This window comes from Dermacentor andersoni, chromosome 8 (assembly GCF_023375885.2).
Source record: "Dermacentor andersoni chromosome 8, qqDerAnde1_hic_scaffold, whole genome shotgun sequence".
Taxonomy (NCBI): Eukaryota; Metazoa; Arthropoda; class Arachnida; order Ixodida; family Ixodidae; genus Dermacentor; species Dermacentor andersoni.
The window spans coordinates 48,584,145-48,656,233 of NC_092821.1; the positions used below are offsets into that span (position 1 = coordinate 48,584,145).

The 72,089-nt window shown below is 46.5% G+C and overlaps 1 protein-coding gene across 1 annotated transcript; it reads left to right on the forward strand.

Moving 5' to 3' along the window:
* Positions 1-18,741: 18,741 nt before the first annotated feature.
* On the forward strand, positions 18,742-49,728 carry LOC126526131 (monocarboxylate transporter 5-like). Its single transcript, XM_050174083.3, has 4 exons — positions 18,742-19,194; positions 19,961-20,104; positions 24,022-25,008; positions 49,499-49,728. Exons 1-4 carry the CDS (start codon positions 18,975-18,977, stop codon positions 49,708-49,710), a joined length of 1,563 nt encoding a protein of 520 aa, XP_050030040.2. The 5' UTR covers positions 18,742-18,974; the 3' UTR covers positions 49,711-49,728.
* The last annotated feature ends 22,361 nt before the right edge of the window (positions 49,729-72,089 follow it).

The window sequence follows — 72,089 nt, forward strand, 5'->3', positions numbered from 1 at the left end:
ATCTATTTGCATGATCGACTCCGGGCCTGTGGAACCGTTCACTTGCACTTGATGCTGAGTCTTTTACATGTATCCATAAACTGCAGATATGCACATCAGATCCCTGCGAGCATTTTCAAAATTCAATTATTTTAGACAACAGGCACATATGCAATACTGACATAATCTCAAATACCACTAAGCAGCTGGGACACATTTTTGTTGACCATACTCTCAGGTAAAATAAGTAGATCATGTGGACAGCTCAAGCTCATTTTCCTTAAATCAGTGTGTACAAGGGGTATGCAAAAATTATTTTTTCTCGCACACCGATTATTTTGCTGTATAAGCAAGAGAACCTTCCACATTAGTGTAATGTATCATGTACATCACACTAATATGTGCTCTAATTTACCAAGTGAGATTAGTTACATTTATGGCTCATTCAGCCATATCACACTGCAAGCTGCATTCATCAATCTTCAATCGGATTTTGCAAATGCTTTATGAAACATGTTTCCCTTTTATGCAGATATGCAATGGCAAGCCCTTCCGTGTGTTCCAAAGGTAAAATTTAAGCTCTAAATTAAAGAAGACATTTCTAGTCAGAAACAAGCAAAAATGGTGAATGCAGAGTATCAGAAGCCCAAGGTACAGAAATTATGAGAAGTGTCGAATGATTTTAAGGAAAGAGTCGTATTTGAAAATGCAAGACTCTTTAGTGGAGGTCAAGCACGTCAATATAGGTAGAATACTCAGCAAAATTATGCGAGTGAGGGGATGTCAAACAATGGGTCAGGAAATGCGTTGTTTTTCTGCAAAACAAAAGCTGATTTCCATTATATAAGTCACTTTAGCATCATGAGACTGCTGCTTGATCAATTCAGAAATAAACCAAAAAACAAGACACGCAAAAATAAAGAAAAACAATATAATGATGCTCTCTCCACATTGGGATAAATAAATACAAACACATCACATCTAATGTGGACATATCAGACACCTTGTGAAACACTAAAGGAAAAAGTTCAGTTTCGAGCTATGGCACTTGCCGCATATATGTGGGGGGGGCCTTGCACTAATAGTGATAGTTACCACTGCATTTAGAAATTGAACGCATTCATGCAGACAAGGATGATTCTTTATATTTTTGGCTACCACTTCAAATGCCTCCGCCAAGTGTTACAATGCTGCACGCAGCCATACTAAGGATCTCGCAGCAACACCTGCAGGTATAAAATCAGAAGCAGTCAAAGTGCTGGTGTGTACTGGACACTATGTTTGAAAACTTTAGGCAAGAAGAGTGCAAGAAGCAGACATAACAACTGCATTTATTTCCATAATTCCCCATTTGAATGGCCTTTTCTGTTTGCTTAGACAATGCCTACACCTAGCTACAGCAGCTCCCTCATACAGACTCCACAAGCCAAGAGGCCGTGGAGGCAAATGCAGGTAAGAGGCAAGAAGCAATAGCACTGGTATCGACATTCATCTAATTTCTTTCTTTTCCTTTTGTTTAGGCAGCCAGCACACCCCGAACAGCCACCTTGACTGCGGGTGTGTCACCCTAGTCGCCAAGGAAACATTTGAGGGAAAGCGACAGGCAATGTGAACAGCCAATTCTCCATGTAAACAATACTCTTTCTCTCCGATGACTCCTACGCCTCGCCACGCCAGCACACTTGTGCACAAAGATGCTGCGGAGGCACGTGCAGCTCAGAGGCAAGAAGCAGTGGCACTGGTGTCGACATTCACCCACTTTCTTTTTCTTACACTGAGGCAGCCAGCACACCTCGAACAGCCACCTTGACTGGATTCCTGTTGTACATATGCTCATAATAAACATCAGTAAACTTGAACTTGATAATAAACTTGAAGGCAAATGGGACATTGATGTATTGTTTTTTTGAACATTTATTGGACACATACAAGATATGGTATACTTTGCAGTGCTACAGAGCGTATTTTGAAGCTTCCCCCTATACTTTGCACCTTTAATTACATATGTGTTGTGTGGCCCTCAATGCAGTTCATGTAGCAGCTGCTTTGTCTGTGTATCGCACATTGGCTTAAGCTCGTGACATCCACATACTTCTCTCACATATACAAAATAAAGTTCTATGTAGTCCTCAGTGTTACAACAAAAAATGAAAGTAAACAATCCGATCGTGGAATTGTGTTTATTACGGTGATTCCTATGGCAGTTACTGACAAGTTGACAACTTGAACTGGTTAAGCCATCCATAGCCTCCTCTATTTTTCAAAAATAAAGGAGGCTATGATCCGTCATGGCAAGGAATTGTATTTATACATAAAAAAAAGGGGGGGGGGGGGGGGTATAGGATTAGGGCGGTACGAAATATGTACCAACACCGTCCTCTAGACCCATTCCGTTAAGGTACCGTAACAAAGCGTATTATGCATAACGCTCATGCAACCAACTCTGATATTACTACACACGCCAGGCGACGCGAGCTACATTTGCCATGACGCATTCGCGACTGCACCGGATGCCCTCCATATTATTCTCGTTAATCGTGCTCACTGCACCAAGGCAAAAGAAAGATCACGGGCGCAGGTACCTTTAAAGTATCTCGACCTTGCGAGGCACTGGTGCGCGTGCCAGGGGAGCTGTCCGTGCGAACACTCCCTGGCACACACCTGTCTCGGCGGCCCCAACCTACGTACCGTTCTGCTTCGAGCTTCGATCCCCCCACTGTCCCTTGGGTGCCCTGGAGTTCCCGCGCCGCCTGCTTTATTATAATCTCAGGCGCTCTCCTGAGACTTTCGTTTGTCGGTTACATGTGCCCTACAGCTGGATCAGTACTTATAATAATAAAAAAACCCGATCTACCGTCGCGACGATAGATCGCGAAAGCGGCTTTTGCAACATACCGCGCCCGTGCGAAGAGAATTACGGAACGCCAACGAAGAATCTGACCACAGCTTCGAGCTCGTAACCTCGTCGAGTGACACTCCTGCAACAGGCGTGACCGCTGAAAACCGCATACCGCCGGAAACTTCAACAGGATCATCCCTCGGTTGCATAACTGCCACATGTACGGCCAACATGGACCACACCTACACCGTCCCGCAACATAGAATAAAGAACCAACTTATAAAGCCCAAACACACGGCTGCACGCACACATCACGACACTACAAGCGAGACGCCATGCTGCTACGCTGCTACGGTTGCCGGATTAAAACTGACTACTGTCACCAAGTCTAGCAAGCGTCTCAGGAGCTGGCAACCTCGGCGCGTAGCAACATGGCGGCGCTCTTGCGGTTCCCGATTTCAATGCATGGGCCCTATGAGTAGCTTGCCCTCTAGAGTCAGTATAGTAACTCTATGGCTGCGCCGCGTCGGAACTGGTTGCACTGTAGGGCGCCGGACTTGCGCCTGGCGCGGCGTCGCCGACGTGACGTATCCGACCGCAACCGCTGCTCGCCCGCGCGCCGAGTACGTCGGAGTATAACAGAGCCTTGGATGGATGGGTGGATGGATGGATGGATGTTATTAGCTTTCCCTTTGGAACGGGGTGCTGGGTTGCGCCACCAAGCTCTTGCTATTATTGTCACAATCCACCCCGGGTCGTGAACAAGGGAGGGCTTCTCAGCGTGGTGGTGCTGAAAGATTACTGACCGGCGAGCTGCCGTGCTCGTCGGTGTTTATTGTGGTGCGGGTGACCACTGTTGCCTGCCGAGCTATAGCAGGCCGCCGAGCTTGGCGGGCGAACCAAGATTATGTCCGAGGGGGCGTCACCTACTTGCTACAACCCCTCACCCCCAGTTTGTTTGTTAAAATAAAAAACAAACGTCCAAGTTCAAACAAATGTCCAAGTTCACACTATGAGGCTCTGCCTCTACCCTTGCTGGGTCGACAGTGCCTGCTACCCAGGCGAGTAACGGTCTGGTGGCCTCCACCGTCGAGTACTCCGCCTGGGCACCGGTGTTGACGGGTCGGGTGTGGCAACGCCGGGTGCTGCCTGAGCCAGCCTTGCTCCATCCGGGGCGTCCGTAGTGGTCGGCCTTGCGAGTGGTGCCGAGCTAGACACCGGTCCAACGGGTGCCGCACCACTGGCTACGGTTGCCGCCTCCGAGGTAGGTGGTACTCCGCTAGAAGCGACTGGTGCTGCCGCTAGTCCTCCTGCGGGCTGGAACTCAGTGGCAGTCGAGGGTGCTGGCCAGGTCCCGAGGCGAGGTCTGACATGGTTGGCGTGTCTATGCCACATGGCCCCGTCTGGCATGCGGACGAGCAGCGATGAGGCGCTGGCAGGAGACACCACCTGTCCCGCAGACCAGGGTGGGCCAGGACGGAAGTTCCTGGCGAAAACTGGAGCTCCCGACTCTGGCAAAGGCCCGGGACGGCACCCTTGGTCAGCAGCCAGCTTCTGCTTCAGCTTCTGCGTCTCTGATTGAGCCTTGCGCAGCTTGCGCTTGCTGCGGGAGGCCTCGCTCTTGAGCTGCCTGTTGCGGCTCTGCAGGCACTTGTACTCTGCCGTGCTCACCACCAGGCTCTCGGGCAGCGACCGCAGCTCTATCTGCAGCCGCTCCACCGTCTTCAGGGCCTCCTTGTGGTCAAGCTGGAGCTGCTCCAGCTCCAGCAGCCGTGCCGATGCCAGCTCCCGCTGTTCCTCGAGCTGGCTCTGCAGGTCCTCCAAGCGCAGGGAGGCTGCTCCGCCACCACCGCCACAGCCCCCAAAATCCACCTGTAGGCGGGACCAGGGTCTCTGTGGGAACGGCCAGGGGGTGCTTTCCACATTACGCGAGGCTCGCTGATGCTCCTGGCAGATTTGGCAGCTCTGCATCACATGCAGGCTGGCTTCCGGGCACTCTGGCAGACGAACGCCCAATGCATGAATCCAGTTTCGGCCCAGCAGCGTCGGCGACGACCCCTTCGTTAAGTAAAGGGGAAGGGTTGCCTCCCTGTCGCCAAAACGAACGCTGACCTGTGCCTGACCCTGGACCTGGGAGAGTTGCCCGGAGGAGCTGCGCAGCATCACGCCCGAAGCCTCGACGGACACGCCGGGGAAAGTCCGCTTGAAGAGCTTCCCGGCCATTACAGACACGCTGGCCCCCGTGTCCAGCTCCATGGAAATGGGGTGCCCGCAGATTTCGACGGTCAGCATGTATGGCGGCACAGACGACGGTACAAAGCCTGTGTGTCGCATGTCGAAAATCGGCGGGTCCTCGGCCACGACGTGGAGCCTGGCCGCGGAAGAACTTGAGCTTGCTGCCGCATGCCTCCGCCGCGTACCCTTGCGACGGCTACCCTTGCCGCGGGCTTGTGTTGTACCTGGGCTTGAATCAGGCTGCTGCTTGCTGTTCGTCCTCCCACTTCGGCATACACGTGCCAGGTGCCCAGTTTTCCCGCACGTAAAGCATTGTGCTTGAGAGAACTGGCACTGTGAAGGGGAGTGGGCACCACCACAGCGACCGCAGGTACTGCCCTTTGTCGCGAACTTGTTGACCGCCGCCTCCGTCGACGGTGAGCCAGTCGCACGGGAAATCTCGCCGGCGTCCTTGGCGGCAGCTTCCATTGCCAGCGCTGCCTTCACGGCGTCGTCCAGCGACGGGTCGGGAAGCTCCAGGAGTCGCGTCTGCATGGCGGGGTTGTTGATTCCGCAGACGAAACGGTCCCGGAGCAGCGAGTCCAGTTGGTCCCCGAAAGCGCAGGCACTCGCTAACCCTCGTAGCGCAGCAACGAATTGCCCGAGGGTCTCTCCTTCCCGGCGGCTCCGGTTGTTGAAGCGGAAACGCTCCATGAGTGTGGACGGTGCTGGGTTAAAATGCGAGCGCAGTATGGCAAGCAGCTCACCCAGCGTCTTAACGTGCGGCGTGGCTGGCTTCAGAAGGTCGAGCAAGAGGCTGAAGACGCGGGTCCCGCAGCTGGCCAGGAAAATGTCCCGCTGTTTGGCCTCGGGTGTGTCGTTTGCCCGGAAGAACACGTGGACTTGCTCCTCGTAAATTTGCCAGGCGGACCCATCTCCCTCGAACGGCTCGAGCCTTCCGTACAGCGGCATGGCGACAGCAACGGGGGGCGGTGTTTCGCCGCTCGCGGCGGCGTGGGACGCTCCGTAGGTACTCGTTGCCAGCTTCGTCGCTAGAGTCACGAGGATCCCATCCTCGTCGCCAGTGTCACAATCCACCCCGGGTCGTGAACAAGGGAGGGCTTCTCAGCGTGGTGGTGCTGAAAGATTACTGACCGGCGAGCTGCCGTGCTCGTCGGTGTTTATTGTGGTGCGGGTGACCACTGTTGCCTGCCGAGCTATAGCAGGCCGCCGAGCTTGGCGGGCGAACCAAGATTATGTCCGAGGGGGCGTCACCTACTTGCTACAATTATATTGCCCAATGCCCAACTAGGTTAAACAATGAAAAAAGAAAAAAAAACACTATGAACTATCAGGCCCAAATTTTCTGAGCCTTTCGAACTAGATTTTAGTTTGAGAACGCGTTATTTGTGTAGCCATATCAACGTTTTAGACGAAGCATCTTACAACACCAGCCAACACGAGCCTCGCAGACACATATACCGTCATTCCCATGACGGCACGGCGCCCCCTTAAGAAACTCCCATAGACAGTGGCGCCAGATTTCCCTCCAGGTGTTATAGTGAGAAACTCTATGTTTTCAACAGTGCATTGTGTAATAAATAATTAAATATTAATCATTAAAATTGCCCGACGGCAGGATTCGAACACAGGAACTCTAGCACAGAAGCCCGATATTGAAACCATTAAGCCGCGGACGCAAGTATCGACAAGCGAATGAAACGGCCTTATGAATTTATCGCGGGCATAGCAGTGCCTGAGAGGCTTGGCGCGTTTCGATTTGGCCACTTGGACAAGCTCAATCGTTGCAATCCGTAGCAATTATACGCGTCCCGGCGTCGTCTGCACTTCGAAGAATATAGATTGCGCTGAAATATACGACAATAAGATTTATATAGTGCAATATAGAGAGCCACAAGAACGTCTGAATCCACAAGCACGAAGATTAGACAAATCCATGTACTTCCCATCATTCCCATGGTAGGACAACGACTGCAGCGCCAGAGTTTCCTCTAGTAATTTTTGTAGGAAACTCAATGGGTTGCGCTACCAAGCTCTTGTTATTTTATGGCCTAATGTCCTACTTACCCGCCGTGGTTGCTCAGTGGCTATGGTGTTGGGCTGCTGAGCACGAGGTCGCGGGATCGAATCCCGGCCACGGCGGCCGCATTTCGATGGGGGCGAAATGCGAAAACACCCGTGTACTTAGATTTAGGTGCACGTTAAAGAACCCCAGGTGGTAGAAATTTCCGGAGTCCTCCACTACGGCGTGCCTCATAATCAGAAAGTGGTTTTGGCACGTAAAACCCCATAATTTAATTTAATGTCCTACTTACGTTTAAAAAAAAAGATGAAAGAAAGGAGAAAGAAAGCACGATGAATTCCCATAACCAAAGTTTCTGAACCCCTGTTGGGAACTTTGTTTTTGTACGCCTCCTCAGTTGTTTCTCGTTTCGCTACTTTTCTTCCGCCAATCTTCTAATCGCCTTTTACGGTCTGTTGCGGACATGCTTACTTTCTCCCTGAGCCGAAAGGATTCAAGGAGGCCAGTGATTCTTAAATCGACCGCTGGGAAGATATCTTCGTATTTTAATACATGCTCCATCGTTTCCCTAGCTTTACCGCAGCAAGCACATGCTTCTTCTTCCTTCCTAGGTGTGTGTTCTAAGGCATCCTGACCTCGCCTCGAAAAGCAATGAGCTTTCCTTTGAGTTATGATAAATTGTTCCTTTGCTGATTTCGTTTTTTCCTGTTAAGTAGTTACTCATGGCAGGTTCATTTTCCATTGCCGCCACCCATGAGATTATCTCGGCCTCTCTGACCCGGAGATGCGTTAGGGAGAGGTGCACGGAGGGCAACAGCAACTGGGGGAATTCAGAGAACTAATGCGTGACGTATAGCGTGACATGGATTCGCGCTGCCCTATCATTGGTGGACGCCGGCGCGGCAACGCGACGCGACGCGTTCTTTTCAACTTCCAACAGCATCACGCGGCCGAATTTCGTGGGCGCGTCTGTCGAAACGACGCCCGGGCTCCTCCTCCGCGCATTAATCGAGCCAGCAACTGCACTATGCTGTTCTAGCTTACCGCCTCTGCGCTACGCGCATGGCCTGCATGGATCGGGATGCGTGGTGCGGAAGGATTTTTCCCACAGGGGTAGCACACTCTAGAGTTCAGAAAATGACCACAGAGGGCGAAAAAATCTTGCGCCCGGCGCTGCTACTAAAACACGCATAGTACGAATACAGTTGGAAGTCTTCCCGCGGGGATCCAATATCTCCTGCTAGAGGCGCCATAGTAAGCGCAATTTTAACCTGCAAGCTTTCTCCCACACTTATGAAAGCGTTCTTATGAAAGAGGGTACAAAATTATTATTGCTAATTATGCATTGTACTCTTTAGTAGCAACTATGTTGTTTTTGGCATTATAAACGCAAAGTAACGTTCAGCATCATTCACCTCCCACTTGGGTAGGAACCTCTGGCCTGGATTAAAATTTTTTACCGGTATGTTCGCGCGGACGCCGGTCACGAATTCATTGGTTCGTACACCAATGAAGCAGTTTTACGCGCTTTCATATTTCGCGTTTATCAATTTGTGGTGAGGTGACGTGTTGCGAAAGGAGATGTAAGCCCGAAAGCTAGGTTTCGGTCGCGAGTCATGCGGAACACGTCTGTATCGGAACAGGAGCCGGACTCCGCTGCGACTCAGGACCGCAATACCGTCAAGTCGTTTAAGCTTCTTCAATCGCTAACTAATATTCGTCTCGTTAGCTTACAGGCGCAGAAAAGCTAACGAACTAGATCCTGCATTACGTATGGGCAGTCAGGACCCTGCGTTGCTGTTACCGAAGTAAACCTTTTGTCGCGAGTCCGTCGTTATACACACACAATCACAAAGGAGAGTGCGATATCGGAACGCGCGTCTCATTTTCTTCTTTTAGCCATGGCCTTAGGTGACTGAGGGGCCTTATCGATATTTTTTTTTTCGAGTCCGCCGGTACTTCTTTCGTACACAAAACTGAGTAAACCTTTGGTAAATTAAAGTGAAAGTACTGAATTTATTGCTTTGAACAGTTGCACGTATGAAATTGATCCTGATTTCATACATGTTGATTCGTAACGTTCCTGCTGATCAGTTTAGTTTACGTTAGGGCATTTATTTTTGAAGTAGTGAAGCGGTGCATAAAGTTCTTGCAGAAAATGAATGCCTATGTTCTAGTAGCTTCATATCTTTCTGCATTTGCTTGTACAGTGTGATCTCTTCTAGAGTATAAATGAGCGCACAAATGGTCTCATTTGCTAGCCTAATAATATTTAAACTGTTGACATACATTGTAGTTAAGCAGAAATCAATTTTATGAGCATTAGCAATATTCATTTAGCATGCTGCTTTAGCACCCTAGAACAAACAGTGTTCATTTACATGTGTTCTGCAGTAACAAACCATCACAGTATATATGTCACACCTTTTTGCATTTCGTATTACAAAATTTAGCTTCTTTTTCAACGTCTGGTGCACTCAAAATTTCTGTTCCAGACATGCAGTAAAGGGGACGGCATTAGCGTAAAGCAACACACTCCACCTGCTAAAGATAAGCTATTGCTTGCTACAACAACACCACTGTGTTAAATTTGGCTGCTGCTACAAGGTAAACGATACCGGGTTCAGAAATAAATATGCTTGATATACGCTCCATTGGCTTGGTAGTCTTGAAGTACATGTCATTTGTTTCCGGGAGATAATGTTATTGTTTGTTCATATTTACGTCTAGCATAATTGACTCACACTGCGTGAGTTTGGCTAATCTGTGCTGCATCTCATGACTTAGTGGTCCGCCCCATATACACCAAGCACATCTTGTTCCTCATTACAAGCCCACCCCCCCCACCCCCTCCACTCCACCTCGTCCACATCAACAGGAAAGGGTTGGAGCCGATTTCAGACGACAAAGACAGGAGTGGATGCGGAAGCCTTTGCGTGCATATTAAGTCAACGGAGGACTGTGTCAAGACTGAAAAGAGCTTCAGCCATCACTCGACTAGCACGGATATTGGCCGAGTCATCCAGGTATCTCAACAAAGAATTTGTAAAATAGAAAGTCATCGTGTTCAGGTGCACCTTGTAGCGCCATACCACGTGCCTATCATGGAGGCGACGGGAGCTGCCATACTACGTGCCTATCATTGAGGCGACGAGAGCTCCAACTTCTCCACGTCAATTTAAGAATTCGACATGCGAGGGGACTTCAAGAAGCACCCAGCCATCTCCGCGACAAATCAAGAATTTGACGCGAGTGACGTCATTACCTACCCCCCCCCCCCCCCCTCGGTTCCGGCCGACGAGAAGTCGCCAAACTGGTTCCTGCTGACGAGGAGTCGCCAAAGGGATTTAAGGGACAGCAGGCCCATTGTGAAGGGAGAGAGTCGCCTCCAGCCGCCCAGCCGGTCTGATGCGCTCTTACAGCTACATGTACGCTATCATCCACTATCTGTAAATATTCTATAAAATTTTTCGTTTCTTCTTCGTCTTCGAAAAGTGTCCGTCTCTCGACGCGATCGTGGTCATGCGCCCTCTCAAAGAAACGTGAAAGCTCATCTTCAAACGAGAAAATTGGCAATGTAACGCCCTCACAGCGGCAGCCTAGACCGGGAGACACGGCTGATGAAAAGCAGAGGACTCAGACTTGTGACGGATCAATTACCGGATCAGTGACAGTGGCTGAGGAGGCTTTCGAGACTTGGGAAAACGTGGCGCCTAGGGCTGAGGTGTAATGGCGTTTTTCACTGGTCGATTCGGAGCAGGATTTCTTGCTCCGCGGCAATGAATTCGAATTTCACTGGTCGATCTGGAGCGGGTTCGCGCGTTCCACTGGTCGTTTCGGATCAACTCGCTTGGCGCCGGATCGCTCTCACTTGCTCCGCCGCCGAGGCGCGGATTCGGGCGGAAATAGTTCGCGTCACTTCCGTCTTCAATCGAAATCGGTACCCGGTTGGTACGCACAACCTTGTGTTGCTTCGCCATATGGCTGCGCTTGGTGCTGCCGCAGAGCTCGCGCTTAGCGATGAGAGCTCGAACGACAGCGATTACGAGGGGACGCAGGTGCTGTACGAAGCCTTCTATGCACGTTGCCCATGCACACTCCTTGCGGGCGTGACATGGAAATGGCGGACCCTGCGACTGCCACGGCCAGGACCGTGAGTTTGGTTGCCGTGCACACGTAGAGAGCGGAAGTGGGGCATGGTTTACGGAACCGGTTTGTGTGACGTGTACGCAGGCTTCCTGTGTGATCCCCCGCGGAGCGTTCTTGCGCTCTGCTAGCCGACTCGGATTTGTGAAACCCGAGCGCTCGCTCGAGGATTTCGGTGGTCGCTCCAGATCGACCGGTGAAAAAGGCCATAAGGTTCACTGCTTAGCCCCGCATCTTTGTGCTGGGAGCAGCTTAGTAGGGTTGAACGAGACGCACTTATCGCGGCCCAGAAAAGTAACCCTTCGCTAATTGTATTGCAGGCAAATGTCAATGAAGGAGTGGCCCGAAAGAACATCTCGTTCTACACTAGGTCAGGTCTCAAGTACCGAAAATATCAGGATTCCAAGGGTGGGACATACAACCAACTACTCGTGCTACAAACGTGCCGACCACAGCGTTCAGAGTTAGCGCATGGAAATGTTTGGGCAGGTCACCTCGGTATCAAGAAGACAAAGGTTAGGCTAGCGCAATATTTAGATTGGCCAGGATACCGTAAAGAGGTTGAAACACTTTTTCTGTCATGCGACGCATGTCTGCGAGTTGGTAAATCGAACGAAAAGTGGAAGGCCGCAATGAAATTGGTGTCTATTATCACAGAACCATTTCGGAAGCGGCATACAAATGCTGACGGACTTAGAAGAGCCATTTAGGCTGCAGCCTATGCTTATTCGAAAGCTTATCCAAGAAGTTACAAGTTTTAGCGCTGTGTTTTCATGTATAGTCTTGTCTCTTCAGTTATTCTGGCACATTGAGGTTGATTGATAATCACTTACGACACACAATCGTGTGAAGAGTATCGTAATGTTAGTGTCACAGATTAAAATAAGCCTACGGATCGCTTGAGAGCCCACCGCAGCCACTCGAATGGGCTATCATTGCAAACCAAGTGACAGAATTTCGCTGGGACCGCGACAGGGAAAAATATAAACTTTCTTCAATCGCCTGAGCTGTGTCTGGCCTGCCTCAATGACTGTTACGAATTGATTTGCAATCTATTTTTTAGATGTTTAGTCTCTTTAAATATGTCTTCTTTGAGAGCACTATTTGTAGAGGTCTGTATCCCGGGTTCTTTATTGGGTGCGTGTTTTGTGTTAAGTACAATAAGCGTAATGGCCCTGTTGAGAGCACAGATGCGGTTAGAGCGTTCCTTCGTTCAGTTTGGTCTGGCGTTGTGGAGAGCATTGGGAGAGGGCTCACTTTCGCCGAAGTGGTTGGCGTTGATTTTCGGTCACTCCGCGAGCCTTCTCAGATTCAAGCAAAGTCCAGCGGAAGAAAGGGCGGCAAAAGTCATTTCCTTAACCCCATCATGGACGTCACTCAATCAGCACATCGCATACGTCGAGCACTGGATGTATTAGAGAGTTTTTGTTTAGGGGACGCAAGCGGCTTGCGTACGCAAGAACTAGGGGCGACGGTACTGCGCATGCGCAGACCCCTACGTCAGCATCTGCGCATGGGCAGTAGCGTCGCCCCTAGTTCTTGCGTACGCAAGCCGCTTGCGTCCCCTAAACTGAAACTCTTTATTAGAGAGTTTTAGCAGTGCCGTATTACGGTACGGTAAGTGCGGTATACGGTACGGTATTACCGTTCCGTACTAACTTATACCTGTGTCACACGGGCACATTTGGAAGGCCTTCCAGTCAACGGCCTTTGAAACGCCACAACTCTATCGACTCAAAGGAGTTGTCGCGCTGCTACACGGCACTTTTGAAAGGCCGTTGAGTGGTTCAGGCGTTTCTCGCAAAATTGTGTGGCGCTGCGAATCTTTATTTTCGTTTTCATGTCACGAAAAGTCAAACAACATTAAAACCATTTAAAAGCACTATAATTTCTTTTATGTTTGTTTATACATTTAAAAAAATTTGTTTATACATTGCCATACATATATGTTTAGTTTTTAAGTTGCTGAGTAGCGAAACTGCGGCAACGTTTGCGCCGCTCGATGCGGCTGCCGTTTTGGTGTGTGTTCGCTACATGTCAAGTGGCAAAAACAGTTTATTGAATAATGAATAACACGCATATATAGTATTTTTAGAGCATCTGGTTTGATTTGTTCTTTCTAACTGTGAGTACGATCACACTGTGTACGAGAGGGCATGTTCGCGCTGTTTCCGCTTCCGTTGCTCAAAGGCCATCGAGATTTCGATAGAGTTGTAGGGTGCTCCGTTGACTCGATAGACTATTGACTCGGCGGCCTTCGAAACCGCCCGTGTAGCAGCTCGAACTTGACCTTTGACTCAACTGACTATCGGTTGGAAGGCCTTCCAAACGCCCGTGTGACACGGGTATTACCGCGATGACCGAAGACCTTTTAGCTGCGTGGGCCGCTCGATGCGTACGGTAATGTGATAATGATGATAGCGGCTAACATTAGGGCTTTGCAGAATACAATAACTAAGCGCTGAATGCGAAATATTCATTTTGACGAATACTAGAATGCTTTAGCTTGTCCATACACGCATCATTCTTTGCAAAAGTGCCCGGCTACGGCGAACTTAGACGCCAGTCACAAGGCCGGTAGCGACATCTTGTGACACTTCGTCCTGCAACACGTGAAACCTTTTGTTACATAGGTGTTCTTCTCTAATCAATACATAAAAAAGGGTTTGTTTCTTGTAAATTGCACCGCGGCTGACACTTTACACCAGCAGTTAAGTAGAATATAGTGAGTTACTGCAATAAAAACGCTGCGTCCCCTCTAAGTAAACTCTGCATCACTAGATGGCGCCACCTACCTAGTTTTTTTTTTTATGTCACTGTTTACTTGTTGTCACTTCGTCGCTCCGCAGAAGGTGATTTAAAGTAACCTCTCGCCTTGGTATTATCATGGTAAAAGAAGCACGCTAGACGTGGACTCTGTGGCCGACACCAGCTTCTCACTGTTTTGGCTTGGTGTAGCTCTGCTCGCGACACACGGTGCCAGCCGAGCCTTACCGACTCCTTACCGTCTAGTATGCCATACGGAAAGTCATTCCGTACGGTAGAGTTCGCGCATGCGCAGTCCTCGACCGGTACGGTATTACGCACTTACCGTACCGTATACCATACTTTCCGTAGCCCCGCTAAAAGACCCTACTATCTGGCGGCGGGAGTGCTGTAGTGCCATGCCTCGCGCCAATCATCGAGGCGACGAGAGCTCCCACTTCACCGCGACGAATTAAGAATTCGACACGCGTGACGTCATCACCCGCCCCGCCTGGTTCCTGCCGACGAGAAGTCGCCAAACCGGTTCCTGCCGACAAGGAGTTGCCAAAAAGATTTAAGGGATAACCGGCCCATTGTGAAGGGAGAGAGTCGCCTCCAGCCGCCCAGTCGATCTGATACGCTCTTACAGATACATGTACGCTATCATCCACTATCTGTAAATATATTGTATAAAGTTTTTCGTTTCTTCTTCGTCTGCGGAAAGAGTCCGTCTCTCGTCCTTTACCCCGGAGTCCCAACAACCTGTAACCTCTGAAGAAGAACGGACGATGCTGACCAAAAGAGTTCCGTCAGTTCGTTTTTCCTTAATCAGCTCCCTGGCCAAGTGAAATTCCATTTGTGCCAAGTATCATTTTTTTTTCTACGATTGCAATCTTTTTCATTCCAATTCTTGTTGGAGATCATTCTTCTTCTTCATCCAAACGTAAAAGTCAACCGATTATTTGCTCATACTTAATACCAGTCACTCTCTAGCAGCATAATATATATGTGCCAGTATTGTCTAGTGTACGCTGCCATGTGCAATTCTTCTGCGTTAATGGCTGATACGAAATCGGCATGGGTCTCGCATTAACCTTTGCACCGTGTGCAATGTAGCACTTGACTATCCCTAATGTTTTGGGCCTTCCGTTCTTGCACAGCACATTGACTTCTTTCATGAATGCTAGCTTACTTATTCACATATTTAATTCCTAGTCTCTTTCCCGATTTACCTTCTTGATCAATAGCCCGGGTCTTCGCGCAAGCTACACTGACGTGATTGCATAATCTGGTTTCGCTGCCTCACTTGGTCGTGGTCGCCATGTTACGTTTCTCGTATGTGGGGGCCTGGCCAGTTGCATTACAAAGCAGTCTCTTGAGGCAAACACCTGCTCCTGCAGTGCGCACAGTGACACAGACTTACAATATACACGCACTGTAACTGGTCCTCCCCAATCGTTCTTTCCTGCTGTGGCCGCAGCCAAATTGTGCTTGTGGCCTTCCTCAGCCACGACTTGGCATGAACAGAGACCAGCATACCTGCTTACATTAGCAGTAGTTTCAGAAGCTAAATAGCCCAATTGCGGGAAAGGCCTGCAAAAGTGACTGCCGAAGGTGATGCCTCCGTAACCGCCCATGTCCACATTGCGACAAAGTGGGGCACAAAGACCGAGCCACACATTAGCCACCCTCGAAAGAAAAGAAACGTGCAGGCGCGAAAGGAGTTAACGCTGAATTGCCGGGTAGTCCATGCGACTGTTTTGGCAACGGTAGCAGATGCCTGCGTCACCCGTTTGCTCCGCATTGAAAGTTGCTCATTTTCAACATTGACTGTCGGTGCAAACAGGTAGGACACTCTGTCCAATCAGCTTTGAAAATTAAAAGTTGGACAACATTATTCTGACCGCCTCAATTGTCGTAAGTATTTTTGTATTCACATCGGGATAATATAAGGGACGCGCTGTGACGCAGAACTTGTCGGATAAAATATGGTCGCAGTGCCCGGTTAAGAGGTTGAGCCTTTCCAGAACAATATTGTTATAAAAAAGAGTAGTTTGCCCGAAAACATATATCTTCAAGCGACCGGAAAGGTGTCTGCAATTTTTTCGCTTACACAGATTCATACATTTAGGCCGGCATTGGTGGTTTGAAGCACAGCGAATGAGTCTCTGTATATCATGATGCTCGAAACCAACCTCATAAGGTATCTTATCATTGTCATTAGTTATACCTTAGTTGCCTTCGGCTGCTGATCACGACATCGCGGGATCCAATCCCGGACGCGGCGGTCGCATTTCGATGGCAGTGAAATGCGAAAACGCCCTTGTACTTAGATTTAAGTGCGCGTTAATGAACCCCAGGTGATGGAAATTTCCTGAGTCCTCCACTAGGGCGTGCCTCATTATCAGAAAGTGGTTTTGGCACGTTAAACCCCACAATTCAAAAAATACCTGAGTTGCCATGTAAATATAATAAAAACGCTACGACAAAACTTACCTAAAGGGACGTGACTAAGGCCGTTACATTGATCGTGTAAGTCAAACTACAGGATCGAGATAAAGAGGAAAAAAGAACACTTCGGAACAGACACCAAGAAAACAAAACACTTATTTATCAAGATGCTGACATTGTAATTCCTTTTGGAAAATAATTCAGAAAGTAATGAGCATTAAGCAATGGTTCATTGATTGCTATATAAAAGCAAGGATTGCATTACGCGGCAGTAATCGATGATAAGCAGTTGCTGTATTTACCACAGAAGCAACAATTGTTACAAAAAAGATGTTGCAGTTTGGCCAGAAAGACGAAGCATTCATTGCGAAAGCGAATTATCTGAGCGGCCACGAAGGCAGCCACTACGAAGAAAATTCATCTGGAGTGTCGCAATAAAGGTGGACTGAAAGTTAGCTTGCCACCGGTGCAAGTTATTTTTTCTGTAGCCAGAGCCACTCACACTCTTGAACAAATGTACACCCTTCGGGTCGTATCTTGCCACACAACGATAATCGTCATCTCTCTTGCTTGTGTTTCCTTTCTTGAAAACGCTGCGCTCGCTGCTCCCCTGTCGAGAATGCTTTGTCGTGCTGATAAGGCGCCTGCCGTTCGTGACTTGAAAGTACCGGGCTCGCAGCGGTAAATGAAGGAAATGCGGAGAAGACAGATGACGATTATTGTGTGGTAAGACGCTACCCAAAGGGTGTACATTTGTATAAAAGTGCGGGACCTGCCATGAGCCTAAGTGGCACTGGATAACACTCCAAAGGCTTGATCTAGTACATATAAATGCACGAGATAGTGGCCATGTTGATAGCAGTCACCGTAAACAGTTAGTAGTTCAACGCTCACGTAATTCGCAGGTTGTGAGTTCGTATCCTCGCGTCAGCAATCTATCCTTTTGTTTACTTCCATTATTCCTTTTTCTTAATATATGCTACTTCCTATTTAAACCGAACCTAATTTTGCTGTGATTTTCTTCTCTCGTTCATTCATAGCGAGTGCCTCGAATCTGGAAGCCGTGACGTCATTAGGTAACGTACGAGGTTTTCTTTAGCCGCGTGCCTGCTATCCTAACTTCACGTGTTACGTAACGCCATCGGGCAATAAAAGGATGCTCCATATCCACCAATGATGGCTTTGAGTGCACTCTTAGACAAAGGTACACCCTTCGGGGTGTATATCTGCCACACAACAATAATCGTCACCTGCCTTGCTTGCATTTCCTTTCTTGAAAATGCCGCGCCCGCTATTTTCCTGTCGGGAAAGCTATGTCAGGCTGATAACGCGCATGCCGTTCGGTACTGGGAAGTACCGGGCTCGCAACGTTAAAGAAAGGAAATGCGGACAATACAGGTGACGTTCATTGCTGTGTGACAAGATACGACCCAAAAGGTGTAATTTTGCTTCATGGTGGGGCGCTGGCTATCACTCCGTAGCTAGATCCAGTGAACTACCCAAGATAGTGGCAGGGCTGACAGCCGTCGCCCTAGCATAATTGGCAGTGCAACACACGCGCAATGTGGAGGCTTTGGATTCGGCTCTCACCTGCGACAAGCTATCTTATCGTGCACCTTCACTTCCCCTCTCCTTTATTATGTGCTACATTTCAGTTTCAACCACGGCTAAATTCCTCAATGTGCTTCGCTTCATTGTCTATTGGCTTTATACAGTTATGACTAACAAAAAGCGAGCCCCTCTGTTTCCCTCCTTTCATATATATATATATATATATATATATATATATATATATATATATATCAATTAGCAGTCTTCTAAGCAGCTAAGTGCACAAATCAACAAGCATAGCCAATGTTGAACTAGAGACTATGGCGAATAACTGGCTTTTGTAATAATCTACTAAATATAAATCAAAGGACACACTTCAACATCTCATTTTTTTTCTCCTTCCTACATTCACATTCCACCGAAATATCTATAGGTAACGCATTATTTTCTTGCATGGTGTCACAATCATTTGTTGCGCAGGGTCAGCGTCGCTGTGCTAGCTATCACACTCAGGTCAGTGACTTTGACCACTTGTACCTCCATTATTATTTTCACCACGTGCCCTTTTGAGAGAATGGCAGTGATAAGGAGGGACCAGAACCGCGATGGTAACACGCTAGTGCACCTGCTCCTTATCGTCGTCTGCCTTGTCTACGGAGATTTGACCTGAGCGTCCGCTTCCAACACTTCTTGACTTTCTGTACCCTAAAGGAGCGCTGTCAAAAAAGAAGACAAAGAAAAGGTGGCCTTGCAACAGACGCAGGCTCTCAAGCTTCCGCACAAACCAACAAAGGGCGTTCACTCAGTCGAGTGATCCGTACTGAAGGACCAATGTATGAAGGACAGCGGCACTAAGTGGTTTCTCACCAACGCCTTTACGTACACGTGAACACCGGGCAAGTTATCTCCTTCCACACCCCGTTGCTGTGGTGGCGGAACAACGCCGCGGCTGAAGGCTTCCTTTATTCCGAATTCGCGGTAGTCTCTCTCGTTAGTGAGACAGCCATGGCAATGGCACGTGCTCTGAAGGATGACCCAGTGTTTGGAGCCGATTCGCGATGGAGCTGGATCAGTGCCTTCTGCTGTTGCTGGGTGCTCTTCCTCGCTTTAGCAACGCCCCGCGTCTCGGGAATCTTCTTCTACGGCATCGTCGATACTTTCGTGGTGAGCAGAGAAGAGGCTTCGTGGGCGGTGACACTGGCGAGCACGCTGATGGTATTAGCAGGTACGATTTCACCTGTGCCAACTTTACATATATGTTATTCACCGCAGATAAGTCAACTCCAAACGCAAAGCCACTATAGCAGCGACTTCTCCATTCCATTTCAGTGACTCATTTATTTAACACTTAGAGTTTAATCCCGTCTACAGCGTTCATAAACTCCTATATATGCTAGGGATTTCACTGCTAACTATATATACGTTCATTTCAACTTTGTCATTGTCGATGTGAGATCTTTAGCCTACCTGCATGTGGCGAATATTATTTTGGATTATTAGTTTGTAACAAATAGACGGCACACCGGCCGTGGTAGTCATGTGGATATGGACTTTCACTGCTGAGCTCAAGGCCTCGGGTTCTACTCCAGTCACAGCAGCCGCATTCCAATGGAGGCAACATGCAAACAACGCTCGTGTACTGTGTATTAGGTGCACATTAAAGAGCCCCAGGTGGTCGAAGCAACCGGGAGTTTCCATGTACAGCGTGCATGCCTCATACTCAGATCGTCATTTTGGCACACTAAGAATCCCGAAATAAATGAACAAACTGAGTGCACATATCAACGAGCAACCACATCCTCATCGCTTTGATGTCCCGTACGGCAGCAGAACGTAACGGACGCATGCCGATGAACTGTATTCTTTTCATGCATGTGGAATAGCTAGAGATATGGAAACAGAAGTAGGCACTGAACGCGAATGCTTAGTAATTCACTCAAATTTGTGTGATCCTAAAATGTATTTTTTCCTTTTTTTCAATTTTGGTGCAGGCCCGATAGCCGGTAACCTGTGCGAGCGTTATTCGTGTCGGGCCGTCCTGCTGACGTGCTCTTCACTGGCAGGAATTGGAGCCGGCCTGTGTTACTTCGCGAGAGATCTCCTCTTCATCGCAATTTCTTTCGGCGTTGTTCACGGTATACTATATCACTTCATGGACGGTATTTTAGAATATACGTTTTCAATAAGCGATTTGCTGTTGTGCCTAACAGGGGCTTTTATGTTTAGAAATATTATTTGGCGTATATTCAGTGCGGTGCTTACCGATATACCTCTCTGTAAGGTATAATTTTAATTATTCAAGACATCTTTTTTTTATTATTTTCTGTCTCGTTTCATCGTTACAACTAAAACAAAAACAGTCACACCACACAATGTTGGACATTGCCCCTTCGGAATTCTGTTAAACCTCGCCGCCATACGTTCGAGGAATTGAATGAACAACATTTAAAAGATATATATTTCAGAAATTGGGCCGAGTTTCAACAACTTACACATAGCATAGCAGAGTGTTGGTGTAGGCCAGTTGGTGATTCGTGATTTTGGGAAGTTACCGCAAGCAGAACGCGAGACTTCAAGAAAGGGACAACACGAAGTGGTAACCGCTTCGTGTTGTGTCTTTCTTCAAGTCTCGTGTTCTGCTTGCGGTAACTTTCTGAAATACATATAGCAACACCGTCACAGTACGTCCTTTCAATAATACGCATTTATGACAGCAGGCACTTCGTACAGCCTTACAGCGGTGCTTTGGCCCTAACGAGATCAATACTATAACGCCATGTTCTGGTCAAGAAAGAATCTACCCTAGGGAAGGCTGCCTTCCAAGTACTCGACGAGCATTTTTACTTCCGGGTCGACTCGGTAATGTCAAAGAACACGGCGATATCAAATTCTTGCAGTCTGAGACTGTACCGTGCAAGGAGGCCTGTAGTGTCCTTCAATTACACCAGCCAGCGCAATGATCAGTAGTCGCTTACTACCTTGAAGGTCCTGTCGTATAGGCAAGGGCGTATTTCACCGTAGTCCGAATGATCACCCGACATTTCGATAGCAATCGCCTACCTTGCCTCGAGCGAGATCACCAGCGACGATGTCGGGCTGAGGATCCGGAGGTTCGGGGCCGCGAGGCAGAGCAGTGACAATGTCGACGTCAACATAAACACCGGGGCCGCAAATTTCAGCTTTGCTGGTTCACCATCTGTACGCGGTGCATGGGTGGTATTTTTTTAAGCGAAGCCTTCTTTGCCTCTTCCTTCGACTTTCCCACTGCTGCTGTTGTGACTGTTGCTGTCGGGCACACCGCGTCGTGGGTGGTTTGGAGCGTATGTATGCATGACAAGAGCGAGTCATGACAAGAGAGGAAAGGCCACGCGAGAGGCTCGTCTGGACCGCACCGCGTCGAATATGCACAAAACCTTCTGGAGCTCCCTGGGCGTTGCCGCATTAGCTTCTTGAAAGCTGTAATTATCTGTGATCACCCTCAAGAGCATAGCAGAAGCTGCAGCGCTCCCCTTTCTCATAACATGCGAGTGCAGAAGGAACGTAGATAGAACTGTAGAGAGGAAGGAGAAGGAGAGGCAGTTCCCGTACAGGGTATCGGACCAGGGGACCTGAGAAGGCAAGCGGTTCCGGAGAAACTAGGTGAATTCAAGGTATGGTGCAGTATATTTCTGCTATTTCTGAAAAATACACACAATGCAAATATGTCCCGTGGAGAAATTATGCAGGGCGTGCAGAAGCAGAGCTTCATTAATCAATTTGATCCGCAAGGTCCAGGTGACACTACGGAAGCGGCCAACCGTCAAATCGACACTTGTGTACCCGCCGCGATAGCTTTGCGGCTATGGCATTGCTATAGGTCGTGGATTTGATCCCGACCACGGCAGCTGCATTTCGACCGGGGCGAAATAGACAACGCATGTACACTTACATTTTGGGACACGCAAGAACATCATGGTGTCAAAATTCATCCGGAATCTGCCACTACGGCATGCCTCATAATCTGATTGTGAATTTGGCACGTACAGCCCATAATCCAATTCAAGTTTGATACTTCTGCCACGACGCAATGTGCCATGTGAGGCAATGACAATGCTCAACCCTCTTGGAGGCTATAAAATATGGCACACATTAACAATGCCTCAAGCAAACATCTCCCCCTGTGTGTTCTGTGTACTACGCAGACAAACAGCAGTGGTACACGCAAGGAAACTTTTAACATCAACTCACCACTCTCGTGTTAGGCTATAGACGTTGAAGAAATTAAGCTTTCGCCGTAATCATCAGCATTAATTATTGTCAATGGAACCAGCGCAGAAAGCTTCGCTTACACCGATTCCCGCAGTGCGTGGGATCTGCATAATTTTTCATCTCTTTGTTTGTGTGTTTTCGTTGTTTTTCTTGTTTGTCTTTCTCTTCCTACAAATATAAAGAGACTGTTGCGAGAATTTACTGTACGCTTCGAAAAAGGTCGGTCCACCGACCGAAACTGTTTGGTAAATACACAAAAGATAACCGCGAAGTTGTGATTCTCATCTCTCTGTATCTTTATGCTTTTTTCGGGCATCTCTGGGTCGGCGCTGCAGAAACGATGGGTCATCGCTTCCGTAAAACGGCGACGTTCATTAGGCAGCAGCACTTGGACTTGTTGCAGAATTTTGGTCCTTTCTGTCCTTGTGACGCTTGTGAAGGTCTTTAAGAAACTGCTGCAAAAGTGCTCCCACGTTATTAGAGAGGACTCCCGAATCTCTAACGATGTCCTCGGCGCTTTCTTGGGTGAACAATACGTGGCGCAACTTGTCTTCACAACTCAATTTGCCGAAGGCTGGGGCACTCTCTAACGTCTCGAGCTAGGTTTAGGTTCGTCTGACGAGGCTCCACGCGAGATGTCTGGCTCCACATACTGTTGCAGCGCGATAATTGGGAAGGAGGGGAGCGTCATTGAGGCTGTCATCGTGGCTGCTGACTTGCTGACCTTTTTTTTTTTTTGTTGGGTTCGTGATCTGGCGGGGGAAAGTTTTGCAGCCGGAGGCTAGCTCGATGTTCCCGGCGCCGTTGACGTTGTCGTCGCGTTTCGGGCTCGGTTCATGGCCTTGGAGTGGTGTCCAAAACAAACGCTCCAGAAGCTCCACCGGACTAACGTCACGTTGTAGCCACAGACAAGAACCAGACATTACGAAGACACTGAGAGTCACGAAATTAAATCTTTATTCGGTGAACTTGTGCCCACAAAGATAATTTACAATGTAAGCACAAGGATAGTGATGAACACAATCGGCTGTTATCAAAAATCTGATCCACAGGTCCAATGCAGTGTCTATTTATATATTATGCAGCGCAGAATCCGGTGTTTTGCTGCTTCTCACGTGCATTCTGGAATGTAGACCACCATGACCTAGCGCATGCAAACTGATTGCACAATTTTCGGTGACAACATATGCAACGAAGAGGACAAGCGATAACATTCGACGAAATTTCGATAAGTACGCGTTTTGCGGCGGGCAGTGATATTATAGCAGCGTTTAATCGATGAAAAGTTGTCACCTGAAAAACATAAACAATGTACATGTGTCGACATGAAGAGCATTATGTCTTATAACTGCTGCCAACTATTTCGCCATAACACAGTTTCCATGTTTTGAACTTGCGAAGTGCACGGTTTTTTAGTTTCCTAGAATGCCTCAGCTCAAATGGTATAACGCATAAAGCATTCAAATTGTCCTAATGCTGTAACCTGTCTCATGTGTAACGATTAGGCGGATGGAAGCACTAATATGACCTTAACCCTTCCACTGCGAGTCCACACAAACAAAGAACTTGCTCAGTTAACCAAAGTAATCTAACAACCAAACTGCGTAATCCTTGCGTTTACGTAAATTGACAAAGTCGAATAATGACATTTTAAGAATCATTTGTTTTGATAGAGCTCACCTGGTCAGCTCCAGGGACGGCAAGAATTTCTAGCTGTAGTTCAAGTTTCCAATTCATTAAGTGTTCTCTGCATTTCAGCAATAGCAGATTTTCTTGTCACTCATTGTCATTTACTTGACCGCAGGATGTGCTCTGTGTGGCTTGTACGTCGCCGTGAATGTACTGCTGGCCCAGCATTTTGAGAAGAGAAGGGCTACGGCGTGCAGCCTAGTGTACACGGTGTGCGGACTCAACACCATCGTCATGCCCCCTCTTGTGGAGTTCTTCCGAACAACGTACGGTGTGCGTGGAGCATTTCTTCTTTATGGTGCAATTATGCTGCATGCAATTCCGTCCGTCATCGTCCTCAGGAGCCCGGCTTGGCTTACGAAGCCAAAACGTGAGCCGAGAAAGGGGAAGCATGAAGAAGTAAAGGACCAAACAAGTGCCACGTGCGCGTTGATTTCACAAACTAATGGAGATGCCAATACAGCAAAACTGCCTCGAGACAATTCTGGCCGACACGGCCAGTGTAAAACCACTGATTGTTCCGCAAGACCTTGTTTCAGCTCTGAGCATAATGGGTCAACTACCCTTCAGTTGCACAGCAACAAGTCATCGAAGGAGCTGGAAACGAAGATATTTTCAGGACGTTTAGATTGTGGCCCTACGGCGAGGCAGTTCCTAACGTTGACGTTTCTAATTCACGGACTGTCTTTTGCAACTGTTGTCTTTACAACAAACGTGTTCTCCATTATACCAGCCGACCTAGCCAAAGACAGGGGCATGGATCCCTCAGACTCAGTGTATGTCCTGCAGGCTTTTTCCATTACCGACGTTGCGTTCAGAGCCATTGTCGGCCTTGCAATCGATTCACGGACGTTGTCGCTGGAATCGGTGATGCTGCTGGGCTTTGCACTGCAAGCACTGGCCTTTGAGTGGCTTGTGTGGGCGGGCACGCTGCCACTGATGATCGCCGCCGCTGCTCTATTGGGCTCCACGTGCGGCTCGAGGATGTGTTTACAGGCGCCCGCCATGGTCAGGGACTTCGGCATCAGCACTCTGCCAATGATGATGGGTGGGCTGTCCTTCTGCGCTGGTGCATCCCTTCTCATCCGGCCCCCATTGATTGGTAAGCCGCATTACATGTCAAATATTTGACTAAGTCGCTTCACGGAAAGCATGGGCCGTATAGCGTGACGCTTCTACTCAATATTTCTTTTTTAAGACAAGCGCTTCTTTGTTGATTCAGATCGATTTGGGGTTCATGGGTTCTGGGTACCTAACCAATTTTTTCTCGTATTAGACAATAAGATGCGTTCTACTGCACGTGGAACAAACAAGAAGGCGTCAAAATGAAGCTTGGAACGTGCGCTTCCTTATAAAAATTACTATTGAAATGTTGTTGGCATATTTTTGATGCATTATTGACTCAATAGCCTTTCAACAATACCTCAACAATTATTGAAAGCACAGAGCAATAATGCAACAATAAAGTTGGGTAGTTCACAACAAAAAAGTCGTTGACTAAAAGCTGTTGCCATATAGTTGAATAGTATGGAGCATTATTGCGCGATTGTTGAGTAATTCCCAACAATAAAGTCGTTGAATAAAATGTGTTGATATATTGTCGAAATATATTGGGTAGTATTGAGCCATTGTTGAGTGTTCACAACAATAAGGTCACCGGCTAAATGCTGTGAACTTATTGTTCATTAACTTGAGGCTTAGTTAGCAATATTTAGTTTCGAAGTATATTTGCAAAACACACGCACATGTGTATGTGTGCGTCTTTTCCACATACACATATATATATTGTTTTATTGATCACTTAATCACCATTGCATATCAACAGGTTGTTGTTTCACGTTACTTTAACCATAAACGTATCTACCGTGTGGGCAGGGAACCAAAACACAAGTATTGTGCTTTTGTGACACTCTGCATTTTTATGTTCATTTATGTTTATGTTAGTCTCCTGAAGGACCCTATTTCGATTTCTCAAACGAGCGTACAAATGTGCCTTTCAATGCTTTGACATTTTCATGCTATTTTCTTTATGTCAATTATGTTAGTCTCCTGAGAAGCCCACATTGGATTGCTCAATCCAGAACACAAGTGCTGTGCTTTGTTATATTTAACAACAATTTTATGTTAGTTTTTGATATACTTCCAGCAAGGATAGTGTTTCCTTATTATTCTATTTTTTAATTATCATTAGTCATTTCATGCCAAACCACCCAGTTTTGTCAAGAACTGTTCCCATATGGCAAACCATTTCAATTTTGCTTGAAATTCAAAAGTAGGTGCAATGAGAAAATTTTGAAAGAAATTGCTTTCATACATACACCTGAGTCATTCCAAGGCATCCAACCAGCCTTTCTTTTTTAACCATCACAGATATAGTTGAAAAAACTTTGAAGCGTTTGTTGATGCTCCGAACTCTTCCTCCCCATTTATTTTCCTCACATAAATTTTCCTGAATTTTGGCATAAACAAATTTTTCTAACCCAGCTAAGCTATAAAGCACTTATCCATGTTTCTTTTTAAAAGAAAATTGTATGATCCAGATATTGAGATGTCGTTCATGTCAAGAGACTGAAGTAGTGTGACTGCCATAATTGCAAAGTTTGAATTTGTTTATTTGGACGCAGGGAAATACAAATGGCACAAAGTAAATATAGAATCGCGGCCTCTTTGACTTGAGATAGCTGCAAAATATGTGAAGCCTTGGAGGTTCAGTCGATCACGTAAAAAAGCTGTAAAGTGCAAATGTTTTGCAAAAAGCTTCATGCTGAAGGTGAACAAATTTGCTTTGGTGGCCGGCGCAAGAGTACATGTCACCCATCATTACATAGCTTACTTGTCTGCTATGCATGTGAGAAGTTATGAAAAGGCATTATTATGTAGGTGCGATAAATTATTTTTATAATGTTCATTTGTGGATCACACATAAGCATAAATATATGAAACCTTGTCATCTAGCAGCGAAAGATTGTTAATATAAGTAGCCACAAAAACTAGTGAACAAACTGTGACTGCCTTTTTTATCATTACAAAGGCAGGTGACGTCAAGCGCCGCTGTCTCGACTCGTATCTAACCACATCAGACTGAACACGGCACACATGAGTTCTATAGATGAGCATGTTCCGGCTCTGAAACAGTGGTCACATGCAACACCACAAGAATTTGTTCATACTCGTGTAGGTTTTCAGTTTTAATTATGAAGCTGTTTTCTACTTGCATCGTCATTGGGTTCCACGGAGCAGGGCACAAAATATCCTGCTCCCTGTATGATGCATTGCATTTCAACGCGACATATCCTTTAAAATGCTTCGCATGAACTATATCAGCGCCCTTTCTGGATTTACTGTCCACGTCATAGCAGATATTTCTTTTTGTAAAATGCATGAACCATATTTTAGCATTGCAGGACTTCCTCACGAATTTAACACGTATAGATATTTTGTATGCAATGGCTGTATAGTTTACCCAGCACACACCCAGCACAAGCCTCCTTGCATAAAGCATGTGTCTCTTGGCAATAAAATGCAGACCCCAACACCATTTTTCTTTCACCTCTGTTGCAGACGAAACCAGCTTTATCATCTGAATTCCCAGCTGGCAAGCTTGTGTGCACATCCGAGAAAAGCCAGTGCTGACAAAAATTCAAAAAAGAATTTTTCACATTGAAAAGAAATGCCATCTTCTTAACTTCACACTTACATAGCACACATGTAGAGCTATCTAATAATGTATCACATATTTTCGGCCAACTACCAAAGCTGTTTTTACCTTGAACATGAAGCTTTTTTTGCAAAAGATCAGAATTTTACATCTTCATTATAGGCGATCAGCTGAACATTCAGAGCTTCAAATATTTTTCTGCTATACTATGTCACCTGGGCTACCATTCTGTATTTAATTTCGGTCTTCTGAATTTTTCGTTACCAAACAAACTTCCGCATTGCAATTTTACTCACTTTTGCCGAGGCCAAAAACACTCGAAGTATTAAAATATTTTAAAAATTTACTATTTCGGCAGTTGCATCACTTCACCGTATTTACATGCACAGCATTTGAAGGCCTCAACCAATACAATGTGCGTTTGAAAAAGAACGTTGATTGATATCCTCTAGCTCAGCTGAACAGGAAAACTAAACTGTCACCAAATGCTACAAAATTTTTGGCAAAAATAAATACAAGTGGAGAAGGAGTTTTGAACTTCACTAAACATGTGGCAATGTTTTCAGCTATATCTGTGGTGTCGAAAAACGCTGGTCGATTCGTCACGGAATGACACACCTGCAAGTGCATCTGTACCATTGTCAGAGTTGTTCAGTAAAAACCGCATTTTACATAACTTCATAAAAATGGTTTATTTCGCTATCTAAAATACATGAGTAAGAATTAATAGGTATAAGTTGGCTTAAATTTAAAGCGCAACAAAATTTCTCCGGTAATGGCAATGATGTGCGTTTCATGTTTGCATGAAACCAGATTTTTTGTGAATTATATCGTTATTTTTTTAGCGGTGAACAAAATTGAAAAATACCTCAAACAAGGAATCATTTTGTAGTATTCCAGCACGTCACTAGTAGCAGTGTTTTTCATATAAATATCTGAAGCAGTCAATATGAATAAGTCGCTTGATATGGAATGACCTGCACAAGAACGTTATCATGGCAGAAAACACAGCTGGATCATGCAACAGCAATGCAGCATAATAAACTGCTCCCATAGCATCACTTATTGCGATTGCCATGTTTCAAAAGTAGATAAGGTTTACTGAAATTGACACACACCATTCAACCAACAAATAACGATTGTACTGAGTGATCCTTATTCAGTTTTACAGATCTTTTTTACCCGCCGTGGTGGCTCAGTGGCTATGATGTTGGGCTGCTGAGCACTAGGTCGCGGGATCGAATTCCAGCCATGGCGGGCGCATTTCGATGGAGGCGAAATACGAGAACACCCATGTAATTACATTTAAGTACATGTTAAAGATCCCCAGGTAATCGAAATTTCCGGTGTCCTTCTCTACGGCGTGCCTCATAAAGTGGTTTGGGCACGTAAAACCCCATACTAAGATCTTTTTTAAAGTTGTCTGGGCCAGGTAGCATAAGTTTCTAAGGCAAGACCGCATTCACTAGAGGCGCTTTTGAACCGCTTTGAAGCATCGAACTCGTGGCTGAGTGGTAGCGTCTCCGTCTCACACTCCGGAAACCCTTGTTCGATTCCCACCCAGTGCCTCCCGGGATTTATCGCTCACTACCAACGCCGCCGACACCGACGACACCGGCTTTTCTGCGACACGACCTCCTTAACGCTGTCTTGTTAATATATTTACCGTAGTTTACTCTCAGCGTTTGCCTACCTTTTACGCAAGAAGCCGGTTCGGGAGACCCCATCACGCTGACCGCGCGCAGTGGCGTTCACTGTACGTATTCGGTAAAGAGATAGCGTCTGTAAACGATTCTGTGCTTTTAGTTTACCCAAGATTATTATATCGATACTCTAAAACTTCCCTCGTTTTCTGAGTACTTACATAAATGTCTGGGAGGGCTGCCGCGTGGGGTTTTTATTGAGCGCGTTAAGCGAAACCTATGAGGAGCGCCCCGCGTTATCCCTCATACTGCGCAAGGGAGGCGCTTCCGACAGATGGCGACTCCGTTAGTCTTCGCCCCCAAGTCGCGGAAAAGGGTATATAGCTTGTATATACCCTGTTCTATATATTCTATTGTTGCAGGAAGAAAGCAGGCCCACGAGTATAAAATAATGTATATTCACAACAGAGGTATATGGCGTTCAGGCAACTGCCAGACTTCGTCTTCCTCTAGTCTAATTCAACTTCGTCCTTCTCTTCACCGTGACATCACCCTCCCGGCGGAGTAGCTCCGTGCCGGTGCAAGTTGTACAGCCTCACTTAATGGGGGGACATAGGGCTTGAGCCTGACGACGTGAACAACATCGCTAGTGACGTTAGGCACTGAAGGCTGACCGACTGGGGCGATATCGTATGTCACGTCGGACAGTTGGCGTAAGATCTGGTACGGACCAGAATAACGCAAAAGTAGTTTTTCCGACAAGCCGACGCGACGTGAAGGCTTCCAGAGAAGGACAAGGGAACCAGGTGAAAAATGGGTGTCTCAGTGCCGAAGGTCGTAGCGTCGCTTTTGAGAAGCTTGCGAGACTGTGAGGCGATGACGGGCGACTTCTCGGGCCTGGGCGGCTAAGTCAATAGCATCGCGAGCGTAACCAGTGCTGGGTGATTGTACTGCGGAAGGTAGCAACGTGTCAAAGGGCAAGGTGGCGTCACGGCCATACAACAGGAAAAACGGTGAAAATCCGGCAGTGTGATGACGGGACGAGTTGTATGCGAAAGTGATGTACGGTAAAGCGACGCCCCAGTCGCGGCGATCGTCGGAAACGTACATGGCCAGCATTACAGTCGCTCGGTGAGGCCTTTCGTTTGAGGGTGGTACGCGGTAGCAATCTGGTGTTCTGTAGAACAGGAGCGGAGAAGATCATCGACGACCTTCGATAGAAAGTAGCGGCCGCGATCCGTAAGCAACTGGCGAGGGGCGCCGTGGTGCAGGATGACGTCGTATAGTAAGAAGTCGGCGACATCTGTAGCGCAGCTGGTTGGTAGCGCTCGTGCGACGGCATATCTCGTGACAATCTGCTGCTACAGCAATCCATTTGTTTCCTTTGATGGAAATTGGAAATGGGCCCAGGAGGTCTAGGCCCACACGGAAGAAGGGCTCTGTAGGGATACCTATTGGTTGCAGCAAACCAGCGGGAGGCATAGCAGGCATCTCCCGGCGCTGACACAGGTCGCAAGAAGCGACATAACGGCGCACAGAGCGATAAATGCCGGGCCAGAAGAAGCGGCGCCGCAGGCGGTCGCATGTACGAGTGATGCCCAGATGTCCAGCAGTAGGAGCATCATGAAATTGCTGGAGCACGGCGAGTCGAAGGTGCTTGGGAACGACTAGTAGGAGCTCCGGGCCGTCAGGGCGAACGCTACGACGGTATAAAGTTCCATCGCGCAAGGTGAAGATCCGCAGGGACGGGTCGCTGGGCGAGGAGCTTAGGCGTTCCATATGTGCTCGAAGAACAGGATTTTTGCGCTGCTCGTCGCCAATATGGAGGAAGCCGGAGAGGGATAGAACACTGATGTCCGAGTCTGCATCGGTATCGTCCGGTTAATCCACGGGATTGCGGGACAGGCAGTCAGCGTCTTTATGCAGGCGCCCTGACTTATACATAAAAGAAAATGTATATTCTTGTAGACGCAATGCCCAACGTGCAAGTCGTCCAGTTGGGTCCTTCAAAGAGGAGAGCCAGCAGAGGGCGTGATGATCGGTTACGACGCAGAAGCTCCGACCGAAAAGGTACGGCCGAAATTTCGCGGCCGCCCATACGAGCGCGAGACATTCTCTCTCAGTAATGGAGTAATTTCGCTCGGCCGTGGAAAGAAGGCGGCTAGCGTAAGCGATGACACGGTCTTGGCCCTGTTGACGCTGAGCGAGGACAGCGCCGATGCCATGACCACTCGCGTCAGTTCGTACTTCAGTGGGCGCAGAAGGGTCAAAGTGTGACACAATTGGTGAAGTTGTAAGCCAATCAATCAGAGTAGAGAAGGCTTTCTCCTGCAGTGGTCCTCAAGAGAAGGAGACGTCTTTCTTAAGAAGGTCAGTGAGATGGTGAGCGATGTCGGCAACAGTTTTCACAAATCGCCGGAAATAAGAGCATAAGCCCAGAAAACTACGGACATCGTTTCTTGAACAAGGTACAGAAAAATTTCGCACGGCGTGAGCTTTCTGTGGATCAGGTTGGATTCCGACGGCGTTTACGAGATGGCCGAGCATGTTAATTTCACGGCGACCGAAATGGCACTTGGAGGAGTTTATCTGAAGGTCAGCCCTGCGAAACACGGAGAGTACGGTTGTGAGGCTCCGCAGGTGGCTTTCAAAGTTCGGCGAAAACACAATCACATCGTCGAGGTAACAGAGGCATGTAGACCACTTCAAGCCGCGCAAGAGAGAGGCCATCATTCGCTCGACTGTAGCTGGCGCATTGCATAAACCTAGGGCATGACTTTAAATTGGTTCAGACCGTCGGGTGTGACGAAGGCGGTTTTCTCGCGGTCCATCTCATCGACGCTAATCTGCCAATAGCCGGAGCGGAGGTCAATTGATGAAAAGTATTGGGAACCGTGAAGGGAGTCAAGAGCGTCATCAATGCGAGGCAGGGGATAAACATCCCTTTTTGTTATCCTGTTGAGGTGACGGTAGTCAACACACAAACGCCGCGGGTTGTCTTTTTTCTTTACTAAGACAACCCGTGATGCCCACGGGCTACTGGAAGGTTCAATGATGTTTTTGTCCATCATCCTGTCTACCTCTTTCTGTATGATGGCCCTTTCTGTTGCGGAGACATGATATGGACGCCTATGAATGGGGCTGGCGTCACCGGTGTTGATGCGATGCGTGACAACAGATGTCTGGCCAAGTGGACGGTCATCTATATCAAAGATATCCCGATAAGATGACAGGAGGTGACGAAGAGCTCCTGTTTCCTCTGAAGGAAGGTCAGGGGCGATCATCTTAGAAACATCGTCCGCGGGCGTCAAGTACGCAGGAGTGGGTGACAAAGGTCCGTTGGTACTCAGGAAGAATTCAGAGGTCAGAGGAGAAACCTCAAATTCTTCCAAAGGAGTGATATGCGCTATGGCGATACCGTGTGGCAGCACATGCGACGAAAATCCAAAATTGAGGATGTGCACGCGAGTGCAGTTTTCGCGGATCCGGATTAAGGTGCTCGGCAGGGCAATATTGCCCGACAAAACCACATCAGTAAGCGGCGCCACGACGTATTCGCCATCAGGTACGGAAGGACAGGGCGTCAGGAGGACATTTGTAGCCGCCTGTGGAGACAGCCTTGCAAACTCAGCAGAACATAAGCGGTGTGAAACACAAGTTGTTGCGTCGGCAGGAAGCGGCAGATCCAACTGTACAACACCTGCGGAGTAGTCAATTTGGGCAGAGTGTTTCGAAAGGAAGTCGAGGCCGAGAATTAGGTCGTGCGGACAGTGTTCAAGGACGATAAATAGAACAATGGTATAATGGTCCCCAATGGTCACACGTGCTGTTCACATTCCATGGACAGGTGAAGTACTCCCATCGGCGACTCGCACAGTGCCCGGTACGGCGGGTGTCAGAACCTTTGTGAGCCTTCGGCGGAGAGCAGCGCTCATAACTGAAAGCTGCGCTCCTGTATCAACCAGAGATCTAACAGGAACGCCGTCAACTTCAATGTCCAGTAGGTTTTCACATGTAGGCAGGGTCAACAGAGGATTTATGGGCCGGGTCGGAGTTACAGCTTCACCTCCGGGAGCTGCACCGCCTAGTTTCCCAAAGCGAAGCGACCAGTTGCAGAAGGGGACGAAGAGCGGTGAACGAGAGGCGAACGGTACCTACGACCTTGTGGAGACGGGGAGCGGCTGGATCTTGGCGGAGCACTGTCGGCGTTGATGTTCCTAGACGGCGTATAGGGCGAGAAAGTACGATTGTCTGGTACTTGGCGGTAGTGACTCGGAGACGACCATCGAGGAGGCGACGACCAGTGGTTGCGGCAATGACGGGCGATGTGTCCGATACCGGAGCAATTAAAACAGATGGGTTTATCATTCGCTGTGCGCCAGTCAGCTGGGTTGCGACGCAGTGGCGGAAAGCTTTGCGTCTTGGAGTGAGCGGCCAGAGAAATCTGGTAGGTGTTTCTATGGCGGACCGAGCAGAGAGATGGAATGCCCAAACTTGCTATTTCCTCCCGAACGACCGCTTGTATAAGGGAGATATCGGGCACGCTTTCCCGAGAGTCGGAACGAACTGGAGCCGGAGCCATGGCCTCAAGCTCACGGCGAACGATGCGCGTGATATCTTCCGGTCCTGTGGGCTGGACGAACCGCGGAGGGTCTTCGCAAGAAGATGTTGCGGCGGTATTGGGCAATCGGTCGAATGTTCGAGCGACGCGGCGGCCCTTCGCTTGTTCGAAGCGCCGGCACTCCTTTATAATTGTATATATGTATGTATACCCACAGTGGCACAATCCTTTCACATCAGGAGATTGAAGGCATCGTCTGCAATACCTTTCAGTATGTGACCAATCTTGTCTGCCTCGGTCATGTTGTTATCAGCCTTGCGACAGAGGGCCAGCACATCCTGTATGTACATGACATAGGATTCTGTGGACGTCTGAGCGCGGCACGCAAGTTCTTTTTTTGCTGCCAGCTGACGACCGACAGGTCTGCCAAACAGGTCTCGCATTTTTTCTTTGCAGACATCCCAGGTCGTTAGGTCAGCTTCGTGTGTGTCGCACCATTGCTTCGCAGTTCCTCTTAGATAAAATATGACGTTTGCTAGCATCATTGTTGGATCCCACCTGTTGTTGTCGCACACTCGCTCGTGCATTGTAAGCCAGTCTTCGACGTCGGCGTTGTCCTTGCCACAAAATGTCCCTGGGTCCCGCGGATGAGTGAGGATGACCGTTGGCACGGGCTGCTGAGGCGTTGTCGCTTGTGTCGGTTGATTTGCCATTGTGGCGGCAGATAGATGACGTCCGCTGCGATGTTCCGTGATTGTACCCCGCACCTTCCACCAAAATGTTGCAGGAAGAAAGCAGGCCCACGAGTATGAAATAATGTATATTTAGAACAGAGGTATATGGCAACTCCCAGACTTCGTCTTCCTCTAGTCTAATTGAACTTCGTCCTTCTCTTCACCGTAACACTATGTATACCCGAAAACACACATGAATGAACTCCCAATAACCAACCACATGGTAAACTAAAGGGCGCCGGAAGACCTGGCTTTCTTTTACAATGTCAACCGTGGCTAACTTGCCTGCTTTCTTTTTTTCTTTGTAGTCCATCATAAGTGTTTGCAGCGGCGCATCGTCAGCCTTATTCTAAGGATTGAGGGGTCTTGAGGGGGGCATGAACGAATTGAATCGAGTAAAAGGAACCTTCGAACCAAGATACTGGTAATGCAGCAATTAGGATGATTCGAACCTATCGCCACGTTCTTTTTGCAACATTACGTACAACAGGTTCAAATTAAAGGTCATGTGCTGTTGGGCTGTTGGTGCGAAAATCCGCGCGAGTTGAGTGTGTTACGGCAAGCTCAGCGACCATATTGTGTAAGAGGGCTTCTGCGCGTACTCCATTGGTTTCATATCATCCGTTCTGTCGAGTGGCCGATCTCTGCAGTGGGGAGCGTAAGACTTTGGGGGAACCAGTGATGAATAAGGAAAACAAAAAAATACAGTTTGTCAAAAGATAGTTCTAGTGCCTTAATTCAATTTCCATGGAACCAGCAGGAACAAACGCTCAGTGTTCAAAGGGCGCGCGACCATTCAAAGGGAAAATTACATATATATATATATATATATATATATATATATATATATATATATATATATATATATATATATATATATAGACAGAGAGAGAGAAAGAGAGAGAGAGACGACAGCATGTATTACTATGTGCGCCGGTATAGTGTTTAAATAGTGTATCCCGCAACGGTAGTGTAAAGCGTAAGTAGCAATATTGCAAAGCGACGTATAAATGAATCTGCACGTGAAGCTACACTAGGAACATACCCAATCACATTCGGGATGCGCTGAAACAGCTTCTCGGAGCTGTTTCTTAGATTCTTTCTTATTTTTCGTGTTTCATCACTAGCATCCGAACGGCGCTCCGTATCCGACGTGCATAGCATTGGGGAGCGACGCATGATAAAAATAGCCCTGACTTTGGGCTACTACTTTTGATACTGTTATTGGGACCATAGCGTTTATTTGACGCGGACAAAGTTGCTGAGCGTTCGAATTGTCGTTCTTCTTTCTCCTCGTCACCTAAGCGCTATGGTCCCAATAACTGCATAAAAGAAATTGATCAAAAGGAACTGCTACTGCATAGTAACCAAAGTTTATAATTTTTACATTCAGCTTTTTGTGCCTTTCCCCCCTTCTCCTTCCGCATTTCTACTGTGAGTTGTATTACGCACAGTGCAAATGTGCGCTATATATTTACCTGCCACAGTGACTCTGTATTTATAATAACCTCGGAGCAAGATAACTCAGGAGGGGTAACTTCACCCTCCCCCGCGGTCAGATATTGTCACGATCAGGCCACGCCCCACGCTCTGCGAACTGCAGGCGTGCTCGACCTGCCATCTCTGGCAAGCATTAAAAAAAGCAATGTCAACTGCAGCGCCGGCACGATCTCGGAGGCTGTGGCTTTGTGCTCGCGCGTCAGTTTGGTCAGCCGCGTGCCGAAGCCGGATCGAAAGTGCTGCTCTCACAAACATGGCACAAAAAAATTTGTTTCGTGGCTTCCACGTCCAACTGTGCGTGAGCAGCTGACTGGGTGAGCTGACGACGTACGGCGGCGCGCTCGTTATCTTGCTTCGTGGCTACGGGCCACCGGTTGCTATGCGCCACGAGCGCGAAACGATATTTGCGCCATCTATCGCACGATGCTCGAAACCGGTTTCCTCCTCGCCACCTGCTTGACGCTACATCGTCGCTCGTCCGCGGTGGCAGGGTGATTCCTCTCCTTACAATCTTATTAACGCTTGCACCCTTTGGGGTTTATCTTGTCCCACAACGTTAATCACCAGCTGCCCTAATTACGTTTCCTTTCTTCAAAAAATCTGCGCTCAGTACTTTACTGACACGAATGCTATGTCACGCTGATAAAGCACATGCCTTTGGTGACCTGGAAATACCGGGCTCGCAGGGTTGTAGAAAGAGAGCGCAAGCGAGGCAGATTATTATTGTTGTGGGACAAGATAAACCCCATGGGGTGCAAACTTTTTTAAGCATGCAGTTACCTTACTCTGTGGCCATTGCGTTCTGCGGCTAGGCACATGTTCACGAGTTCGGTTTTAGGTAGATCGCGGCTGCCGCGTTCCATCGAAGGCACAATTAAAAAACAAAACATGCATGCTCGTACAAATTTCCGTACGAGTTGGAAAAAAAAACACCGTGGTGAAAATTGTACAACAGTTCTTCACAACAGGCAGTGGACACATGAGTTCTCCATATTACCCATGCGTTTCCGTACTTTCCACACTTCACATACGTGTTCTCAATGTTGCTTCACTGTGTAACTTCAGGCTTTGCCACCTTAGTAGATCAGGGTAATAAAGAACGATGACTTTTTTTTACTAACTTAGGATAAGTTGAAGTTCATACGAGTGCTTACAATACTCGTAATCCTCAGCTCTGTGATATAGACTATTGCCGCGCAAACTAGGGTAAGAACATGCTTCAGTGGCGGATTCCCACACTCCTAAGGGAATTCTTGTGTAGCCTTGACATAGATATTGCCGTCAGTTGTTTGAAACACTCACACGATATATACTTGTGAGTAACAGTATCAGCCCCTACTGCACTTTATTGCTTATCTTTTCACTAATTTATTAGAATGTGTCTTGCTCGTATATTATATCTGTATCCTTGTATACTGTCCACTTTCGGATTTATTCCTATACTCCTGCTTTCTTTTTTTTTACTTCATCTGACTGAATCTTAAACCGGTTGTACGTTCTATAAGTATACTCCTGCTTTCTTCTTTCTGACTTCATCTGACTGAATTTTAAACCGGTTGTGCGTTCTATAAGTATCCGTTGTGTATATGGGCGATACGATTTTCTTAATCTATGTAAAGTGTCCTTATTTATACAGCGAAGCTGTCTGTGGCTACCCTCCGGGAAAATCGGGATGGCGAGCAGAAAACGCCTTGTGGCGAAGCAAAGTTTCTCGCCAATGTTCTGTTGCTCTCAATCTAATGTTCGTATCTTGGAAAAAATTAAACTGAGATTGGCCGCTAAAACGACTCTATTACTACGCGGAGTTTCATTATCTTATCATATTTAGTTACGTCACAGTGAAAGTGTAAACGTTACAGAAGTCCCGCCTGCTGTCAATACATGGTCATCTACGGAGGGAGTATGGTTACAGAAAATGGCTGTAACTCTTGTTTTCTCGAAACTATCCTGAAACAAATTATATGATAATTAGCCTCTAATACGACACTACCCTTACGCCGTGTTTCATTTACTTCTTTAATTAAATGGCTTACAGTAAAGTTGTAAATATTGTGTAATTCCCTTCGGATTATTAGGGTAGACGAATGAACGAGTTGGTCGTGGTTCATAACGGCGGTGTTTGCGTATTTTGGGCAATGCGATTCCGGACAAAATAACAGCTTCTTTGTACAGTGTCGGAAGTTTTTCGCCAGAATTACTGGTTAATGTGGGTTGCCAGGAACGAACTAATAAATCAAATAAATCAAACAAGCATCAAATAATGTAGCAATCAAATCATAGGGAAAATCAGTAAAGATAGTTATTAGATCCTCATCAACAAAATACCCAAAGTACAAGAGCTCGGCTTTTGTGCCTAAGGCTAAAAAAATTAACTGGGGGTTTACATGCCACATCTGTGACGTGGTTTTGGAGTACACCGTGGCGAGGGACTCCAAGTTAATGTTGACAACGTGGTGCTCTTATGATGCACCAGAAAGCCATTGGTGCCGGGGTCAAGCCTGTGACCTTGTGCTGAGCAGCGCAATGCTACAGCTACTGAGCTACCATGACGGGTGGTCTCTAACACTGACAGGTTTTAGTGTTCCAAATAAACTGGAAGTGCCAAAGCAAAAGGCTCTTGGAAACTAAAAAAGTCAACGTGTCCAGAGATCAGAGACTGGCTGACAATCCTCAGTCACTCTTGTCTCAACTTTACTTGGTACATCAAAATGCACAGCCGTTAAAATGCCAGTAGAAACTGCTTTATGTTCCACTTTTGCACCAACAGCTTCAAATACAAGCCATTGAGAAAACATGCCCTGTCAATTATTTATATGCTCCATCCTATGCTGACTGTTTTTCTATAACATGCTGTGCTACCAGTAGACATATTTTGAAAGAGTACTGTGGTATTGTCAGGCATCATCTTGGAGCAGTTCCTTCTCAATATTCAATTTTTCGCAATGACAGCATTCTAAACATGCATTCATTATATTATAAAAAGGCACAGACTTACTGCAAACATTCGGATCATTAGCCCTAGATGTTGATGCATGTGATGAGTGCTTTTGAATACGTCTCCCATTCCTCTTCTGTGCTTCTAAAATGGGAAAGGCGGCATTGACTGAATTCGAGAAACGGGCTACAATTCCTTAGTGTACCAATCACATGCAACGTGATTTCAAAACTCAGACGTCGCCACTTTCCAGTAAAAGCACAGAGATTGATTTTACAGAGCTGTATAAAAATTTACAATGTAGAGGTGAACTTGCAAAGTGGCAGGTCACTGCCCACCTGGCAGGAAAACCCATATGTGTTTTCTTTGAAGGTGCAGGCCCACTTTGCAAATTACTGTGAAAAATGATGTAGCATAGAATAACTAACACGAAGAATATAGTTAAGAAAGCTTGCTACTGTGAAAAACAAATAGTAAACATACTTTTAATCATAGAGAGCGGTGGAAGTGGTAGTCGCTGCACACTTTTTTTTTTTCTTTTGCCGCTTCCCAGGTCCACTTCACTCACGAAGTCTGACCCATTTTCAGCTTGCTTGAGCTTTTGTCACGCTGCATCGTATCGTAAGGAAAGGGACAAATAATATTGAGCATACATTCAAGCATTGCCCCAATAATTCAACTGAATGTAATTTTACATATGTTTTCTAATAACCTTAAGAGATCTAGAGTTATCATGTAGCTTTAAACAAATTGTTGAGCCAGTGCGTATACGAGCTTTCATTTCTGAATGAAAAAGTGATTGTCACCTAGTAAGCATGTAAAAACTACAGTTGGTGCCACCAAACTAAACAATCTTTCTAAAGTAACTTTTTCTTTCAGAGATATGTGTGCACATTTCAATTTCAAGTACATTGCCAACATGAATATGGTTACTATGTCATGAGACATGCTACAAAAGTATTAGAAGAGAAATGTAAAACTTACTGAATGTGTCTATGGGCACACATGGCACGACTTGCCAGTGGGAAGATGGAAAGGCTCCACATTTTCTAAATACGGAACATTCTTGGAATCCTGTGGCCACAAGCAGACGTCACCATGCAGCCATTTGGTATGTACAAGAGCCACAGAGTCGCCTTCCTCAGGAAACTTGACGACTGCATATTGATCACCTTAAAGAAAAACAATATACGTATTGTACAATTCAATATATAGGAGTTTCTTCGTAATTTATATCTTCAGGTGCAAAAGAAGAAATACATCAGCTTCTTTTTGAATGGAACTCGCATGCGTTTTTCTGAGACCCATATCAGAGGCCAACACAGCAGCAAAGAAGGCTTGGACACAATCAATATTCCCAGTGCTATGAGGTATAATGTGACAAATATACTGAATCTTTCTTCAGGAACTTCCTTCCATTTATGCATGGCATACCTTGTGCATTATGCGCAAGGTTCTTCACCACAGCTACGCTTCCATCGAGAAGCTTGCAGCAGTTATTTCTCCTACTAGTGTCCAAGACAATTCCTCTGGAAACGTCGCTTTTTTGAACTGTGGCCCTTGGCAAAGAGGCGCAAGAGACCCATCTTTATGTTGCGCAGTGAGCAGAGGGGAACTGCTTACAGTAATTTTCGTTTTGCACTAAAGCTTCTTTGTTTCAGCAATTCTGTTTCACAGTTGCTCCAGTAGGTGCTGCGGCTTTGTCAGAAGCTTCTTGATGGTGCCCATGTGGCTCTCAAACGGAAATGCGCTCCATGAGCCCAGTGGCCCCAAATGTCTTGCATCATTTGCAAGGTGGCAAAGCCCATGTACACTGTGGGATACACGGTGCTGACCATATATTTCTGCAAAGCCTCTAACAAATAACTTCAACAGCTCCTCAGCATAGTCGAGCTCGGCGGCTACTGTGCTTTGTGATCCAAGTATGGTTATTGCTACAAGAAGATAGAAAAAGTTTTCATACATCCCTTGTGGCACTACAGAGAACACCAGTGGATCACTATAAAGCCAAAAAAACCTGAATTGTGTCGTTTCCAGGAATCTATGTCATGTAGGCCTCTTGGACGTTGGTTGAGTCAGATGGTACAAAAACGAGAAAGCTCTGTTTTCTTGCCTGAAATACGATTTTGTGCAGAAGCCCCTTGTCTAACCTGTTTGGGACCTCGAAACCACAGCAGAAGTAGTTTTCGCATGACTCCTAGACTCGCAAGATGCATATAATCCAGTGGCACATCTTTGACTAAGTCAAGAGGCAACTCCTCAAGAACAGTATTGCCAATATGGTGTTGCTCTTGAAATTGGCCTCGAAAAGTAGTGTTCGTGCGCAGACTCCCCCTTTTTGCCGAGAAGCATACTCTCCCTTCACTGTAGTGGCATTTCACAGTGCATTTTGTACAGCTGTAGTGTCCAGTGCGGTTTCTTACACTCAGGATGAATGCTCTTGCAGTCGCGTCGCAGATGATGGCATTTATTTTGACAGGTGTAACCTGTGCGTCAGAACAGATGCCAGAGCTAACGATTTCCTTAACTTCATCAACAAACTGTCGAATAAACTCATTTGCATCATCTGTTTTTTTTTTCTCGCCAAAGAAGACACCCACAACAAAGGGGTCATGAGTTTTTTTTTTCTTTACATGACAAAGTATCGTCCAAAATTGTTTTCTCGTCCAAAATTGTATCGTCCAAAATTGTGCCAGAGGAAGCCCATCAACTTGAAAACTGAGAGCAAGCTCCAATGGTACATCATTTGCCATTTCTAGCAATTCACGAAGAGGTTGCACGATACCAAAGTGGCAGTGCCGCACTCCAGCTATGTTGACTATGTTTAATGACTTCCTCGGCGTTTCTAGCAGTGTTCTTGCTGATCGTGGAAGACCAGAAAAACATTCATGACCACGCAAGATTCTCAAAAGGGCAGCAACTGAGCTATGGGAACAGCCATACTGAATGGCCCATGCTTGTAATTGGTCGCTGAACGGTGCGACATCGTCTACCTCAGGTTGCTCTTCGAGCTGCACATTCGTTTCCTTCATTCGCTCCTGTAGGCACTCAGAATCCGAACTGCTGCTGCAGAACACGGAGTCTCGCTCGACGCTAGGCCGCTCACGTTGGTCGGATTACGATGCAACATCGCTGAACAATGGGCTCCCACTAGCAGCGTCAAGTTGATTGTGCCAAGTGCTCTCTCCAGAGCCAGATGGGTACACATTTTTCTGCTCGCTATTAGTTCTAGTTGGCGATGGATTTAAGATCACAAAGAATTCATCTACTCTTCGGTTCTTCAAGCGGCGAAACCATCGGTCACTCGCCGACATGGTCTGTAAGGGTACTTACCGCTAAGCGTAAAAAAAGTTGTCGTCTCTAGAATACCGCAACAGTCTGCTCCACTTAAGGTTTTTACTTCATCAACAAAAAAATGCACTCACCTCCTTTTTGCGATTCCGAGGGCATGCCTGCGAAGAACAAAATATCGCAACGGAGGTCACTGCAAACTCGACCGCGGAAAGTGCAGAAAACGCGTGAAGCGCTGACGGCTGCCTGACTTTCGTCTGGGACGTGACTTTGTTGCATGCATAACGTTGCCAGCATTAGCCAATCTCAAAGGCCTTGTTGTTATGCCCAACAAGTGCCGGATCCCTCGGAAAATGTGTTTTGTGGGGAACATTCTCCATGGTTGAGAGCCTGCACTAGTCCGCGCCATATATCCTACCGGCTCTTCGTGCACGCAGCCCACTGAAGCACAACTTAGAAAGACATTAGAAAAAGGATCTTTGGAAGCGAAAAAACGTAAAGTCCACTGAGAAATTATACAATAGTGCGTAAGCATTGTATAGTAGGATACAACTTTAAAAGAAACAGCAGTTGGCAACCAACACATGAACCGCGCGGGGTTGTGTTACTCCACCTGCCAATCACAGAAGCGACAGAGGAAAACAATACTGTCCTCATGCGACCTCTTCAAAATGGTGTCATGCTTATACCTCCAGAGCGTCTGCTGTTCTTGAAGAGGCTTTTTATCGGAGGAAGCGATGAGGTGTGCAACAGACATGGACAAAGTATATAGAGTCTGAACATTTCAATCTTCAAAAGTCAGCGGTACAGTTCATTTTACTTTTGACCCCGTTTTACTCATGAAACTTCACTGCCAAATGAAGTGAAACTTGCCAATGAATAGTTGCAGCGAAGCAAGCGTTTTACTTCAGTTCAATAAAGAATTAGGCTTTCACCGTTTCGCTATAATAGACGAGTGAAAACGTATAAAATTACGCGCTTATAATTTTGTTTTTGTGGTTACCATCTTATTTAGGTAACCGGGAAAGTTTGAAGTACGAACTATTTGCAGCCTCGTGGAGGAACAGTGGCTTGCGGTTATGAGGACGTGGGATCGGTCTTTTTCTGGGCGTCCCGTCAAGCTTGCATGCTACCTCCATTGTGGTCTAAGTTTCAGCATTCTTGCCTTGAAAATTTGCGTAGGTTTAAGCCTGCTTCAGCGAAGCCGTGCGTGTTCCAGGCATTGCACTACCACCGAAATCCGCCACCAGCTCCACTGCCCTGATCAGCCTGGTATTGCGCTACCACCGGGTTCATCCCACGTGCAGCGTTACGCTACCCCATGTATTCCTATGGAGCCCGTAGGTCAAGTGTTACAGACGAACAGACAGGCAGATTCCGGGGGCAAGCTCAGCCAAGAATGCCTACAGCATCAAAATAGAGGTGCAGGTCGCCTTTGTCCACACAGCGGCTAAGCAGCAGGGGCGGATCGACGTTCCACCTGCACCTGCCTGGCGCACGTATAGAGGCTACATGCAGCATCTATATCATATGTGCGCTTTCTTACCGAATATATATACATACATATATATAAATATATATATATATATATATATATATATATATATATATATATATATATATATATATATATATATATATATATATATACAGTATTCATTGTAGACTTATTCAATTGCACATTTCATGGCATAGATACGATGGTTAGCATACATATCGCTAGTTGCCGCAGGCGTCTGAACTTTTGTCACTATCGCTAATTTACAGTTAATATGCTATATATATAACTCATTTACAATTTTCTGGATAATAATGTAGGCTCCTTTCGGGACTTCCTGAGAATGTTCTGTAAGGTACATTTTCTGGAAAAGATACCAGGTCATGCTAGGGATGTCCTCAGTGCGTTGGCTACGGGATGAGGACATTTTAACAATTTGAGGACATCTTGAGGATGTTTTTTATTGTCTGGGAAGCAAGCCAGGACGGGACTCGGCCTGTCACGTCTCCATGCGACTTCTGTTTTGTTGCGAGGTGTTTTTCGCACAATGGTGCCAGCTACGCCTGTGTGCCCCTCTTATCTGACCTTGCTATCAGCCCGTGAAGAATTCTACGAGGACGGTGTACGATAAAGAGGAGTGCCGACTCACCTGATATGACGTTACACAGCTTGTGCCCCTGAGAGCCGGCTACTTTGTGACGTAAATCGTAGATGGTGTTGAAACTTGTTGCTATCATATAGAGCTGCGCCACCAGCAGCGGCCCAAGCACGGCGCGGCATGTACCGAAGCATAGTGGGTTTTCTCATTGTCGACAAATTGGTTTGTGTGTCGCCTCTTACCTGGCCTTGATGTGGGCGCCTTTACGCTGTTTCCCGCGCAGCGCCGTGTGTGTCAGGCATTACCGATTACCACTGTTCGTCCCCGCTGTTTATTGCCCTGTTAGTCACCTGCCGTAGTTTGCGGGATATTTTGTCGGTTTTAGATGGATAAAATTTTCTACCTAAGTGTCCGTGTAACGGCAGCAGCTGGTAGACAATGTGATGTTGTGCATATGTGTGCTTTTACTGAAGTTATATTTGTAAAGAAAAATCTGAAATGATAAGCTGTGAACTGCTTCGCGGTTGCATCCATTCAGTACAACACAGAACATCTGGCGTGTAACATTGCTTACTTAAGCGCGATTTGTTATCTTGTCTGTCTTCATGAACTTCGAATTACGGTGTGCTGCTGCCGACATGCAAATCCTGCGGCCAATCTAACATCCCCGGCTACAATTAAAGCTTTTCGAGTGTGGTTACCGCACACTACACAACCTAAGTCTGGGAATTGCAGGAACTATGCCCCAATATCAGTGAAGGCACACCGCAGGCAATCAGGAACGTCCGAACACTTTTGTTTTATGCCAGAACAAGCACAGAACTGCACTTTTGCTCAAGTGATGACCATGCACGTAGAAACAGGCTGGCACCGACGAACAAATTATTGTGCTCTACTTGGACCAGCCAATATGCCGCTATCTGCTCCGCTCAAACAGCGCGCTCTTACAGTCGCGGACCACTTTCTGGGGCTCCGAAGGGAAAGCTACGGATGCAAAGCGCGCACAACTGAGAGCGCTTCTGAAAGGAGTCCTGCGTTTTAATCGACGTCAGTTTAGACTGGGGAAGCGAAAACACAAACACCTTAAGAGCAACAGTTAAACGAGAGAGAACACATAGCTGAGTGCAAAGGTTTACTTATTTTGCGGCTTTTCCCTTCCGCGTATGGGGAAACACGAAACCGTCGCCCGTGGAAGCTGCGTCAATTTAGCATCTGTTCCAAGCAACCAAAAATCACTGTCATACGCTGCTAGACTACTTGGCACGTTAACACATGTGCAGCAGCCATGTCCGCGGAGCTTTCCCTTCATTGCCGCAGAAAGTTGTCCGCGAGCATGCCGCGACGGGTAACTTCAGCATCACAATAATTTTTCACTCTTGGAAAGTGGCTGATGATGTCTTTAAGCGTTTGAAACGCAATAAAAAGAAGAAAAACACACACACCGCAATGATATACCACTTTATTAACTATGAAGTTTTACTTGCGAATACCACGATCTCATCGTGAGGCTCGCCATAGGACCGGGGAGGGGGTGGAGGGGTCTGTAGATTATTTGTGACCACCTGGGGTTTTTAACGTGCACCCAAGAAATCGTACACAGGTACTATTGCATTTCGCTGCCATTGAAATGCGGCCGCCGCCGCCGCCAGAATTTGATCCCAACCTTATGGGATTATCAGCGCAATGTTAAGCCGCTATACGCCACCATGGAGGGTGATGCACCCCTTCTAGTGGAAACAACAGCAAAGCGCGCCATCCGGCCGCTTTAAAGGGCGTGCAAGCTAAGTTTAGCCAGAGTTTTAAGATATGCACTTGCCACGTACCTGGACGGAACAAAGGTAATGTCGTTTGCCATCGTTCCGAGATACTGAAACTATTTATTTCCTTCCGCCTAAATAGATAACCATTATTAAGCATCAATTAATCAATTTCCCAAATATTATAATTAGATGAAATGTGCCGATGAGTAAATTGTAGAGCGACATGAAAAACTCCCGATACACCTTTCTGTTGCTCCCTACGTGCCACATAAAAGTGTTTTTTTCCGAGCGTCAAAGAAGCCCACGGATACGCGCAAAGTGCCTGGAGCGGTGAGTGACGTGGCAAGTTTGCGTGCATTTGCGGGCTTTCACGCTCGGAAAACACTTTTATGAGGCATGTAGTGAGCATCAGAAAGCTGCATGGGGGGTTTTTCATGTCACTCAACAACTTACTCGCTGACATTTTTCATCTAATTGTAATATTTGAGAAACTGGGTAAATATTAGCCTCATTATCTAATTAGGCGGAACGAAATAAACAATTTGAGCACCTCCAAGTGACGGCAAACAACATTGCCTTTGTTCTGCCCTGATAGTGGCATTTCCATATTTTTAAACTAAAATTAAATTATGGGGTTTTACGTGCCAAAACCACTTTCTGATCATGAGGCACGCCGTAGTGGAGGACTCCGGAAATTTCGACCACCTTGGGTTCTTTAACGTGCACCTAAATCTAAGTACATGGGTGTTTTCGCATTTCGCCCCCACCGAAATGCGGCCGCCGTGGCCGGGATTCGATCCCGCGACCTCGTGCTCAGCAGCCCAACACCATAGCCACTGAGCAACCACGGCGGGTGATATTTTTAAACTCTGGCTAAATTTGGCTGGGACACCCTTTATATTTTGATAGCAGAAAGGGTTCTCGACACCGTTGTTTCTCAAAAGTGACCACCGCATGGTGCACATATTTGGCGAACACGTCCCGCAAAGGCGGCAAAGGCGAAAGGGAAGAGAGTACTCTGAACAGCCACGAACAAGAGAGAAGGTAAGCGGAGGCAGAGAGCACGATGGGATACTGAGCGCCTATTATCACTGGGACATTAGTTGACCACACCAAATCCGTTTCAGCATAGGCGAGACGGCACCCTTGCATATTTTACTCCGTGGCCTGCAGCTACACCGGCTATTAAAGAAAGTTGTGGAAAGCAACTGTACATGAGTGACAAAAATATCGGCGAAAAACCTGCGTTACGGCAACTTGACTGGCGCCACCACCTTAAACGAGCCATGATGCAAGTTAAGGCGAGGGCGAAAACATTCTTTTAAAGCTACATTCTTGTACATTCCAGCAAAGAAATTTCATTACAAGCAAGTCTTCATTGACCGTGAGCGCCAATAGCTTTATTTGTGCAAGAACGGTGACAACAGGTCTGTTTCTCACCCTTTGGGAAAGGGGTTTACTTCTAGGACGGTTTACTAGTGAATGCGAAAGACAGAACTACAACATTATTCGCTGCATAATAGGTTCGTAGCAGTCTAAAAAGTACATCACGTGCTTTTGAGCCCGAGAAGATCACGTGCTCAAAACACAACAGTGTGTTCCTGAATTTCTGTACAGGAATGAGCCTTTGATATGCCGGAAGGAAAATTAAGAGTACATTGAAGACCAGGCTAAGGGACAGCTGGCCACTTTTACCCTGCTCTGTCATTTTGTTCTAAGGTGACTGTGTGTCACTAACATTTGTAACGTGTTAAGAAACAGACAATAAGGAAACAACTATGGCAGAGCTTAGCCCCGCTGATTCCGTAAGCACGCATATTTACATCGTGATATCTCGAAAGCTGCACATGCGCGCGTCACAGGCGGCCTTGCACACTTTCATTTATCAAAGGGACGTTTCTATACCTTGTATCCTTTTGGCAATTTCATGCACTCTGTCACGTAATGGAGCACGTTCAACACGCCTCCAAAGTTGATGAAGTATGCCTTTAAAGCTATAAAGGCATGCGTTACCGATGATGGGATGCAACCTCTGTCTTTCAACGCAACAATCTAATGCTGTAACTATTAAGTCCCGATCACACGCATGTCCCTCTCGTACCAAACGTTTGGCACGCACTTATGCAAATTTCTTGCATTACATACTCTCTCGTGACAGCTAGCTGTTTGAGACGATGTACTAGGCTGCACTACCTTCGGTAGCAGCCATTATTTTTCATCTACGGGTATCTAGAAAGTGCGAGGTCCGCCTTTATTCCTACCCTATGAGAAAAAAATTTGGGGGACGCTTAAGCTTCGCCTTTAGAGTGGAACGCGGTAGCTATAAAAGATCCCCAGCTGAGTGCACCTCATCTTTCCCAACTGCAGCTTATTTAATCATAACGTTTACCGGGAAGCGCTGGCGGTGAACGGTATGCACGAAGGCCAGCTTTCTGGTAGGCACGCGTCCTCTTGCCTGGGCTGATCCCGGAGGTTGTGCACAGCCGCGCCAAACAAAAAACATTACGCCATTTTCAGGTTTCTGTTATTCTTTCCCACTTTTAAAATTTATTCTAAGAAGATCTAGCATTAAAGGCATGCGTTGTCAGTGTTTTTTTTCATGATGTTTTTGGGCTGTCATTCAACGAATCTCGACGAATAAATTTGCTAGGAATGTGATACAAGGTATGAGCTACGTCAGAGATAAAATGGTCTAGCTGGCATTATAGCCCGCATATACCGCACGTCATATAGCAAGGCGTGGCATATACATATACCTAAATATATACGGCAATTTTCCCTCATGGGCAAAACCACCGATGCCGACACCGACACCGCGCACTTAACGCTCTCGCGTTAAAAATCATTCCGGCCTCATGATTACAGTGATAGGCTGCTCTCTTGGGACGAAGATGTTCAAACGCACATCGGTCGCGCACTTATTTTTATTGAAGAGGCCTGAATTTAATCAAGACAGATCCCACCCTGGTTCCTCAGTGGCTAAGGTGTTGGGCTACTGAGCGCGAGGTCATGTGATCGAATCCCGGCCACGGTGGACGCATTTCGATGGGGACGAAAACACCCGTGTACTTTGATTTAAGTGCACGTTAAAGAACCCCAGGTGGTCAAAATTTTTTGAGTCCTCCAATACGGCGTGCTTCATAATCAGAAAGCGGTTTTAGAACGCGAAACCCCATAATATACTTTCTGTTTAATCAAGACAGGAGCCTGCCTACCTACCTACCTAACTACCCATTTACCCGGAAAAGCTACTAAAAGGAGGAATAAATGCATCGCATCAAATAACTCCGTCGAAAATCGGGAGCTTTGCCCTGTGTTGCCACTTTCGCATTGCTTCTCCAATGTTTATCATGTTCTGCCGAAATTTGTTCTCCTGTGTCATGATTTCCTTTAGTGCCACCTTTATCTTTGCAGGGTATTTCCGAGATAACCATGGGGACTACAGTGGACTGCTGCATGTAATGGCGGCCCTCAACGCTTTCTTCGTGTGCATTTGGACCGCGAAGCTTTTTATTAGGAGGAGGACAATCTCAAGACTACTATCGAACGCTGCAGCAACCAGCAAAAAGTGTATGACAGATTTTCCGGAGAGCTTGGCTGAGAAAAGATGCAGCGGAGATTATTAAAACTGTTTCTACTACGTCTATGAGAAAGGTCTTGTGAATCGATTTTACGTAATGGTGTCGAACAGACAGAAGTCTACAAGCACAGTCGTAATACATAGTGAGCGAAGAGAGGATCTCTAAAAGTAGTCATTTCACTTAAACAAAATTAGAGTGCACCTGTGCTACATCCAGTTTATTGCACAGTACTACAATAAGCTAAGGGCGATGAAAACGTGTACAGATATTTTGCGCGCACGGACAGCGAAGGCGAAAGGGACGAGAGTACCTTGGAAAGCCAGGAACAAGAGAGAAGTTAAGCGGAGGCTTAGAGCACAATGGAATGCTGGGCGCCTGTTATGGAGGGTGCATCAGTTGGTCGAGCCAAATGCATTGCATCATAGGCGAGTCGGCACTCTTGCATATGTTACTGCGTGGGCTGCAGCTACGCCGAGTGTTAAATGAAGTTGTGAAAAACAAACGTGCCTTCAACAGCAGAAAGTTTGCGGGACGCAGGATCTGCTAAGAAGCTTAATTCTGGCGAAGCGTGATCACACAGTCTCGAATTAAATGTTCCATCATGTAGTAGCCTTAATGCGGATCCCATGCACCGCGAGAATGGATGTAAGCGAAGCTTTCTATGCTGTTTCCTGTGACTGGCGATAACTAGCCGCGACGTTACAGCAGATGTTATGCGAGAGTGGTGAGTTTATGATAAACGTTACCTTGTGTGCACCAGTGCTGTTTATCTGTGTAGTAGGCAAAGCACACGGCGAGACGTGTTTGCTGCAGGCGTTGTTGCGCTGCATTGCTCATAATTTCCAAAAAGGTTAGCGTTTTCATTTCCTCGTGTGGCGAATCCCATCATGGCAGAAGTATAAGTTGAATTATGCGGCATTACGTGCCAAAACCACAATCAGATTGAGGCGCGTCGTAGTGGCATTCTCCAGAATAAGTTTGACCCCCTGGGCTTCTTTACGCGTGCCTAAATCTAAGTACACCAGCATTTTTTTTATTTCAAAAAAAAAATGCTGGCAACGTCGAGCAATGCCACAGGCGCAAAGCTACTGCGGTGGCCACAGAATTGTAGGTATGACGTGCGGCCGCCCCCGTAGTTTTCCCTAGACGCTGCAATACTTTAATACTGCTTTGCGGTTTCATGCTGTGCATCAGTGCACCGCTTGACAAATTTGCGTGGTGTTTATTTTTTAGAAATAAGCTTTACCGTACCTTGAAATGAAATGTATCCAGTTGGTCCGCAAACGCTATCATATCTAGTAGTAGTGTTTCCTCGCCTTCTCTCGTCGCGTTTTTCTTGATGATATGTGGTGTTCTGAGGCGTGAGGCTAGTGTTAATGAGTTCGAAATACAGCGATGAACCACAAGAGCTAGATGTGACGTGGCTGTAAAGAGGCCTTCAATAGCAGTCGCTGTAAAGTTCGTAAATTGAATTTGTAGTAACACAATGGAAATGACTACTGAAGTGCATGAACACGAAATGGGCATTATGGAAACATGATGTCATCTACTAAAGTACATCAGAGAAGCACTATTGCTTCACAGAACCTTTTAAAACCAAGGGTCTGGATGCTTGTGCTATGCAAAACTCTATTGCAGCACCATCCTATGGCGAGATGTGCTACGTATTTCTTCGGCTAATAACATGCAGCACAACATCATTAAACAATCCCAGATCTGCTTTGGCGTGAAAAAAAAAATGTCCACCCATTCCCCTACCGGAAAATGTGGGTAAGCGAAGCTTGTCCTGCGTGAACCCGACCTTCGTCACCGTTAAGTAACCCATCGATAACAGTGCCGAATTGCTTCAGCCTCCCACTCCCTCAGCTCGGCATCTTCTCGTTGCTGTCAGATTGCTTCGGCTCGGGCGGCTCTAACGGCTAGATCGGCGCGCCAACGGCGAGCCCTTTCACGAGAGAGTTCTAGCCGCCACTCGTCGAACGCTGCCCGTTCCTCGGGGGAACATACAATGCGTGGTGCTCCCATCCGTTTTCCGATACTCAACTGAACGAAAAAGAAACCGGCGGAAGTGCGCGCCATACCCTTTCCGGCCCTTTCGCTCCCCGACTGAAGCGGAACGGCTCCGATTTGTTGCGTGCGTGGCGGGTGCACGCGCCTATGCAGCTGGAATCCTTGCCAATGACTCCCGTTCCGGTGCCGGCGCAGCTGTCAGCTCATCAAACCTCGCTTTTCCGCAGCTGCTCTGCTCTGTGAGTAACTGAGTTTTGGCGTGACCATATCGCCACCGAAACTTGTGAGCCAATAGCAGCTGCGCTTGAAAAACAGCTTTGCACCAAGAAACACTACCGGATGAAGAGGGATATATTGCCGGTATACTAAAGCAAAGCGTTTCTCACTCTCAGCTTCTGCTTCCCGACATTCCAGCAGGACGTGAAGGAGGGTCAGCCTCTCACCATATCTGCCACAGGTTGGTCGTTCATTACTCGTCAGCAGACAATTGTTAGTGGCAGGCGTGTTTGCTGAGTCAACAGAACAGCCTATCATTGCGTCATTTTTTTTGTTACGGATGGCCAGAAACCTAACTGGCGCCTAATCAGGTGAAACTTATTGTTCGTTTCAGCGTCCCACAAGCGCTGCTAGTGGCTTCGCAGTTTCCTTAACTGGAAGGCCTTCAGGTTTGTGGCAGGAGCAGCAACGGTAAGATTAATACCTTGCGATACAGTTGATGGGACGATTTCGTGGGGAAGCACATTACCCTCCACTGCGCTATGCCCAGGAACATAGTATATTATATTTCTACGAGATGGACAAATATTGCACAAGGGTGAATAAGGCTCAATAAAAACAGGATATTTGTGAGTTTTTTAAAGAAAAGTTCTACGCTATTAGAGCACTGGAGGAGTCCGATTATTGTCTTCACTAGTTTTAATTTCGTCGTGCTTCACTGCAGAGAATACTGCTTTGGCATCTGCAGTAAAGATGCTCGTTGAAGGTGCAATATGTCAGATTCAGAAGAAGACGGACGAAGATCTGCGTAAGACACGCTAGCATGCGTCAGTGTACAATTCAGAGCATGAGTACTTCGATTGAAGTTCAAGGAATTGCATTAGGATTTCGAACTTTGGAAGGGGCTTCGGGATGATGGGGATGGGGTCTTATGGCGCAATGGCCAGATATCGCCCAAGAGCGCCTTGCATATGGTCATGAGTTCTCAATAAATTGTTTATGAACTGAAGAAATGTGTGAATGGTGGATGTAGCATGGCTGTAGACAGGCCTAAAATTAGTCACCGAAAGTTGCGTGAAAAATTATAGAAAATCATTACAATGCCCTTAGATGTGAGCTATGACAATAAATGTTTTGTAATCAAGTAATAATATAAGAAATCTTGTAAGTCAAAGTAGTACTGGTGCCTCAGCAGGACGCTTTGAACGCAAGGGCTCGGAGGCATGGACTCTGCGTAAATGCTAACGCAGCAGCCATCTCCGGAGAGAGGATGTGCTACGGGTGTATGGGTCTGATAACTCGCAAAATACCGGCATCTTCAAGAAACTGTGAGACTAACCTGTGGTCAAGAAACGGTTCTATTTCAAGGAACATTGCTTGGTGGAAAAGAACGTGTTGTTCTTATAATAAGGGGAACTATATTTTTTTTCTTTGAGGTTCTAATTCCCTGCATTCTATCAAGACATGGAGTACAGTGGGCGTCTCGCCACACATACTGTAGATAAAAGATTCATTAGCAGTCAGGAGCTGAGTGTGCGTATACGTGTGGCCAATTCTAAGACGGTAAAAAATGACCTGAGTTCATCGTGTTTTCGTAATCGGTGGCCAACTTCCTTGGTTTGCATAATGACTGAGCGTTTCACCGTCCCAGGTACTTTGCCAACACCTCCTTAATTTATTCCGTAGGTAAAGCTTTAAACCTGTGGTGGGGATAGCTACGCAAAAGGTGCCAGCTTTCGCTGTAATAGACGTGGCGATACTGTCGGCAAGAACATTACCCTCGATGCCTCTATGCCCAGCCACCCAGCATATTATTACTTGATATTTAGATGCATAAGCCAAGCAGATCAGTGAATAGAGGTTGATAATTACAGGCCATTTATGTTTTTACGGCAACATTAAAGCTTTCACAACGCTTAAAGAGCCTTATTAAAGCCTTATTGATTTTCAGTCTGTCGATGAGTTTCAACGCCTATAGTACTGCTGCATTGGCATCTGCCTTGAAAATGTTTGTTTGGGGTTAAAGTGTATCGTATTCCGAGAAGGACCGACCGACTTCCGCATAGGAAACACCACCATGTGACTTTCATGCATCGGTGTAAATTTCAAGCCAAGAGTACCTCGACTTTAGCTCTAGAACGTGCAATTGAGTGTGTGCATCTGGCGCGTGTATTATTGTGACCTCTATAAGCGATGTCTCAAGTTCTACCACTTGCCATTGTCACGGCGGTAGCAGCATCGCTGGAGTCATAAGGCGTTGCTCAAGTAACGTAGTGTCAATTTTCTTTGCTGACCTTTCGGACACATAGTGAGGAGGGCTGCTTCGCTGTAGCTTGGTTATGAAATTGTGTGGCACATTTGGTATCGCATATGGCAGAATAGGTATGATGTTCACAGTTTGAATTTATTTTCAGGAAATGTGCAAAACTGGCATAAGATCTCTCAAGGTAACGGGATCTCACGCTTGTTTCTGCACAGAGGCTTTCTACAGGGCGTGCCCTTAAGGCCGTGGTCATGAGGCAGATTCCTAAATGGTGAACAAGACCCAACACTTTAAAGCACTGGGCGCAGCAGACTGATAAACTACCGCACCGTAGTGAAATCATGGGCCGAAAAGGCCCCTATAAGCGTTCAAAATACGTTTGCGGTCACTGCTTCATGTTGTACGCGATAATAATAATAATAATAATAATATTAGTAGTAGCAGTAGTAGTATTCAATAGTAATATCATTAGTGAAAACAGTACATTTATTGAGGCCTGCCAAAGCCATTGAAGTCTTCAGTTGTAGAACCCGACAGCCAGCAAAACCATACACGGCACATTAAAGTGTAAACCCCATGCAAGTGATTTCTCGCGCGACAAGCGACACGAGGGAGATGGCTGTCACATTCACTCGTCGCCCAGGGGTGCGATCTTGTACGCGTTCCAAAATCGGACGGAGGTGGTCCGTTCTTTACGTCACGAAATGGGTGGTCCGTTCCATTGCCTTCGTCCGATAGCAGACGACACGGAATGATTGACAGCAGGTATCACGTCACAACTGACGTCATGGTGTTCGTCACGCTTCAAATTTACCAATCGTTTGTGGCTCGGTGGAACAGACCGCCTCTGTTCTATTTTGGAACGCGTACAAGATCCCACCCCAGAAGTCAAGCTCCAAGCGAGCGACCGTTTCGCGCTACGAAGGAAACCCATACGGGTTCCTAGAAAGAAAAGCCTCGCAGTTCAAGAAAAATTCGTCCTGGTTCGGGACTCGAAGCCGGGACCACCGCCTTTCCGGGGCAGCCGCTATGCCATCTGAGATAACAAGGCGGATAGCAGATGGCAGGGCGAAGTCGAATTTCTCAACAACTCGAAGCAAAGGCAAGAGTGTGACGTAATAGTTGACGTAAGTAAGAGTTTGACGTAAAAGCAAGAAGCCCTTGGAAAGGGGAGACAAAAAGGAAGTGCATCAAAATAGTCAATAAGTATATTAGTTTATTTTTAATACAAACATTACTCCGCTGCAAGCCATTCTCCGTACGCCCTATAGATGAAAAAGGGAATCTTGAAATTATGAAAACCTTTTCATGTAAAACCAAGAGAAGGCGTGGGAAACACTGACACATAAAAATGATTATTGCAGCCGACAATGCTCTTCCCATATTTAAGTGCGGTATACATTGTGTTTTTATTACTACACCTTAATGATGGTCGTCGAATATTATACTAAACCAGAAATAGTGAGTTTGAGGAAGTTTCATCCCGAAACGTCCACAGCCGTTAAATGTAGACAATGAGCTCCATTCAGGAGAAAAAGGGTCAATGTCACGTAACATTTCATATGAATGGCGAAGCAGCCTGTGGAATCGCAGTCTGTTATGTGAAAGAATGCGACTGCAGTAACTCGATAAGAAATCAAGCTTTTTACAAGGATTGTGTTTTTTGATCGAGTTGTGTTTCATTATTTTTCATTCCGACTTCCCCTCCACAAAAGTCCCTAACGTGCGTACCATGATAGCTTCGAAAGCCTTCTTGCATTACTCCAATTCAGGCTGTCAACCAAACCTGACTCATAACCGCGGCTTGTATAGTCACGTGTTCGCTACTTGCTCTAACCTCTGCGAAACCGGTTGATCGAACGTAAGGGCCAACCTATATGATGAGCAGAAAATTATGAGGTCGCCATTATTTTGCCAGCTGCAGCGGAAAGGACGGATGAGTGCGTGACCTGTAGCATTGCCAGCTGCGCGCAACAAACCATGTCTCACGTATTCCGATGCCAATTCAAGTACACGTGATAGCTGAGTTTTTAAACACGTGATTTCCCGTAGGTGGTCTAATTGTGGGAAAGATCTACCATATTTACTCGCACAATTCCAATGCTCGAGTCCCCCACATTGGTCGTTTTCTTTTCTGAGTAATCTTCCTACCCTTGAAACACAATTTCACATGACTATATCCTTCAGGAGATATCGGCCTTGAACTTAGGAGTTAAATTCTTCTCCTTCGTTGCATCCTTTCTCGAGAGCAGGACGGCCGCCATAAAGTTGAGGCAATCAGTCTCGGAATATTTCACACTCGGAAAAAGGGGTACTCCTCAAGGGGCAGCTATCTCACCCCTTCTGTTTAATATAGCAATGCGCAAGTTGTCGGAAAGCCTCGCAGCAATTCCTTACTTAGGTCACGCATTATATGCTGACGATATTACAATCTGGTGTCCTGGAGGATCGGAGGCTACGGTCGAACAAGCTCTGCAGGAGGTTGTGGATGTTACGGAGTCTTTCTTGTAAGGTACGGAACTGGCACTCTCACCTGGAAAGTCGGAACTCCTGCTGTACAGACAGGCTAGACGAGGTGCTAGGGAACTCACCCCACTCCATCAGGTGCCCATTAGCGTTCGTACTAGAGATGGGCACACCATCCCGAGAGTAGACTCTATCAAAATACTAGGGCTTTCAATAAACTCAAAGGGATGCAACGCTAAGACTATAGCCCAACTCACCACGATAACTGAGAACATTATTAGATTAATGATGAGAGTGTCCAACAAGAAAGGCGGCATAGGAGAGGATATACTCCTTAAGGCTCACCATGCTTCCTCATCAGCCATGTCATTTACATAGTCGCGGCCCTCCATTGGACGAAAACGGAAATAGATAAATTAGACACGCTTATGTGCAAAAGTATAAAAAGGGTGATCGGCGTGCCAATCACGGCTAGCACAGAGAAACTCATGACATTGGGAGTACACAACACAACTTCACAATTAATAGAAGCACGAAGATCAGCACAAATTATGAGATTATCAAACACCAAAGCAGGCAGAAGACTTCTGGATGCGGCAGGCTTCCGTCCTAGCTTCAATCAGGGAAATACCTCGCAACTCAATATTCAAACAAGGAACTCCTTTATTGTAGACCCTTTTCCAAGAAATGTCCACCCCCACCACAATAAAGGTCGAAGGTTGGCGAGGGCTAGAACTTTCTTAAAGAACGTATCCGGAACGGAGACCTTTGTTGACGCGGCGCGACACGCCAGTGCCAACAAGTTCTCCGTAGGCATAGTCGATGACACGGGAGAACTCCTCTCGGCAGCCTCGCTGAAGACCTCCTCGGTCGATGTGGCGGAACAGGCTGCTATAGCTCTCGCATTACTGGACTCAAAACGCACTACGTTGTACACGGACTCCCGAGCAGCCTTCGCATCGGGATTGATAGCCAAACAAGCAGCCAGGATTCTTAACGGCAAACACCCCTCTGACATTGTTCACCACATAGTCTGGTTCCCAGCTCACATGGGAGCAGACGTATTACCAGGTCACCTGAACCCCATTGAGGTAGCCCACGACCGTGGGCGAGGTTTCGTATGCCGCGACGGGATGGTGTCTCGGGTGAGTTCGGGAGAGCTCGTCGACAGTGATCCGCTAGTTACTTATCATGAAATCACCTCTCATTACAGAGGGAATAGGCAGAGTTTTCCTTTCCCCCATGATAAGCTCAACAGGCCACAAGCTAGCACGCTCCGCATGCTCCAGACGGGGTCGTACCCCTCCAGGGGCTTTCTGAACATGCTCCACCCGGAGATTGACCCACTCTGCCCAGATTGTGGCAGTGAATTTAGCTCATTAAATCACATACTATGGCAGTGCCCTGTGTTACAGGATTTTAACAAAGAAGAAGACTGGACGAAGGCCATCACAGACCCGAGACAGGACGTCCAGCTCCTGGCTGTCCAGAGGGCCCGTGAACGAGCGGAGAGGCATGGCCTCTCTGTTCCGACATGGGACTAGCCAACGGCTGGGTAGGGACCTGCAAGCCCCCGCTTAGCTCCTGAGGACCCCAATAAAGTATCTTACTAGTACTACTACCCCTGTACTTATATTTAGGTGCACGGGAAGGAGCCCCAGGTGGCCAAATTTAGCGGGAGTCCCCACTACGGCGTGCCTAATAATATCGTGGTTTCGACACATAAAATCTCACAATTAAATTTTAAAACTTTAACCCTCAAGAGCACGGCAAGTACGCCGGAAGTGTGCGTAATGTCTATCCCAATAAAACAACCTCACCACGCGTACTATCCTGCCTAATTTAAAGGGATGTGCGTATACTATTTATTTTAGATGAAGTCCGATACTGCCAAAGATATACCGAGCCGAAGAGTGAAAATTCCATGCCAAAACCGATTGGAATAGGACAATAAAAAATCAGAATACGCCTAAGCACCTCTCATGAGTTGTGGATGCAATAGCTATAATGTCCCATTGAACGGCGCTGAGAGGTCCTTCGAGTATTGCGCTGCGAGTAACATGTACCATAGCGGTACGTGCCGCCCGAGCCAGCGAGCAGCAACAGCATGCGGGGCCAACGACGCATGCCACCGACGGGGCGAAGCGTATCGGACCACGCGTCGCGACTATCCCTGACCCCTAACGCTACGCATGGCACGCAGTTGACACAGCAGGTGTTCGCCCGCTCTGCCGATGACTCCTAGATTACACAAAACGTGCGCACTTCGATCCAGGACGCCATGAAATCTTACGTGATTGGCATAGAATCTTAGTAATGGGGATGCTTCCGAGTAATCCGCAGTGATTTTGGCGTCCCAGCTTTCGCAATGCCGGGCTTCACAATGGAAATTTCGGTCCGTGTAGCTTGGCGTCATAAAGCAGAGTGTTCCTGCTATCTAGGACGCGTTGCCTCGCGGGGAAGCGCTCGTGCCGAGAGTGATGGTGACGTCGCGTCAAGGCGATGACTTCAATCCGCACGCAAGACCTGGCGCATTACGTCGGCAGCAGGTGAGGCCTTTCACCAGCACTGCCCATCGAGGCGCTGCTCGTCACGTGGCGTCGCAGCTAGAGTCTACTAGAATCAACACCACGTAGACTAATGAAGGCCTCCTCATTTCCTCCTTTCCATCGCCTGATGTCACCTTGGTGAGATCGGCGGCGGATTGTGGCTGCCGACTGAAACGACGAGAGAGCGGCATGGCTTGTCACGGCTTGCGGTTGTCGACTAGTGAGGGCCCATCGCATGCGAGGGTGCGCCTGCAGTAGCTTTTAAGCAATCAAGGTTACAAAAAATTCTTTTGTTACACTCTTCCCCCAGAAAAGCTTTCTTTCTTGCTATATGGCTTGAATATTACCATTCTTGCATTATTTATTTCACAATAAGCGAGAAAATTTCATCCTTCAAAACTTCACAGTTCTGTTTGTAGCCGAAAGCGTGTGTCATGCTCTGGCTTCATTGCGCGCAAGCCACGTTTTTTTTGTCATTGGTCGCAAGTGAACGAGCTGCCTGACAACCCAAGCAGTATGTCTGGATGTTGTTGTGCCCCGAACTGTAATTCCAATTATGCTTGGGGACCCACAGTTCGCGTCTACAGGTTCCCGGCAAACGCCGCGGAAAAAAACAGAGTTAACGTGCGCAGTGCCGCGTAAGGATTTTGCATCAACGAAGTACACAGTGGTAAGTAAGTCTGCTTCTTCTTACTCTTCACTTTGCCGTCATACTGGCTTTTGCGGTCGCATACTTGTGAGGATTGTGCAGTACTTATGTCGTTGATCTACCTGCAACGTGATGTCCGATTTCAGCTCTGCGAAAAGCACGTCCATGCGAGGGACTTCATCACTTCGACAAGTTACACGGACACGGACACTTGCAAAGTCGTCGAAGTTCCCCTCAAGCTCAAGCGTCTAAGGCCGGGGACTACGCCAAGCATTTTCCCTGGCTGCTATACGTACATTTCTCAAGACAAAAGTGCAGACTGCGAAGCCCCAGAAGAAAAACGTGGTCGTCTGGAGGCTCAAGCGTTGCAGGAGGCCGTGCAACAATCAATCAGAGCTCAAGAAGCAGAGCAGAACAACGCAGTCTCCTCTTTCGAAGACATTTTTTTGTCTCATGAACAAGTTTTCGGCGGGAGATCGAGTTCTGGAACAAAGTGGCCACCAATTACAAAGTGGTTTTATTGAATATTGTGCATCAATATGCGCCGCTTAAGCGCTGCGCTGTGGTTGTGGATGCAGACCTCTTTGAACGTATACTTTGGAGAGACGCGGATTGAGAAGTCAAGCACCGTTGTGTTCCCTGCTTCAATTTATTACGTTAGACAACTCGGTGATACACTTGACCACCTAGAGAAAATCCCAAAATGTTGAGCTTCCCTACTAGAAGAAATGACGGCTTCATAATTTCCTTCTGAATGGCAGGCAGAAGTGATGAAGTTTCTCAGGCAACAAATTTATATTTTTTTGAGTAATGCAGTGAAATATCCAGCCAAATTGCCGCTATTCGCTAGTATGATGTGTACCATAATTCATGCGAAGTACGTCAAAGTTGAAGCTTCCCCACCCAAACACGGTTAGGCGTGTTTGTGCTGCACACAGCTTTAACGTTTCATTAGAGCAACAAGTTCAATTGTACTTGTTATATTAAAAAAATGGCATTAGCAGTGAAAGGCCAGGAACGGAATACGACACTCATGATAGATGAGATATATTTAGTCTTACTTTGAATATAAAGGCGGTTTTGCCACAGGTGCAGTCACAAACAGCAATATTCCTGCAAGGATAGCGTACGCTTTCATGGTTGAAAGTCTTTTGTCGCCAAACAAAAATGTTGCGCATATTCTGCCCGTTGCGAAACTCGACGCAAAGAGCTTGCATTGCTTTCTCAAACGCCTCATTAAAGAGATGGAAGATGCTCGACTTCCGCTGATCGCAGTCATTTCTGACAATAATTTCACAAACCGGAAAGTAATCTCATTTCTTTCTAATCCCCCTAAATTTAATATCGTCTATGCAAACGCATGTAATCCTTCACGACCTTTGTTTTTTGTCTTGGAAAGTGCTATCATTCTGAAGTGCATCCGTAACAACTGGCTTAATCAACGGAATCCATGGACTTGCATGTTTTTTCCTGACTTAAGTGAACTTTCCAGCAATAGGCAAGTGCTAACAGCGTCATTTGGCACTTTCATAAAGGCGTATGATGTGGAAAGCACCTTGCGGTTGGCCCCCAGATTATCTTTAATGGATTAAATCCACCCGACTTGGAGCGCGAGAATGTCAAGATCGCCTTGAAGGTTTTCAATCTTTCAACTTATGCAGTAATAACTAGTTCCAAATTAGCTAAACTCCAACATGCCAAAGGCACAGCTGAATTTATCAACATTGCCTATACATGGTGGAACATTGCAAATGTGAAAACGGCGCACGAAGGACAGTGCCTACGTAACAGTTTTCAAGAGCCTGTCAGAAGTCTGTCTTTTCCTCAGATCGAGTTCCTGAACAGTGTAATTGATTGGCTAGATTTCTGGGAAGCTCTAAAACATTATGCAGACCACCTGACCCGTGAAATACACCGTGCATTCCGCCACACTTTTCATCTACTTGTGGAAGTAACAAACTACTGCATTGAAGAGCTTGGCTTCTCTTATGTGTTGCTGGGAAAATTCAAACGCACTGCCTAGACGACAGATTTCCCAAATATCGTCAATTGTCAGGAGCATAATATCACATTTCTATACGGCAGATATGCGAATCCGAGCACAAACTCACACTGCAAAAAGTGATCGAGCTCCCCTAACTCCCGCAACTAGATGTGCTCACTCATTGTGCTTTTGTTGAAGAACTACAGGCTTTGAAGCATTTTGATGTTGCTGTGGGCGAGCAAGATGTCACAAAGAAGCAGCCGATTCTCCGCACCATTACGTATATAGGAGGCTATTGCGCACATGCAGCTGCAAGAACTTGCAGGTTCATCTTGTAAGAAGAACCAGGCCTCCTGTTTCCCCAGCCTGTGGCTGTGCATGCAGTTGTTACAATGGACAGAGTGCTTGAGCAACTTATAAACGAAGAAAATTCCCCTAAATTTTATGATTGTCTATAGCAAAAGGAACTTCTTGTTGCCTTGACAACGTCCCTTATGGACAGCTATGATGACTGACATGTGGGATCATGGACATTATTCACAGCTCGTCATGGAACACATTTTTAGTCCGGCTGCAAATGTTTTATTCAACAATCTCTGTAAGCATCCCGGCCACGACGGCCGCATTTCGATGGGGGCGGAATGCGAAAACACCAGTGTGCTTAGATTTAGGTGCACGTTAAAGAACCCCAGGTGGTCGAAATTTCCGGAGTCCTCCACTACGGCGTGCCTCATAATCAGAAAGTGCTTTTGGCATGTAAAACCCCATAGTTTAATTTCTTAATCTCTGTAAGCTGCAAAATGGCAAGCTCATGGCCAATAACCAAGAGAAAAAGCGAGAACTGAAGACACTGCAAGCTTAACCATTTTTAGCTAAATTTGGAGTCCATGTTCATATTGATATGCTCTTGTGTATTAGTTGTCGATAATTTGTTTGCGTTTGGTGATAGATAGCACTGTAATTTGTTCGAACGAGACATAATTGTTTCAGCATATTTGCATGCATGTTTTGCTTTAAGATGTTGTCCTTCTTATAGCTGACACTAATTTTCTTGAATAAAAATGATTTATTTGTACATGTTTGCATGCCATGTCAATTTAAGAATGTAATAACTGACACTACATTCGTCAGACGGCCGCGCCCTTATAAACTGCTGGCGATACTTCTCAGAAGGGAAAGGGAAAGTTTATTTTCTTTTCAACGAAAGAGGTCACCAAAACAAAAGGGAAGAACCTGACAAGATCCTGATCACCCGTAGAACAGCTGGCATTGTGCACGAGCACTTCACAACAAATTCACAATGAATTTCTCAAGTGCTGTAAAAAGCATGACGCAGTAAGTTAACATGCATTAGATTTGTACTAGAAATAAATCATTCGAATACACAACTTATCGTATGCGCGGTTAAAGATACATATCTTTTTTTACAAACATAACAGTGTCATTCCTAAAACACAGAAGGAGAGAAGGTGAAGCAGACAAAGGGGAGGAAAGACAGGGAAGTCAGCCAGTGAAAGTACCGGCTGGCTACCCTGTGCTGGGGAAAGGGGTAAAAGGAATAAAAGGAGAAAGAAGGAGAAGAGGAAAAAATGGAAACCAGAAAATTCACACAGTAACGTGAAATTACGCGCTACAACGTTCAAAGGCGATCACACAATTCGCATTTCCTTAAAAACTTCAGCAAAGCCCTTAAGGCCTTGAGTGCCCAAACCCGTCTGGACAAGTGTCTTAGAGCTTTTTCGGAGGTTGGTATTACTGGTCCCACCCAGTACAAGTAAGCTATAGCGCAGGAGACCGAGAAACAGTGCATTATAGAGTTGGAGCATCGCGCTCACAGACGCACCCCATGACTTTCCCGCAAGAAATCTGAGCACGTGGGTTATCATGACTAATTTCCTTTTCAAGTGGGAGATATAAGGACTCCAGGAAAGGTCTCGATCTATTATCACTCCTAGAAAGCGGTGCGTCTTCTCGTCGGCAATTGACTGTCCATTAATTCTGATAACGTACGGTTTAATTGCTTTACACCTGAAAGCGACTATAGAGCACTTCTCGCAGGACAGCTCCAGGCCTCGCGCTCGAGGATAACCTGATGTTAGTATGGCCGCTTTTTGAAGTCTGGCGCGCACCTGGGGACGCGTCGCTCCTGAAAAACACAGAAAACATATCACAAAGCTAACAACATGTGCGTTATAGAAAAAATATTTGAAAGATAGTAAAATAAATAAAAAAGCAGAAACAATATCACAAAGCTTACAACATGTGCGTTATAGAAAAAATATTTGAAAGGTAGTAAAAAGAATTGAAAATAAACACAAAGTCTGTCGATTAAATAATTATATCATTCCGGTTGTTCCGATAGGTATTTTTAATTGTAGGTTTAAAACGTTTTTGTGGAGAGTAATGTTCAGTTTCAAAGGGAAACTGATTTATTACCGTGGGAATTTGGTAGCTTAGTGTTTGCTTGCCATAATTGGTGCGTGTGATTGGAACAAGCTTACGTTTCGTCCGAAAAGCATAACGGCTGCTGGAATTATCTGGACACAAAAAGAAAAATTTATAATGATGGTTGCACTTAAGTAGACAGAAATTATATTCTTCTTTTACTTTAAGGATGCCATGTTTCTGAAATAGCGGTGACGTAGGTAAATCTGGAGGTCTGCCATCAAACGCCTCAATAACACACATAGCGCGTTTCTGAATTGAAATTTGAGGTAATTGCTGGACGTCGTAGTTCCCCAAACAAGGATACAGTATGATAACCTTGAGTACAGAAGTGCGTAACACATGGGTATCTTTAATCAGAGGGGCAACAAATGAGATATCTTATACAAACAGTGTCATTCGTACTACTTCGCGCACTGGTATATGCGTTCAGGTCGCTCGAACGGTGTTTATAATTGCATGAGACATGTGTATGCCTTAGAAATAGACGTCTTTCTTTCGCTCCATTATTTAATTTTTTCACTGGCGCTCGATGATTGCGCGCGCATTGCGGCCGCAGTGTCGGTTTTCATTCTACCATTTTATTGCGCAGTTCCCTCTGGAGAACAAACATGTTTCTTGTTCCCCAAGCAGCATGTATCTCTCGCGTGTAGTCTACTGCATTTTTTTTATATTAGTATGGTCTTGCGAAACGCAGACGGGAAAGCATATGTAAACTCCCTGCTTTTGCCCCATCCGGCGCCCTTTACTCAGATTTACGGGAGAAATCCTTATAGAAAAATTAATAACTGCATGCAACATTATATTAATGTTTTGCTTCATCCCGTTAAAGAATGTGGAGTAATTGGCAGTTTCTTTTATTGCGGTCGGACTTCGAGCGCCGAAAACCATTTTAGGTGCCCATTACATTTGCTTATCTTTGGCCCGTAAGCCGTGTGAATTTTTTTGTCTAGCCCATGCGTAACAAAAAAAAAAAAGCAGCGCGGTAGCCTAATTAGTGGCTACATAGTAGATATGGCGTTGCGCTGCTAAACTGGAGCTCACGTGTTCAGATCAGGTCGCGGAATTAGATGGAAAGGAAATGGAAAAAAACACTCGTGTACTTCTCCTTTTCACGTTAAAGGACCCCATGTGGTGAGAATTGAACCGGGTGCCTCATAATCATGTGGCCAGCCGTAAAACGCCAGAATTTGTTTAAAAAAAAAACAACAAGAAAGAAACTAGCTGAGTCATCCCGCTCTCTTCTACGGGTGTAAACGCAAGAAATTATTCTCGAGTCTGATTTCTGAGAAAAAGCATGTTACGCTTATCTTATATTTCATGCCTAAATGTAATGCTGTTCCCAACTGTGCGTTCGCTCAACTAAGCAGCTTCCGTATTATAAACTGCTGCTTTATAAGGTGCGTGATCATAAGAACAATAATGAAGCAACTAAAGCAACGGTATGTCTCACATACACGTAGAGACATTTGTAGATCTGCTGTCTTCCGTGAAGGAGATGAGTTTGGTACCACATTGGGGCGCTACCAGTTTTAATGGGTTGCAGACATGGTGAGACTGCAAAAAAAAAAAAAAAACGTTTTCCTTGCATGAATCAAGTTAGCAGATTTATAGGCCGCCCCAAAGCGGGGAGTTTATATTGAATGAGAGCTAGGAAATTGTTCAGCAGAACCGATTAGCACCCGTGCGTTAATTCCCTCAGGAACTGGTGCGCCTCCGCGCAACAGCCACGACTCTCCAGTAGAAGAATGATTCGGAATAGGAGTCCTCACTTACATAGGCCCCTCCCCTTCGAGACTTCAAAAGTGCTGTTATGCGTTACAGTCGAACGGAAACGGCTATACTATAATTTTTGACAGTGAATTGCGAAATTTATAGCAATCTGAATAGCAAATACCATTTCATTTGACTATATATTCCTACTTCATTTTCCCTGCCGGCACGTTCAAGGAGATTGCCAGGCAAGCCACAGAAATTACACTAGTAAAGACTTCGCGGTCTCCCCGATTCAGAGCGCAATGTCTTTTCTCTGACACGGTTGTTAATGTTAACGTCCAATAACTCACTTGATTACTTTTATAGGAAAGTCAATTATTTCACCTGGGGCTGGTGCAGCTTTTAAAAGAAACACGCTTATTCCCATCGTGAGTTTTCAATTTGTCAATCAGTGCATCATGAATATTTGATACTCATTCACTGACATATATGCCAGGAATATATACGGCTATGTACCCTTACATTTACCTAGATGTGCACTGGTCATCTGCATATCCTCACATCACTGCCGCCATATTGCGTGTAGTTCACATTCTCCCACCAGGAGATGCCACTCAGCGATGTTTTGAAAAAAAGGGGGAAATCTGCTCTTAGCCAACGCAGCATGCTCCGGTGTGACCAGGTTGCGACAATGCGACAGCTGATCTGGTGTAGTTGAGAAAAATGCCCCCCGCCTGCCTTCCTTTCAGGACAAGTTGTACCAGGCGCCATCATCGTTTTGTTGCTGCGTGTGGTGGCTTTCTCATGGCTGATGCTTTCGGCTGTGGCTCGGTTGAAGCTTTTTATATGCAAAATGGTGGGTGCTACTGATTTATTGTGGCTACAGGCGAGGTAAGTGATTCGTCACTGCCGCTTTTTGACGTGGCTGTCACGTGAGTGCGCACGTCACAACAGCAGCAACAACAGCAGCAGCAGTGGGAAAGACGAAGGAAAAGGCAAAGAAACCTTCTCTTTAAAAACGCAGTATTTGCGACACAGTGGCTAAGTAAACCGACAAAAAAAAGGCAGCTCGCTTGTGGAGTGACTTCTTCGAGAAAAGTTTTCATCAGCGCTGCTAGGTCTCCTGGAACAGCACGATGGCGAGGACCGACTGCTCCAAAGCGCAGTGGTTTCGTGAGCTACTCCAGACGTCGTGCACGTGCATAGAAATTGGAGCTGTGTGCACAGCTGACACCAGTTTCATTTCGACCGCATGTGCTGCGTGACCTAGTGCCTATTTCACTTCGTTCAGAACCACCCCAGCACACTCGTTTGCCTTACTTCGGTGCTCACAATACGCATACGCCCTTTTGCGCGCCTTGCATTTGCGTCAAAAAGGGTGTTATTATATACATGCATTATGGAAAGGCTTTGTGTGTAGCAAACTAAAGCACTATTACCCTCATGCATCCCGAAACAGATGTCGGTTATGTAAGACGCACAGTTTTCTTTTTCTTTCAGCGCTCTTTGCAAACTGCATAAACATGATTAGGGATTAGGGTGGCGAACAAACGTTCCTAGGTCATTGACAATACTTTGGTGCAAGATTGCCGGCTCCTGCAATCGGCGAAGCTAACAACCGCTGATCATAGCTAGTACATTAGAGGGGGAACACTTCCAGGAAAGCCAGCTGATGATAGCAAAACTTGCCGTGGTATAGTTAAAACGTTCACAATGCACGATGCAGTAACGGTAACGGTGGCAATAGATGTCTCTTTCCACCACACTAACAATTCCTCATCACCCAGAATGCAGCAAAAGCTGACAGAAATTGAGCAGGCGCTATCCACACAGAGGTCGAGGTAAGCGGACGCAACCGGCAGCGCCGCCTTCTCTCTGTCGATGGCTTGCTTCCCCTGACCCGTGCGCGGTGCGTTGCTGAAAACATCTTTTCCAATTGTCCCACGAGCCGGCCGAATGGCTTTTGGCCCTCGTCACCGTGTCCAAGCATGCGGACAAAGCCCTTGCAGTGCTTGTCATCATTGTTTGCAGTTTTCGGGTGCCGCAAGACATATGTCATAAATAACAGACATTTTCCGCCTGTACGGCCCGCGGACGAATCACGGACGAAGCGCAGACGGCAGCACTGCCGGACATGAAGTCGCGTGAGAAAACTGGAATCGCCTCATGCCTGTTCACCTCATGCATCAATCGTGAGGAATTGTTTCCGATTCGTTCGTACATGTGCGTTATATGCTTTTAGGTGGCTATTGGTTAGGGATCGGCTGTGCAAGATATTTGAGGACACTATTTATATCGCCTAGTAAAGATTCATGCTTGTTTGATGTACTTAGCACAAATGAGCGCCCTGATATTATGATATTACACTAAAATCACTCGCAATACATGCGATCCCACTGCCAAAGCAACTTATGCATCAAGAATTTGACACGCGAACAGACAAAGCAAAGAATGCAATCTAAACAATACTGCCTGCGTGTCCGTGTGTTTTGTGCAGATAAAAACAAGAGTAAAAGCAGGTATTATGACAGAACTGATAAGTGTCACTGAATGAAATGATGAATATGGGTATGTGCGTAAATAAAGAATGATTATAATATGGGTTTGCTGCAACGTTTCTCATCTCTCAATTGCTGATGTCGACGCATTTTTTTTACTCGAAATATATTGCAGTCATAGAACTCTGTCATGAGACAGTAGCTATGAATTCAAAGGTTGCAGGAGTACTGTGGAGATAAGTTTCCCGGAAGTAAGTATTATTAGAGATGCGTGAAATTTGATTGCATATGTAACAAGGTTCTATTCGATTGGATTGTCAAATTGAATAATCACTATTTGATTCGCCGTTTGCAGTACTCTATTCGATGTCAAAAGTTACCATTCGTGCAGCCCTGCAAAATATACAGCATATCGGTTAGGCTGTTTCATTGGGATAGAAATTATCCACACTTGCGGCACACTGGAAGTGCTGTCGCGAGTGAGTTAGCGCACCCACTTGGTAGCCCGCGCGCACGGTATTAGAGGTCGCGTCATTTGAGTTTCAGAGCCGCGGTGCACTGAAATAAAAAAAAGCAATAGCGCAGAATGCTCGCTTTAGGAAACGCACCCGCGCTGACCGCTGCTAGCACTCACCGCGCAAGCGTTATGATCATGATGGCTTTGCGCACGGCCTTGAAATGTTTTCCATGTTTCGCCGACCACCATTTTCGTTGCTTTCGCGAAGCACACTTTCGCTACCTACGCATGACACAGGCGTTCAAAGTCAAGTCATCAAACTGCCCTTTGGTATAAGATCACACGCTCTAGGCAAACAGGAAGTGCATAAATACATGATTTGCCAAAAGCACTTCTTATAAATGAAATCAGTCTACATAGTGTGAATTCTGCTCGTGTTGTGTGCCTTTTTCACGCTGTAGGTGTTTGTCCTTTTCAATTTATTTGTGCTGATTTCGGAGACATTCCAGCGCATTTGCCCATGCAACGGCGGACGGGCTTCGCAAAAATAAATGGCGCAAAACTCTACTCGATCGGCTGCCACACACCGCATTCGGTTATGCTCCATTACGTTGTACAGACAGCCCACCATAAGAACATATTTCACATACTTTACTCTCAGAGACTGCCTACCTACCACGCAGGAAGCCGCTTCTGCTGACTCCATCGCGGCGACCGCGCGCAGTGGGCGTACACGTACGTATTCTGTGCTTTCTCCTTGCCCAAGATTATTATTTTGACTGTAAAAAACTAGCTTCATTTTGGCAGTACTTATAGAAATCCCCAGGAGGGCTCCCCCATGATCTTATTCTTGAGCATAAGCAGCGAAATCTATGAGGAGTCCGCCGCGTTATCCTTCATACGACGCAAGCGGTGCTCTTCCGACAGATACCGACTCCGTAAGTCTTCACCCCCAATATGGCGCCTCCGTCCCCATGCCGGTCGCCTCACCCGTGACCTCCGATAAAGCCGGCGCACGCCTTCCCAGCCAACATCGGAGGCCACGACCCAACTTTCACATTTCCGAATTGAAAAACAAGGTGGCCGCACATGTACCGAACCAATCGTTTAGGTGACTATATTTCAAAAGATGCCTGATGGTGGGTACTGGGAACAAAAAAAAAATGAGACTGTCAAATAAAAGAAAACACACGAACTCAATTTGATCAATGGAGAACAATTTTTAAGATCTCTTTAGCGGTCAGTGTACATCGCGCTACGTTCACAGCGTGATTTAAGACATACTATGCGGCCTAGTTAGGTGAGCGTTTGTCGATGAAACAAGTGTTCTATAAACTGCCTCATGGCGACAGTTTCCTTTGTGGCACCCATAATCCCCCTATTGAGGTGGGGACGCCTTGGCGTTGCGAACAAACACCTTTTCCAAATGTTGAGGTCCCATAACGGGCAAGTACAAGGCCGGGGCAGCACTTGTACCTATTTTAGCAGTAGCTACTCAGCAACAGCACGTGCCTCCCACAGCCGTGACGGCTGCTCTACAACAAGGCCGTCTGTGGTTGGAACGTGCTGAGTTTGCGAAGTTAAGGTGAAACACAGTGCAGTCCGTCGTAAGAGAACCGCGAAACAGATTTACAACCAGGTCCGCATTCAAGGCCAACTTCATTGGACTGTCTATGCCCGACCAATGGTATGGCTTCGGCGTGAGCTGCCTTCTTGTCTCGAATTAGGTGTATATTATATGCCGCTGCAGGAAGAACGAGTAGCATTCTGTTTTCCGCATTTGAACGACAGCAAGGAAGGCGGGTTCACGAAGAAAGGCATCGCAACTGCACAAAGGCACTGAATGAGAAGGACAATATGGAATGTAGTTGGTATATTAAACGTACTTACACTAGTGACAGTCGGCGCCATTTACTATAGACAGGGCCAGGCAGACCTTGATTGTGCATATTAGCTAATGCGTGGCGTAAGCCATTGTGCCGATGGCTAATTATGTCTAATTAGATTTCAGAAACTCGCACGTTACTGAGCCATTATGCAAAAAAGAAGTGACGCGTGCAGACAGGACACAAGAGTAGAGAAGTGGACAACACGAACACCGACTATCAACTGAAGGGAGCACTGCGGCGAAAAATGAAAGAAGACACAAAACTCACGTGCGCAAGCTCAGGAATGGTAACACCACGCGTCAGTCGGGTACACGTGCCGGTCTACGTGAGAGATAACTGTTAAGGCACTTAATCTCTTCCTTATGTACAGTAATCGAAGGCAGACTCACGCACGCACATCCACCATTATAGATATGCCATGCCTCTACCATAAGACGCGTATCTTCATTCTTATGCCTGTACAATATCGCGCATTCATCTAACTGGCGTGCAGTTACAATCTTGGCAATGGAGGGAAAGATTAGAAGGTGATCCACCGGTTAACGACCTTTTATGTTCCATTAGCCTCCGATTGATACACCGTCCTATTTTCCCTACGCAGAACTGGCCACAGCTAAGGGGAATTTTATAAACCACACCCATACGACAGTCAGTAAAACTGTTGTTCTTATTGTGCTTCACTGGACAAATAACTGTTCGTGGGGGTTCAGACCGTGTGTATACATGACAGGAGTGGGTCAGATAGGAAAGGCGGCACCAGAAACTCATTTTGACCACACCGCGTCGAATCCGCTATATGCCCTCTTGAGCACCCTGGGCGTCGCCGGTTAGCCTCTTGACAGCTGTAATTATCCGTGACCCCCCTCAAAATCATTGCAGAAAATCCAGCGCTTCCCTTTCTACTAACCTGCAAGTCCAGAAAGGGCGTAGATAGAACTGAAAATAGGAGGGAGGAGAAGAGGCAGTTCCGATACAAATGGGGGGAGAGGTGGGGCGAAGATGACGTGGGAAAACAAGAAAACCCTGCTATATGACAGTGGTTGCGGAAAACTGGATAAGCTTAAGTTCAAGGTACGGTACAGTGCGTTCTGACTATTTCTAAAAAGTAAACACCATGCAAATATGTCAAGAAGACAAATTACGCTAGGCATGCAGAAGCAGAGCCGCATTAATTACAGTGCACCGCAGGATCCATGCGACATTACAGAAGCGGTCGACCGTTCAATCAACACTCTGTGCCCACCTCGGTAGCTCTGCGGCAATGGGATTGCTAGATGTCACG

Excerpts from the sequence above, each read along its gene's own strand:
- LOC126526131 (XM_050174083.3), top strand. The coding sequence starts at position 18,975 with ATGGCAATGGCACGTGCTCTGAAGGATGACCCAGTGTTTGGAGCCGAT. Across the intron at positions 19,195-19,960 it reads CACGCTGATGGTATTAGCAG|GCCCGATAGCCGGTAACCTG; the intron begins GTACGATTTCAC and ends ATTTTGGTGCAG. Across the intron at positions 25,009-49,498 it reads CATCCGGCCCCCATTGATTG|GGTATTTCCGAGATAACCAT; the intron begins GTAAGCCGCATT and ends TTATCTTTGCAG.